The sequence below is a fragment of the Muscardinus avellanarius genome (assembly GCF_963383645.1).
Source record: "Muscardinus avellanarius genome assembly, chromosome: 3".
Lineage (NCBI taxonomy): Eukaryota > Metazoa > Chordata > Mammalia > Rodentia > Gliridae > Muscardinus > Muscardinus avellanarius.
In genome coordinates this window covers 75,035,362-75,100,931 of record NC_137788.1, presented here as the reverse complement: position 1 = coordinate 75,100,931, position 65,570 = coordinate 75,035,362, and the positions used below count along the sequence as shown (strand labels likewise).

General features: G+C 40.5%; 1 protein-coding gene across 1 annotated transcript; it reads left to right on the top strand.

Moving 5' to 3' along the window:
- Positions 1–4,827: 4,827 nt before the first annotated feature.
- On the top strand, positions 4,828–58,216 carry LPAR3 (lysophosphatidic acid receptor 3; the record flags this gene model as incomplete). The annotated part of the gene is made up of 2 exons (XM_080693417.1): positions 4,828–5,578; positions 57,888–58,216. The coding sequence occupies exons 1-2, from the start codon at positions 4,843–4,845 to the stop codon at positions 58,214–58,216; spliced, it is 1,065 nt and encodes a 354-aa protein (XP_080549543.1). The 5' UTR covers positions 4,828–4,842.
- Between the last annotated feature and the right edge of the window lie 7,354 nt (positions 58,217–65,570).

The window sequence follows — 65,570 nt, the reverse complement described above, 5'->3', positions numbered from 1 at the left end:
ACTAGATGTCAACCACTAAGCCAAGCATGGGAGGGAGGGATGGGGAGAGAATGGGGTGGGGATCGGGTGGGGACTGACTGGGCAATGTGTGCATGTATGTCTACAAAAGTTTGTATCCCACTATGATGTATGAATACAGTGCACCAATAAAATAAAATAAAAAAAAAAGATGATGTTCACTAGCCTAGTACTATCAATTCAGTGTGAGAAACTCAACTTTGGTGTATGTGTAAAAGATGTTGCTGTGGTCCGGGTAGGAAAAACAAGGATTGGTTACTCATGGCTTACTAAGGAGATGCATTCTTTTCTTTTCCTTTGACCTGTTAGGAATACAATAACTTGTGTCCTGATTTGTTGCACATTATAGTTTTGCAACGTTAATGACTTTAAATAAATTAATTGGAAAAAAAAAGAATTGATGGAAATTATGTCCTGCTGTGGTCAGCTGTCAGCAAGAAATGTTTCATGGTTCCCTGAGGTTTAAAGTAGAAAATTATTTTATTTTCATTATCACTGGATCTCTCTAAAGTGTCCTGTTTGGTAAGAGTGATCTGAACAGATGCAGATCTTTGAGGTTCTTTGGAACATTAAACTTGATTTTTTTAGAGCTACAGTTCTATAAGAAAGGTGGAATAAAATAAGCAGAATGTATGTCCCTAGAATAGAATATGTAAACCAGCCTTTAAAAGTCTGCTTATTTACTTATTATAGAAAAACATGAAGCATAGGAAAAACTGGAAATATTTTTAAATGACTTGAAATTTCACTGTTTTTAATGAACATTTACATTTTGGAGTTTCTTTCTTACCTTTTTCCCTATACTTTAAAAATAGTCAACACACACATACTTGGATGTGTATGTGTGTATTTGTGTGTGTTCATATACAAATAATGGTATACTTTTTGTATTATCACAAACTTCATGGAAATGTGATTTTTATTTGTTACATAATATTTCATCTAATGGAATCTTTTTTTTTTAAACCAGATTTTTTTTTTTGGTTGAACCCAGGGGCATTTTATATCCAAGCTATACCCCAGCCCTATTTTTTATTCTTTATTTTGAAACAGCATAGTCTTACTGTGAAACTTCAACTTTGTAAGACATAACCCCTTCTCAGTCTTGGAATAATTTTTGCTAAAATGTGTCTAAGAATGTTCCATTTGGGGTTTGATGGGGGAAAGGTTATTTGAAGATTTCAGAAATAAAAATCATTGAGGTTTTAGAACATCTATAAATTATAAATTTGACCCAATGTAAGAACCAACATTTAAAAAATCTAAGATCCCTCTAAACAATTACAACAATTTTAACAGTGCTTTTGGTAGCATCAATTTCTAGCAGCTTTGTGATATATTAATGTTGATATTTCTAATAAATTAGTCAAGGGTAGATGACTTTCAAATTAGAAGTGTGTTTCTCCTAGCTGTCTAGAGCATGTTACAAAATAAAATGCATAAGTTGCTGTTAATTGGTGAAAGAACACATAATAATATTATAAGGAACACAGAAATCATTATAATTTTTCACGTGATGTCTTAGGTATTACTAATGTTTTAACAAAAATACCTTAGACAAAGTATTTATGAACAAGGAAAATTTATTGCTTATAGTCTTGCAGACTGGGAAGGCTAAGGTCAAGATGCCAGAAAATTTGGCATCAGGTGAAGGCTTGTCCTTTCCTTCAACGATGGGGCCTCCCTTCTGTGTCTTTGCATGGTGATAAAGAGAGTCTCAAAAGCTCCCTTGGACCTCTTTTATAAGGGCACTTATGACACCAATCCATCCCTGAGGGCAGGGCACTTATGACAGAATCACCTCCCAAAGACCTTACCTGTTAACAGGACCACAGAGGGAATTCCTTTTTTAAAAATTGGTACATTGTAATTATACATCTTGATGGGATTCAGGGTGACAGAGACATACATGAAACATGAATTTGGGAGGGACACAACATTCATATCATATCTCATGGTATTTGAGTTGTTTGTCTTGAATTTTTAATGTGCTTTCAACATGGTTGAAAGCTGAATTTTCTCCTTGGATATTTAAATTGAGTTCAACTAGATTAGTATCCTCTAACTCTCATATGCTGTATCTTATCCAAGCACAGTTGGATAATCTACATCAAAAACTTTTAAATAAATTTATATCCTTTACATCAATTGAATTCTATAGACTACTTCTAGAGAAATAATTGGCCAAGTATGCAATGATTAATGATTTACAAGGATGTAGCCTTGCTCATATAAGTGAAATACTAGAAACAACCTTTATGTCCAACATTTAGGGATTAGTTAATAAAGTATGGTATATTCCTATACTGGAAGGTCATGAAATATAAAAATTATACTTGCTGTATTTTTTTTTATTGAAAATAAGTGGTATACATTTAAACTGTGCTTGGTGCTCTCTCCCCCCAGCCCCTGTATTCCCTTCCCCTCCTCCCAACAATGAGTGTCCAGGGTAACCATGTTATATTTATTTTTTTACACATGTTCGGATGTAGTTCCTCCATTAATCAAGTTCAGCCTTCTACCTCTCCTATCCTCCCATTCAAACTTTGCTGAGATTTCCCTTTCCTTATCTGGAGTCCCTCTAGTATCTCCAATGCTCCCTAGTTTGGGCATATTAGAGGAAACATATGTCCCTTTTCTTTCTTGGCTGATCTCACTTAACATAATGCTCTCCAGGACTTTCCATCTTCTTGTGAATGTCATGATTTTGTTCTTCTTTATAGCTGAATAGAATTCCATTGTGTGTATTTCCTATAATTTTGAAATCCATTCATCTAGGTTGATGGAGACCTGGGTTAGTTCCATATTTTGGCTATTATGACTTGTGCTGCTATGAACATAGGATATTACTATAGTTCTCTGATTTCAACCCCTTTGGAAAAATACCCAGGAGTGGTAGAGCTGGATTATATGGTGGATCTAGTCCCAGTTTTCAAAGGAATCTCCACACCAATCTCTATAGTGGCTGAACTAGTTTGCACTCCCACCAACAGTGTAAAAGAGTTCCTCTTTCCTCACATCCTCACCAGCATTTGTTGTTATTTGATTTTTTTCTGCTTGCCAATCTGACTGGGGTTAGATGGAATCTCAGCATAGTTTTGATTTGCATCTCTCTGATGGCTAATGATGTAGAACATCTTTTCATGTATCTATTGGCCATTTGTATCTCTTCTTGTGTAAAGTGTCTATTCAGTTTAGTTGCCCATTCTTGATTGGGTTGTTTGTTTTGCTAGTGTAGAGTCTTTTGAGCTCTTTGTATATTCTGGATATTAGCCCTCTATCAGAGTGGTGGCTGGTAAAGATCTTCTCCCATTTTGTAGGCTTCCTCTTTAGGTTTTTGATGATTTCCTTTGATAAGAAAAAACTTCTTCGTATTATGCCATCCCACTTGTTAATTCTTGATTTAATTTCCTGAGCTTTGGAGGTTGAGAAAGTTACTGCCTGTGCCTATATGTTGTAGTGTTGAGCCTATGTCCTCCTCTAATAACTTCACAGACTCTGGTCTAATTTCTAAGTCTTTGATCAATCTCGAGTTGATTCCTGTGCATGGTGAGAGGTAAGGATTTAGTTTCATCTTTCTACAAATGTATAGCCAGTTCTCCCAGCACCATTTGTTGAAAAGGCTGTCCTTTCTCTAGTATATGAGTTTGGCCCCTTTGTCGAAGACTAATTGACTGTAGGTGTGTGGATTTGTTTCTCTATGTTCTATTCTCTTCCACTGGTCAGTATGCCTGTTATTTTGCCAATACCATGCTGTTTTTACTACTATTGATCTATAGTATAATTTGAAGTCTGGGATTCTGATGCCTCCTGCATGGTTCTTATTGCTGAGAATTACTTTGGCTATTCTGTGTCTTTTCTTTCTCTATATAAAAGTCATGATTGATTTTTCTAGGTCTATGAAGAATGTCATTGGTATTTTAGTGGTAATTGCATTGAATCTATAGGTCACTTTTGGCAGAATAGCCATTTTGATGATATTTATTCTGCCCAGCAGAAGAAATTAACTTGAAGCAATTGAATTGGAAAATCCAGTAAGAAAATCACATTAGTACAGTTTGTATTTGAAGACAAGGAAGAGTGAATAAAACGATAAGGAAAGTGTATTGAGATCAACGTCTCCCTCCCTATACCACACTCGCAATAAGTGAAATATAACTGTTTAGTTTAGCTTGAAACTAAACGATGGCCAAAGGTGTGGATCAGGAGTGGAATCAGAAGTGGTGGAAAGCCGATCTCTTAGAGAAGCTATTTGGCACATGAAGAGTAACTCAACACGCGTTATCTTGGCAGGAATGTGCCTGGCATTATCAAGCTACCCTTGATTAACCAGAAATAAGAAAGGGCCTGGATACCACCAGGAGGAAGCATTCACTAATTCTTTGTGCTGGGTTGTAATCATTACCAGGGCAGAGTGGCTACTGAGTGACTCAGCACATTTGACATGTCAGTGCCTTCAGGATCATCCACCCATTCATTCAGCCAGCCAATCAGCTCACCCTCAGCATCACCTGTCACTGGGCGGGCAGGACAACTGGATCCTGGGTTATTCACAGTGGTGAAAAAAATAGATACAGGATCTTCCTCACAGAACTTGCAGCCTAGCCTTGGAAACAAAGAATTAGCATACAAGCTATCCTGTGGTAGGAGGTTAGGGGCTAGTGTATTGGAGCAAGGAACATTTACACTGAGACATAAAGAATTAACAGGATCCTGAAAACAGGATCCAGCAGTGGTAATCGGTGGCTTAGTGACTAATTTCATAAAGAGTGATATTTGTTTTTTTTCTTGATTTCTTTCTAGGATGTTCAGGCCATCTCCACAATGAATGAGTGTCACTATGATAAACGGATGGACTTTTTTTATAACAGGAGCAACACTGACACCGTAGATGAGTGGACTGGAACGAAGCTTGTGATTGTTCTGTGTGTTGGAACATTTTTCTGCCTGTTTATTTTTTTCTCCAATTCTCTGGTCATTGCAGCAGTGATAAAAAACAGAAAGTTTCATTTCCCCTTCTACTACCTGTTGGCTAACTTAGCTGCTGCAGATTTCTTTGCTGGGATTGCCTATGTCTTCCTGATGTTCAACACTGGTCCTGTTTCAAAAACTTTGACCGTCAACCGCTGGTTTCTCCGCCAGGGCCTTCTGGACACTAGCTTGACCGCCTCTCTGACTAATTTGCTGGTTATTGCTGTGGAGAGGCACATGTCAATCATGAGGATGCGGGTCCACAGCAACTTGACCAGGAAGAGGGTGACGCTGCTCATTCTGCTGGTGTGGGCAATTGCCATCTTCATGGGGGCGGTCCCCACACTGGGCTGGAATTGCCTCTGCAACATCTCTGCCTGCTCCTCCTTGGCACCCATCTACAGTAGGAGTTACCTCATTTTCTGGACTGTGTCCAACCTCGTGGCCTTCTTCATCATGGTGGTGGTATACCTGCGGATCTACATGTATGTCAAGAGGAAGACCAAGGTCTTGTCTCCACATACGAGCGGGTCCATCAGCCGCCGGAGGACACCCATGAAGCTAATGAAAACAGTGATGACTGTCTTAGGTAAGAGGAACCAAGGGATTCGCTATTCCCCTTCATCCAGAAAATCCTTATTGAACATGTGCTGTGTCTAAGGCACTTACTAGACAGGTAAAATGCAGCCATAAACAAGAACAGACATAAATCCCTACCTGCCTGAAGCTTCTACACCGATAGAAGACAAAATAACTGTTCTAATGGAGGTAAACAAAAATAAGTAAAATTCAGGAAATAAGAGGGTTCTTCTGTAGAAAATCCAATTGGGGAAGAGCTATGAGGAGTGCTAAGAAGGTATAGTTGGTATTTCTAAAAAGGCCATGTAAGTGATTCCTAGAAGATAGCTTTTGAGCAGAGATGTGAAGGTGCTGAGCCATGTGGGTACCTGGGAAGAAGATGCAGAAAGCATAGGAGCCCTGGACCTCCAGGAGGCTGGTGTAGGTGGGGTGGGAAGAGAGAGGGGAGAGTGGGAGGAGATGAAGTCAGAGCACTGTTGGGCAGAGGGTGGGGCCCCTCAAAAAATGTGGGGCCATGGGAGTGAGATGAAAAGCCACTGGAAAGTTCCAAACAAAGGAATGAGAAGGTCTGACTCCTGTGTCAGTGGTGTCTCTCTGACTGCTGCTCTTTGAAGAAAATGCTATAGTCAGAGAATGGTGGAGGCAGAAAAATTGTTTAAGAAGGTATTTCAGTACTTGGCACAGATCACAGTGGCCAGATGGCAGTAGGAGGTGATAACCAGATCCTTGATGGTTTTTCAAGACAGAATTGATAGGATTTGCTAATGAGAAGGGTGGAGGAGAAAGGGGAGGTGGGAGAAGTCAGAAATTGAGATGGGGATAACTGAGGACAAAACTGAGGTTTGAGAGGAAGGGCAGGCATTTGGTTTTAGATATGCTATTAGACACCTAAATGGAGGGCCAATCCTATTGAGTAGGCAGGTAGGCATGTGAATCAGAAGTTCAGTGTTTAGTCTGGGCTTATATACCTTCAAGAGTCATAGGGGGAAGAAATGGTACTTTATAATCACAAGACTGTCTGAGCGCTTCATGAAATCAGATGTAAATATTGAAGAGAAGAGGGTCAAGGAAGGAGCCTTGGGGCATCCCAGGGTAAGGAGGTTGGGAAGCAAGGAGCAGCGGGCAAAGGGGCCCCAGCAGAACTAGCCAGGAACCCCAGGAGATTACAGTGTAGCCTAGAAGCCGAGAGAAGAAAGCAGCCAAAGAAAGGGGCTATAGATTGAGTATCCCTGACCCAAAATGTTTGGAACCAAAAGTAGTCCAAACTTTTTAATGTGTCAGCACTCAGAAAGCTTCAGATTTTGGAGCAGTTTGGAGTGTGTGTGTGTGTGTGTGTGTGTGTGTGCGCGCGCGCATGTGCGTGTGTGTGCGTGCATGTGTTTATGTGTGTTTGCTACTGAGGGCCAAACCCAGGAGGTTCTATCTTTGAGCTACACTTCCAGCCCTATTTTATTTATTTTTAAATTTTGAAATGGGGTCTCACTAAGTTGCTGAGATTACCCTTGAACCTGCGATCTTCCTGTCTTGGCTTCCCAATTACTGGCTTTGCAGGTGTGTACCAGTATACACAGCGTGGAGTTTGGATTTTTTAGATTAGGATGATCCATTTATCTTTACATTGACAGTATTCCTGAGATGTAGAATAAGAAGACAAGGTTGTGCTGGTTTTAGCAAAGTGGTGGTTTTTTAATGACCTTAAAAAATATCAAATTTGGCATACATGAGAGCCTGACTAGAGTAAAATTAAAGAAAAGGAGGAGATGCTTAGGGTCAGAGAGTTTTCCCAGCCCTAGGGAGTCTTGCTTTGCACTGTGAGTTTGTCTTAGGAAGATACACCTGGTCTGGGGAACTTCTCCCTTTGCTTTGTCTTTACTATGGCAGGCACCTGTTGTCTCCCAATTCCATCCCTGGGCTACAGGTGGAATTTGTGATGTTTGCCCAAATAAGAAATAAAAATAATTTCAAGCTAAGGGCTTTTTAGAATTAACTTTTAAATAGTACTTAGTATCAGCTGAGCTCTGCTCCCAAGTGTTTTGTGAATGTTAGCTTGTTTAATCCTCCTGGCAACCCTGAGAGGTAGGTGCTATCATCCCCATCCAGATAAAGATGAGCAGTCTAAGCATCGTGCCCAGCCATTTCGCTGTTAGCAGCGGGGCCCTAACTCTGTGTAGTTGGCCTTTGGAATGCACTCGCTTATCCACACACTCCGCATCTAGTTTTGATTTATTTGGACTTTATCCTGCTGCTGCCTTCATCCCGTCTTTGGCTTTGACCATCTCATTCTCCATTTAGCTCCTTGACAAGAAGAAGAAAGGGTGAGTTTGTATTCATCAATATTTCCCCTCTTGATCTAGAGAGGATAATGATATTTTGGCAATGAGTGAAGTTTGGCATTTATAAGTAGTGCCAATGAACTGTGCCATATAGGTCCTCTGCTTACTTTATAAACACACACATCTGCTTGCCTATGCGTCTTGAGTAATTAATTATCTGCTTAGAGAGAAAACTCTTCTTTGAGCACATTTTATGCAGCATAGAGCAGGAGGTAGAAAAGGCTGCTGTACTCCCGGCTGGAGAGAACAGGATTCTTTGCGTGGTAATTACAGCCACTAGCTTAAGTGTAACTTTATCTAGAACAGTTACGGAAGGAGCTATGTGGTTTTGACAGGTGTGGTCTTGGGTAAGAAAAAGAAGAGTAAATAATGATATTGCCAAGTAAGATAAGAGAAGTTGTGGGATTAATATGAAACAGCACTGGAGAATTGGTTAAATGGCAGGAAGACAGTTTGGTGTTGAGGACTGAAGGAAGTTCCTCAGCAGTGAGACAGAAGGATCTGGTGGAAGACAGGAAGTTTATGGACAGAGGAAATGAAACCGAGGAGCTAGGTGAAGTTTCTTTTAAGACTTATAGCTCCTGATTTCTTTGGATAACAGATATTTGAGGTTTGGCCCCAACTTGTTCATGTCCTACAGGGTGATCTGAAGAAAATTAGCTTGCCTTGTCTTGGTTAAATTTCCTCATCTGAGATGAATAGGTAAACTTCAAGTTCTTTCCAAGTTATAAATTTCATTGATCCCATTATAACAATAAGTAACAAGGGTGAGAATAAAAAGGAAGAGAGAAATGTGTGTGTGTGTGTGTGTGTGTGTGTGTGTGTTTGTGTGTGTGTGTGTGTGTGTGTGTGTGTGTGAGAGAGAGAGAGAGAGAGAGAGAGAGAGAGAGAGAGGGGGGGGGGAATGAGAATCGTGTGGGGGCAGCAACCAGCACAAAGTTCTGTGCATTGACTGTGTATCAAAGCACAGCTCCTCTTGCCAGGAGTGCACCTACCACAGTATTCTTCTGGGGAAGAATTTCAACTGCCCTCATACACGTAAGAATTCAATTGCCTATGCAAGCATCTCCCAAATGATCGTATATTAGAAAAACTGACAGCACTGGCATCTGCCATCACTGTGGTCACTGGTTATTGGTATGTGGAGAGGACGTTTAATATTAATTTCTTGTATAATTACATTACTTTAATATTCTATGACAAAAATGCTAAACCTTTCTATCTACTCCTTGATATATATCTTGTAAGGAAAGCTCATCTTCTTACAAATATTCTTTTTTTAAATGTTAGAAAGTTAGTTTTTAACTGTCTATGAAACAGCATGTAAGAGGCAGGTGGGTGCGTGAATTCAATGGGCTTAATTAATCTCTATTTTGAGAAGGAGGAAAGAAGGGTCAGGGCTATTGAGTTTGGGGAAAGTCTCTTACAGTACTTGTTATATAATCAGGAAGGCTCAGTGGGATCCGTATGGAAAGAAGGGGAAGACATCCTGAATATGAGAAACAGCAGAATCCAAAGTGTCAAGGTGGAACCATCTAAAGCTTCTGTAATATGACAAGGAAGGTCCCAGAAGCACACGTTTGTCATAGCACAGTAGAAAGTGGCTGTCATCTTGAGAAGGATAGAGGTAGACCAGATGACCTTTGTGTGCCTCTCCAGCATAGGATTTTGTTTGAACACAAAAGCACACAGAGCAGGATGGGAGCAGGCCCTGTCCTGGAGGGTGGTGGGGGTGATAATAGTGTGAGTCTCAAATTTGTGCATGATTGGAAAGGCATGTGGGCATCATGTTCTCATCTCAGCAGCCCTGAGGCAGAGCTTGTTCACTTCTGCATTATATTGTGTGATAGGGCCCTTGATGTGAAAGAAATGGCTTATTGGTTCTCATTGAAAAGACATTGGAGACATATGATCTTGCTTCCCAAAGGGCACTAAGGCTTTGCCTGAGAGTTTTGAAATCTTACTTGTCAACAAGCCTAATCAGCTACAGTTACCAAACACACAAGAAACCCTGTATTTATTGTCAAACAACAAAACCTGTGAAATGTGCACACAAGATCATAAAATGAGCTGGACTTTCTTTGATTTTGCAATGTCTTAAAATACAAAAGAAAAGGAAGGGTGAAGGGATTTGTGAATCATATTTCTGTGTTCTACAAACCTTCCTGTTTCTTGGGGTGGTGTTTTTCAAGCAATGAGCTGTGACCCATTAATAGTAGTTCCCACTTATCAGTATGGGTTACATCCCAAGACCCCCAGTGAATAGTACCAAACCCTACGTGGATGCTACAAACCCTACATATGCTGTTTTTTCTTTACATATGGATGATAACGTTTTTAATTTATAAATTAGGTGGAGTAAGAGATTAACAAAGTAACTCACCATCGATCTTAGCAATTTCAACAGACACGTTTTTTTATTAAGTCAAGGATGCTTACCTTTTAATTTAAAAGAAACACTTTTTGTTTTCTCTTTGGCATATCCAAATTGCCAGCATCACTATTCTTATATTTTGAGGCCAGAATTAAGTAACGTAAGTATTATAGGAACACAGTCACAGTGATACCATGACAGTTGATCTGATCACCAAAATGACTACTGAGTGACTGACAGGTAGTGTAAACAGTGGGGATAGACTGGACAAAAGGATGATTCACACCGCAGATGGGATGGAGTGGGACAATATGAGAGTTCACTGCATCACTCAGAATGGCATACAATATAAAACTTGTGAATTGTTTATTTCTGGAATTTTTCATTCACTATTTCAGGCTGCAGTTGACTGTGGGTAACTGCCATTGTGAAATACAAAACTATGAGTAAAGGGGCATACTCTAGTGTGTTTTTGACCAACACAGTTTTTAAGTGGCATTAAATAAAAGGTGTCAGAAGAACTGGGCATGGTGGCACATGCTTGTAATTCCTGTACTTAGGAGGCTGAGATAAGAGGATCACAGGTTCGAGGCCAACCTCAGCTACTTAGTGAGGCTCTCAGCCACCTAGTGAGACCCTGTTTCCAAATAAAATATAAAATAGATCTGGGAGTTTAGCCCAGAGGTAGAAAACCCCTGGGTTCCATCCCTAGTACCACACACACACACACACACACACACACACACACACACACAAACATAAAAGGAAACTTTTAAAAAGTTTGTTGTTTTTAAAGCAATGAGCTAGGTATTTTCTTCTAAATTCTTCCACACTTTTCTTCACTTAGATTGATCCTAAATTCTCCTTTTCTTTTTCCCAAGGAAGAGTGGAAGTAAGCAAAGAAGAACCCCAGAATTCTTATGCTAAAAACAAAATGGGTAAAAATAGCTAGAAAATAAATAAAAATAAAAAAATAGCTATAAAAAGCCTAGCTAGAGTACTGCTAATAGTCATACATGACTACTATAGTTTGACTAAGCAGTGTGACTATAAAAGTGTAACACTGTGGTTTTTTTCATGCACTGCTTTCATTCGATCTCATGGAAACCTTGCAGAGTAAATAGGGAAAATATCATTATCCTAATTTTCAGCTACTCCCCTCCTTGCACCCCAGTCAAGCTATAGCACATTATTTTTACACTTCCCTATTTTGCCACTCTGTGCCTATGTACCTGTTGGAATACCTTTTCCATTGTTTTGCCTGGGAAATGCCCATTCATATCTTGTAAGATTCAACTCAAAAGTATAATTTCTCTAAATTTCTCTTTGCCCTACTTGGGTAAATCTGTTTACTTCCTCCTATGAGCTCTCAGTCTTGTCCATAAAATATTACCCAATTAATGCACTAAAATGTTTCCATGCCTTTATTCTGAACTAGTGTATATGCACCCAGAAGTTAGGCACTGCCTTTTTGGACCCACCTTTGAGTATTTCACATGTAGCATTCTGTCCGGCACATACTTGTTGAGATTATGGTAGAAAGAATCAGTGCAGAAGTTGAGATTTAGAGAAACGAAGTGTCTGTTCAAAAGCTGAACTCAGAGCTGGTCGTGGTGGCGCACGCTTGTAATCCCAGTACTTAGGAGGCTGAGACAGGAGGATCGCGCAGGTTTGAAGCCAGGCTCAGCTCTCAGCAACTTCTGGCTCGGCCTTTGGCAGGCTCTGACCAGGACGTATCTGTGAGATAGACACTAGCTAGAGAATGGGTACAAGGTCTCAGAAGGGCAAGGGATAGTCCCTTTTGGGGAAGAAGAAAAACAATGAACATTGCTGAATGCCTCCCAAGATGAAGTTGATGCATTCTAAGCTTAGAGGATTTTATTTCACTTAGCCTACAAAATAATGTTACATAGATCTGGTTTACAGACAAGGCACTTGAGTGGACTTAAGCCTCTTGTCCATAGACCTACACTGATGAAAATATTAAAAGTTAATCTTCATCGAGTGTTATACATGGTTCTGAATGATTTACATGCTTTATTTTATTTATAATTCATGAACCCTGTGAGTGAGGTTCTGTTGTTATTACCAGGTGAGGAAGCTGAGGCCCAGAGAAGTTTGGTGTCTTGCCCAAGAGTAGTAGCATAGCCAAGGCTCACATTCAAGCCTACTGGCTCAGGACCCTACTCTTCATAGTCAGTTAATGGCTTCTCGCCAAGGACTGGGCTAGAATGACCCAAATTTGGGTGTAGTCCAAGCCAGGGGGTTTAAAACTTCTCTCTCCTGATTTCTAGACAAGTTTATTTCCATAAAGTCATAGAATTTCAACATTTACCTCACTCTTGAATTGTTTTCTAAAAATTTTGCAGCCTAGTAGTGATATTTGTGACAGTTCCATACTCTTTAAGCTTTATGCTTATCAAAGCAGATGGTAAGAGTAGGGGTTTTGGAGTCAGCGAGGGCAGATTTAAGTCCTGGCTTTGTTACGTCCAAGTCGTGTGACCTTGAACAGTTTATCTAGCCTCTCTATCACTTTGTGTTCTGTGAGGAGGGAATCATTTTAGTACCTTTGACCTGGTGAGGTTTTGAGGGTGCATTGAGATAGTACACACGGAACACCTAGTATAGTTAGTGCTCAATATAGTAAATATTAGCTAACTTCTTAGGCTTCCATTTAACTCTGAAGAGCTTTATCTTCTGTTCAAACAGAGTGACTTTTTATCCCCAGCAATGCCACCAAGTATCCTGGAGAAAGAGACAAGAGGCCTAATGTCAGGGCTGTGCACAAGTTGACAAGAGAAAGCTGACGGGGTGTGCTTTGCAAAGGCTGCCTGGCAGCTGGCAACTGGCAGCAGCTCTGCTCCTGCAAACCCAGGCTGATCTGAGTACGTGGTCATCATGAAGCTGGAAAGCTGTACACTTGTACCACCGGTCTCTACAAACTACCTTCCTCTTCAAGACGTTCTGTTAATAATTCCTGTCTCTGACAGATAATCTTTGCATCAATGATCCATTTCCTCATTGCAGTTATCAATGAGACCCCAGCCATCAAACATTAGTTTGAGAAGAGTCCTATAACCCAGCACCAGCATCTTGCTTGTACATAAACTAAAGATTTCTCTAAAAGTTGTTTCGTTTTTGCTGACAGATCCTACCAGGGTACCTCAGTAGTCAAGAGCTCTTAGCATCTTTGCTAAGTTTGGGAAATTTTCTGAGTCTGCGAACAAAAAACTGGGACTAGAACCCAGGTCCTTGTGCTGTTGGTAACTCTGTGTGTGTGTGTGTGTGTGTGTGTGTGTGTGTGTGTGTGTGTGTGTGTATTTTACTGGGGACTGAACCCAGGGGCTCTACCACTGAGCTATATCCCCACCCGTGTATGTGATACTAGGGCTTAACCCAGGAGCATTCTACATCTAAGCTGTGCTCCCAGCCATTTTTATTTTTACTTTTGAAAAGAGTTGCACTACGTTGCTGAAGGTCTCGCTGTGTTGCAGAGGCTAACTTTAAACCTGCAATCCTCCTGTCTCAACCTCTCAAGCACTGGGATTACAGGCTTGTGCCACCATAGCCAGAGCCCAGGCCTTTGGACATTGTTCAGGGGCTTCATCAATTAATGTGCTTGCTTCATGGGAAGGAAAAAGAGGAAGAAAGAAAGGAAGGGTGGAAGGATGGAAGGAAAGAGGGAAGGAGCAATACATGTGTGCCTGTACTACACACACACACACACACACACACACACACACACACACTAAAACTAGGAAGCAGGAAAGCTCACCTGGGTCCCTGGAAATTCTGAGCCATTTGTTTTCAGCTTTCGTGGACTTGCAGTTGCCTCTGCAGGGTTTGCTTTCAGTGTTAGCTGCCCTGCATGCCTTAGTCATCATGTGCCTGGAAAAAAAATGCTAAAACTTTGCTGTTTAGAATGAACAGGCTATTGGCACACAGAGACTCTCTTGTCACTGTGTGGATGGAGAGTCAGATGAGAAGGAGAACGACTAAATCTTCTCAGAGTGAAGCCACCTGGCACCAATACCGAGTACACTGGGTCCAGCGGTGTTCCTCTGACTTGCAGCAGCTAATCTGAGTACCTTGGTTGCAGACTCTGACTTTCCTGTGTGCGTCAGGGTGGTGTAACAGGGCCTTATGGGAGGGAAGGAGGGAGGGAGGCATCTGCTTCCAGGGCCAGCTTGAGCAAGTGAGTGAGAATTGCCATCGCCCCTCAGCTGCTGCACCTTCCATTGTGAAGAGACTAGAGGATTGAGAAGACCTCAGTGTCTGGTGTTAAAGGAAGATGGCTTTAAATCAGAATAAAATCCATCACTGTATGCTGCCACCAGATTGTCACCTCGCCATATCCTTGATGCCACCATCACCGTGGCACTGTTAGGGGTCTGTCCTTCTACCCCCTGCCCCCATGTAGCTGCTTGTTATTTCAGGTGGGCGCCAGATCCTTTTCCTCTCCGTTTCTCTGTTTCTGATGCCTCCCTTTCCAGTCAAGTCCAGGTCACTTTTCTAAGTCACTGTTCCTGTTTCTGGTGCAATCGCTGCTCTGCCTTCTGCCTCTTCCCTTCCTCCCACACCCCCTTCATTTCTGTTGTGGTAAGTGCACTCTACCTTTTGTATTCCATGTTCATGTTCACTTTTTCAGAGCTTTTCTTCTTTTTCTTTTTCTTCATTTTCTTTTCTCCTTTTTAGAAAACAGACCTCCCTCTTCAGCTGGAACAAGCAATCAAGAACAAAAAGAAAATCTTTAAAATTTTGACCTCTTCCAGAGGAAAGTTTGGGGGAAAGTTCCATTACCCAGTTACATCCAACCCTCCTGCCAACAACCAGCCTCTTGGAAGGCTTAGAATTCTAGAACTCAGTAATTCCCTGCCTCAGGGCCTTGATTTCAGCTAAAGGAGTATGTAACTCAGGTGTCACACCTCCAGGCTAATTTAACACCTACAGTATTAGGTGTGTGCTGGCCTATGGTAGACATTTATCAAAGTCATGTTAACATTGTACTTTGCAAAGGGATTGCTGCATTCCGTGTGTAGCTAAGATAGCATGTTGGGTACCACTCTGGATTGAAAGATGTTTTCTGAAATCACAGCCTGTCATAGACTTGGGGACCAACATGGAGGCTGAAAAAAAGGGCAGGCAAGCCAGGAAGTAGTGTCTGGGGGACACCACAGGAGAATAGCCCTTCCTTCTCACTCTGACGGTTGCCTCTCTGGTGCAGACATCTGCTCTCTCACCACCAGGCTGTTGTCATGGGCTCTCGCAGCGGATGTGCAGGGAAGATCCCATTGGCTTGAGGAGTCGACATCTGCTGGGATTGGGCCAGGTTCACCTTGTGAGTCACTGCTGGTGCTGTGGCCAGAGCTCAGGGCTCCTAGCTTCTGCTGCTGCTAGTGGGTCCCAACTTTGTGGTTTGGAGAAACACATGGCTTTGGAGGCCCGCATGGCAGTGACACACAGCAGGGATGACCAATTTGTTTTCCTCAGGTCAGAGGGCTGACCACCCCATAGAGGGCCTGTTTCATGTTCTGTGCTTTCTCAACAGGAAGAGAGTTCTGCTTTTTGTGTTTTCTCATTATAAACATTTATTGACTGCCTACCAGGTTCCAGGCAGTATGCTAACTCAGACATGGCCTCTACCCTGAAGGCACTTTGAAACCTCACTTGCTCTTGAGTTTATGATTGTCAGGAGATGAGCAAGGCTTATGAGTCAACAAGTTGTGTCATGCCAGAGACAGATCACACAGAGGCAGTTCTGCTCTGGATGGCTCTTGAGAGCACTGTGGATTTGTCTGAGGAAGTGAGATACCTCCTTCCTCTGGGCTTTTCCTATGCCAGGCCTCTATGCATTTTCCTAAAAAGCACAGAGAGCTCTAATCTTTCGGTCTCTTTCCCCATAGTAGATGAAGCTCCCGTTCCTCAGTCGGAATTGACGGCCCCTTTCCCAGGCCTATTCTGCCCCGCCCCCTTTCTTAGAATTTCCCTTTCAAGCTCTTATTTCATGCCGAATGTGTCACCATTCTGTACATATGCAGTGACTGCTTGCTGCTCTTTTCATTTTCTTTTTAAGTATAGCAGACTGCTGTCCCTCTTTCTTCTCTATGATATTTCCCCAGGCTGCCCTAGGCAGAATTAATTAGTAAGTGCTTTTGTAGATTAGTATTTATATGCACAAAACGATTTAACCTATTCCATCATTTATAATAAAATAATTAAATAATTTTGGCTAAATTAAATAACTTTTCCCTTAAATGCCTGTATCTCTTATAAAATCGAAAGCTGGTCAAGGACAGAACTGTCTTTTTTTCATTTCTGCAGCCCCTGACACACAGTAGGCACTCACCAAGTGTTTATATAATGAACTAACGAGCCCATTCATTGTTGAATGCTAGAACTTGAGTAGATCGCTAATGAGGGGTCTGGTCACAAGAACAAAGGGACAAGGGCAGAGTTGACATTTATAACGCACCTTGAATTGTCAGGCACTTTTACGTATGTTTGTCTTGTTTCTAATAACACTTTATCAGGAAAAATAGAAGAGGATTTTACTTAACTCAGTACCACATTGTGCTGTTTAATCCTCTTAGCAGCTCTATAGGGAGAATACTGCTGCCACCATTTGAATATAAGGAAATGAAGTCTCATAAAAGTGGAAACCTGGTTCTAGGTCACTAGGGACCTGTCTTACTAATGCTGTCATTGCTACTTTGTGGCAGACAGCCCCCCTCCAGCCCCGTGTCTGATTCTCTCTGTGGCCATCTTTGTTTGAGCTGGGGGAAGTCTGTGTAGGGTGCTTAGTTAGCCTGGGACTGGACTAGCTTTTGTGAGATGCTAAAGCATAAAGAGATTTCCTTGGAAGAGTTAGGACTAGAGATTGAGGGAGCGAGCACCAGGGTCCCTGGCGGTGATTAGTGTCATTTCCTCCTTCACAGGTAGCTGATTACATGGAGGCATTACATCAAGCCAGTGCACAGGGCCTGCTATGTAACTTGTGGGTCCCTTGTTCACAAGGCAGAGGGAGAAGTCCACTAAAGTTTTAAACGTAAAGTTCTTTCCTTTCTTCTAGCTATCCTCTTGGCTTACTCTCATGTTCCATTGACCCCCTTAACAACAACAACAACAACAAAGTCAAGATAAAATTGAGGGTTTTGAGATAGTGGCCACAGATCCATAAACAAATGTAGGCCCGTGTGGGTACTAACTCTGCATGGCTGGCCCATGTGCCCAGCCCACAGTCTGGACCCGATGGCAGAGATGAGTTTCCGGCCTTCACCAGCTCAGGACCAGCCTTCCTGGGATCCAGGGAACTTGGGAGACTTAGTTCTCATTAAAGCGGTTCCCTAGGATTAGGAGGGCCCACAGTGTGCATCAGATTGTGATCAATTACCTGCATTTTTTTTCCTTGTACACTAAAATGTTTTTTATTGTGATTTATTGATTACATTAAATATTCAGCTGATAATTTGGTGATGCATTTGCATGCCTTTTGCTGGTTTCATTTAGTAATATTTATTCATTATAGTTTATTTGTTTAAACTTGAAATCTTAATTTAAAACTGCTTTTTGGTAATTTAAAATAGATTTTGGTAAATTTTTTTTTACAAATTTTTTATTGAACATCTTTGGTTTACATTTAAGCTATGCTTGGTGCCCTCTCCCCCCGCCCCCATTTTCCCTTCACCCCTCCCACCAATGATTTTCCAGGGTAACCATGCCACATTCATAATTTTACACATATTCGGATGTAGACCCTCATTAAACAAGTTCAGCATTCCTCCTCTCCTATTCTTACATTCAAACTTTGCTGGTATTTCCTCTCCATTATCTGGAGTCCCACTGGTATCCTCTGTGTTTCCTAGTTTGGGCATATTAAAGGAAACATGTATCTTTTCCTTCTGTGCTTGGCTGATCTCACTTAACATAATGCTCTCCAGGACTTTCCATCTTATTGCAAATGATATGATTTTGTTCTTCTTTATGGCTGAATAGAATTCCATTGTGTGTATTTCCCACAGTTTTGCTATCCATTCATCTGTTGATGGTGATCTGGGTTGGTTCCATATTTTGGCTATTACAAATTGTGCTGCTATGAACATAGGTATGCATAAGTTGCTGTAGTTCTCTGTATTCAACACCTTTGGAAAAATACCCAGGAGTGGTAGAGCTGGATCATATGGTGGATCTATTCCCACCTTTCTTAGGAATCTCCACACAGATCTCCATAGTGGTTGAACTAGTTTTCATTCCCACCAAAAGTGTAAAAGAGTTCCTCTTTCCCCACATCCTCGCCAGCATTTGTTGTTGTTTGATTTCTTTATGCTTGCCACTCTGACTGGGGTTAGATGGAATCTCAGTGTAGTTTTGATTTGCATCTCCCTGATGGCCAGTGATGAAGAGCATCTTTTCATGTATCTATTGGCCCTTTGTATCTCTTCTTTTGTGAAGTGTCTATTCAGCTCATTTGCCCATTTCTTGATTGGGTTGTTTGTTTTGCTAGTGTAGATTCTTTTGAGCTCTTTGTCAATTACCTGAATTTTGATAAGTATTTTCTTGGAGGAGTCTGGTCTTCTCTAGGCTTGGTGTTTCTTTCCAACTCTACAGCCACCAGCACTGACCAGTGGAAGACTGGTGCTGTGTGGCCAAGACTTCCTGCTGCTGATATCAGCAACTGGTGATCCCAGGGCCTTCCTTACAGGTCCTGTGTTTCTGGGTTTTCCAAACTGGACCCACCAATGAGTCAGAGGACAGTTTGTTCCTGTTCTGTATCTGTTCTCAGTCTGCCTATCTGGCCCAAGACAAAGCTTATGATATAAATGTTATATCCAGAGTCGTCCCCCTCATGACTGAGTTCACCTGAAGAATACCACAAATGGGCCTCAATCCAAAGGTCAGGACTGTTTGTACAGCTTGAACAATTCCTCCCCTGGCAATTCAGTATTTGCCCCTGCAGGAAATGTTACAAGCTCTTCGGTCCTAGGGCCAGTTTCAACAACTCAGTGAGACACTTAGCAACTTAGTGAGACCCTGTTTCAAAATAAAAAAATAAAAAGGGCTTGGGAGTGTTGTTCAGTGGTAGAATAACCCCAGGTTCAATCCCCAGTATCAAAATACATATACATATACATATACATATACATATACATATACATATACATACATACAATAAAGTGAGTAGGATTTAACTGAGACCAGGCTTTTCAGAACCTATTAAGTCCTAGGGCTAGACTCTGGGGACCTCGGACCTTATGAGTAGCCCCAAGAGGCTCAGGGCCTCAGGATGGGGCAGCCATCCTGGATGACTTAGAGACCTACTTCAGTAGGTACTAGAGGTTCAGACATATAGATGGACTGAGTTCATGGGGCTAGCAGAAAGGCGGTGAGCTAGGGCTTGAGGTTCTGTGAGAGAGTCCTCATCCTCCTAAGGTTCCTTGGGGATATATCAGAACACACTAATAGGAGCCCTCTATTAGTGAGGGGTTTGTGGGCTGAGACAGCCCTTTGTGAGGGAAGTGGGAAAGGCTGGGTGCAAAGGTCACAATATGCTTCTCTCCATGGGAGGTAAAGTCCTCTAGCATCTCTCTTGAGTGTCCTGAAGAGCCCTCTGGCAATTTCTTCAGGATGGGGACAGATCTACCATGGGCCCCTTGGTAGATCTTTTCTAACACCTCAGGCCAGGAAAGCAGGGGCCACAAAGACTAGTAAAGGAAGCACTGGCCACATTGAGATGGATGAGACTCACCCCTTCTGACTGCCACTGTGTGGACTCTGCTGCGGGTAAAAGGCTGGTCTCTGGCAGCAGGTCAAGGCTGCCTTACAGTTCAGCAGAGGGAAGGACTAGCTGTCTCTGGGCAGATTCCCAATGGCTGTGCCTGCTGTTTGAGCTGCTATCAAGGGAGCCCTACAGATAGATCACTGTAAAGTAGCAACTTCTAGGTGATGAGTCACAACGGCCTGTGCCCTTGGATAAGTCCAGGAGCCAGAAGATACCAAGGAAGGGTGGGGGGCCCAGGCAGGAGTGTCTGAGAGCGTGTGTAAGCCAGGTGCTTCCATACCCTTGGTGATCAAAGGAGGGAGGTTAGGGTCAGCAAAGCCTTGACAGGGGTCAAGTTGGGGGTCAGGATGAGTAAGCCTCTGACAGTGTAATAGGCGCTGAGGAGAGCCCCAGCATCAGCAGGGCACCCACTGGTTACCCTGGAGATTCTGGTCAGTGAGACTGGTATACAAAGCTGACGTCCAGGTCCTGGTCAGCAGGATGGACTAAGGCTTGGAGCTCCCCGTTCTTTCTGATTAGAGCGGGACTCCTTGCCCCAGTCCACTCATGGGCTCTGACTGGCCCTGAATGGCTCCAAGCACCTGGGTTGGGAGAATCATCCTTATGGAAATGTCGCTTCAGGAGGTGGTGTGGCCTTTTCGCCAAGATCACTATTCTGGCATTCATGTTTTGGGAAGATGACCGAGGTGTTTTGAATGCCCTCATCCTGGGCAGATGCATTTCAGAGGCAAGAGTGACTGTGGTGGCAGTGAGAGTGGGAAAAGAAGAGTGGGTTTAAAGACACTAAAAGGACAGAAGCCTCAGGAAGTAGAAGGACAGCAGGCATGAGGGGCACCACAAAGCGGTGCATCCAGCTTCTGAGATTTGAGTTTGGTTAATTGAAGGAACAAAGAAAGTGGTATTTTAGAAACGGGAGTATCCCAATGAAATAGGCCCAAAGTGGAATCTCTGATATTCTTAGAGAACATAAGATATACATTCTCTTAAAACCTTTGGGAAATACCTCCCAGTCCTATTTATTCTATAGCAAAATAAACCATGGGTAGCGTCCTAAATTTCCAGATACTAGATGAGAACTGCATCATTTAGACTCTGCCAGAATCCATTTTAAAATTGTATTTATTGTCTGCTTGTATGTCATAAAAAATCTGTATAAGTTTTTAGCATTGTCATATTCTTTTAGTTATTAGGAATACACTATTTTGTTAAGTTGAAATTAGCCAGTTTGAATTTGGATCAGATCTCATTTGCTCTGACACAATAATCCCTCTGTGGCTAATGAAAACAATTTACTGGCATGGTCTGAAGGAGAAAACAGTATCACTCAAGCTATTAGCGCCAGGGGACATCTCACTGACCTCTTCCATGACCTGCAAACTGTGATCCCAATATTACTGCACTCTTGAGGAAGCATGGAATAAGCCCTGCCTGAAAATATTTCAGAGAAGTCTTCATGAAGAAGTCATAAAGAAAAGCAGAGAGATGTAAGTAGCTACAAATGAGAAGTGAGAAGGGACTTCTAGAATTAACCTAATGACAAGGTTTACTGGTTCCGAGCAGCATGTCACCAGGATGTCTGAATTGGGCTCAGGAGCCTGTTGCTGTTGCATCATGAAAATAAAAATCACGTGGGGGTCTGCAATTTTGTGTTTTGAGACTCTCTGAGAGGACTGGAGTATTTGAGTGAATGCTAATTAGGCAGAGCTTTTCTGACCTTAACTAGAGCAAGGTGACTATAGTTCTCTACTGTTCCTTTACAAAGCTGAAACATCTTTAAGATACTTTTTTTCTCTCTCTGCTTCCTTCCTTCCTTCCTTCCTTCCCTTCGTTCATTCCTTCCTCCCTTCTGCTTTTTTTTTTTTTTTTTTTTTTGTACTAGGGATTGAAGCCAAGAGTGTTCTACCACTGAGCTGTACCCACAACCCTTTTTACTCCTTATTTTGAGACAAGATCTCACTAAGTTGCCCAGACTGGCCTTGACCTTGAGATCCTCCTGCCTTAGCCTCCTCAGTGGCTAGATTGCAGGAACATGCCACCTTGCCCAGCTAAGATACCTTTTTTTTTTTTAACACTTAAGAAAATGTATCTGGGAAATCTTCTTGACAATGCTTTATGACCAATAAACTTACTTTCTTGGATTTGTTTGTTATCTTACTGGAACTGTGATGCTGGAAATTTCAGAGAACTTAGTGATACCAGACTAAAATTAGCTGCTTGCCTGCAGCTGAGGGGATTGGAGCCCACCCATCTATTTAGAAATAAGAACTCTTATTGAATCCTTAGTGGGAGTAATAATTGAGTATTGCAGCTGTGTGGAACTGGTAGCACACATTGTCCTGTTCTCATGTTTTATACCTCAATTGTATGTAATGGTGGCATTACTATAACAAGTAAATGTTCAGGAATTTCTCAGTGGATAAAGTATCTTTTTTGCAGCTTGGTGAATTCAGTACCCCTGATTTTTTTTTTCTAAAAGTCTTATTTTTTCTCCAATAAAGGCGTGCGTGTTTATCAAAGCCTACATTTTCTCTCCTTTTCCTTCCCCTTAAGCTCCCCACCCAAGTCCATCCATAATCTTAACTATTATGAGGAATTTTTACTAAGTTGTTTTGCTTTGGGGTACACATAATTAAAATGATTAATTTGTTTTAATCATAATAAACCAAAATACTTAGCAAGATAAGAAACATACAGGGTTTTTCACTGCAGTTTTATTTTATTTTATAGTTCAAAGGTACTCATTATCACTCCTGACCATAATCCTAGGCCCTTTTGTTTTGGACAGCTTTACAGTCCACAGGGCCTTTTTCCTACCTGTTCTCTGGGCTGGTGTGGGAGATGGAATCAGAGTTCAAAGACAGTTTGATTCTAGTTCTGCTGTCCAAGGAAGAAATGTGATTTCTCAGCCAGGCGTGGTGGCGCACGCTTGTAATCCCAGCATTTGTGAGGCTGAGACAGGAGAATCGCAAGTTGTGGCCAGTCTCAACTACTTAGTGAGGCACTTTGCAACTCAGTGAGACCTTGTTTCAAAATAAAGAATTAAAAAAAAATACGGCTGGTGGTGGTGTAGCTAGGAGGAAGAATGTTCCTGGGCTCTATCCCCAGTACCGAAAAAAAAAAAAAAAAAAAAAAAAGAAATGTAATTTCTCTATACCACAGTTTCCTCAGCCATAAAAGTCATAACACAAAAAGCATATTCTTAGTAGTAAATTAAATATAATGCTAACAAGAAGCTTACACAATACCCATAATGGAGGCTTGGAATTCACTTAGTGACTTACAAATCGAATGAAGTTGATTTAGCCACTCAATAGCTCTGCACAGTAGGCAGGACAAGCGCTCCTAACCTCATTTTATGGGTCAGGAATAAATAAAGCCTTCAGAGGTGACAGAATTTTTTATCCAAACATTAGGACTGGAGCTCAGAATTTAAATAGTTTTATAAATATTAAAGTGCCTTACCTCTAGAATTTAAACGAAGTTTAACATCTTCATTATTTTTGTTATTATGGATATCATTAGCTTGTTGCTAAAATGTACACACTACAAAATTTATGATTTAGAAAATAGAAGTCCTCAATTTTCACGTTAGAGGTTCAGCACCACTGTTAATAGTTTGATAAGCCATTTAGTAAAGATACTTTACCTGAAAATTGTAAAATGTGTGTGTATATTACTCATATACACAATTACATATACAGAAATATGTTCTTAATATCCATAATCGTTTTCTAGCTTCCTTTTTTATTCCTGACAGTAGATTAATTTTTTTTTCCTGTTACTATAGACATAGACATGTAGTTATCTTCAGGGACTACATAAGATTACATTGTCTATCATACTGAATTATTGATATCTTATGAACTGTTTCTAATTTTTTATCATTAAAATACTGTTGCTGTGAGCTTCCTTTTATATACCTGTCCAACAATCCCTGGACTATTTCTAGGGACTGTATTATTTGAGAATTAGTTGGTCAACAAAATGCTTGTTCTTGAATCTTGTTAGATAATCCTAAATTGTTCCTAATTGTCAATAGATTACATTAATCTATACTCCCCCAAATAGTGTAATAAATACTTTTTATATTTTGTAATTCACACATCTTTAACTCAAAAATTTCTGTTTTTGCACAAGATAGTTGAAAGGGCAAGAACTATCATATCCCCCTTGTCAGAAAAAAAGAAAAATCAGGAAGCATGGTGGAGTCCATTAAAGCTGAAAGGAGGGTGAAACAATGCTAAGCTAGAAACTGAGAAATTTGGTTTCCATTCCAATTCATTCCTTCAAATAACACTAAGTGAAGGCTGCGATGGGCTGACCTGTTTCGGCCCTGGGAACAGAGTGACAAACAAGACCAGGTCCCTCCTTCATGGGCTTGCATTCTAGGGTGGGTGAACCATAAATAAATTAGAAAGTAATGTCAAGTACTGAAAAATAAAACAGAAAAAGGAACAAAGGTGGCAGGACTGGGTGGGGTGGGGAAGCTACTTTGGACAGGGTATTCCTGGCAGGTTTCTTGATGTGATCCTCGGGTAGACAACAAACGGTGAAGACAGAGCCTGCCAGCCATCTAGGGAAGCTGGTCGAGGTAGAGCAGACGGCAGCAAGTGCACAGGGCCGAGAAGGGAGCCAGTGTGGCAGCTTTCAGAAGTAGCCTGTAAGCTGCACTGAATTTGATTTGCCAGACGAGGAGAAGTGGGCTACTTACTCTCTTTGTAGAATATCCTATTCAGGTGAATGAGCTGCACACGGATCACGCCTCTCTAGAAGAGTGATATTGTTCACGTAGAGCAGGATTTTAATCCCTAAAATCGGTCAGCAAGTCTCTGCCAGTGCCCAGCAGTTGCAGTGTTTTGTACACCTCTCTCTCTCTAGCAAAAAGGCTGTGTGGCGAGGCTTATCCAAGGGTAGAACAGGTCCAGGCACCGTCAGCATGGACGAGGCCAGACTAATACACTCTGAGGACTGGCAGGCTCTTCGTCCTGTTTCATCTCTTCCCACAACCCAGTTTATTATTAAATGTGTTTGAATATGACTAGAGAGGAGAAATCATGGCTGAAAATGGAGTTTGCTGGAAGATGGTCACAGAGAAAAGTTTCCACCTACCAGCACTGTGTCCAAGGACAGTTTCTATACCCTACTCAGAGACCCAGAATTTGGCTCACAGTAGCAGGGTTGTCTGTGTGGATGGAAAAAGAGGAGAAGGTGAAGGAAATCAGGATTTTCTATGTGAGGATGAAGATGTTAAGACTTTCTTGCAGGCCAGAGTCTCCACAGTGCTGGATTTTGGGGTCAGCCCTGCTTACTGAATTTTAGCAGCGTGAGACCAAGGCAGGAGTTTGCTTCCTCTTTCGCTCTTGGGTTCCATCCTTTTAAGCCTGATTTAAGAAAAAGATGTAACCAGCCTGATAGAAAGCTTATAGAGGCTGAAGTATTGCTTCTTGAGTGGTTTTTGTTTCCTGTACACTAATTTCTCCATGTCTCAACATGTAGACTTTTTTTTTCTTTACTCTGCACTAAGAGTCTTATGCAAGAGGGCTCAAACAAGAAAAACCTCCTTGTGAACAAAACAGCACCCCTGGAAGACTTTGAAATCCACGCCAAATGTGATATTGAACCTGAAATTCAAACATCGGACTGTTATTATTATCTTCTGCTTCTAACACGAACTCCCAAGTCTCTTCTCATTTACCTACGTAAAGAAAAAAAATGTGCTTGCTTAAAAGTACTTTAACAGATAATATTTTGAAGAGGACAGTTTTTAAAGAGTGCTATGAATAAGCCAACTGATGAGGTTTATAATTTGTACTAACACTTTTTATTTTATCAAAATGAAAACTAACTGGGTGTGGTGGCACAGGCTTGTAATCCCCGCACTTGGGAGACTGAGACAGGAGGATCACACAGGTTTGAAGCCAGCCTCGGCTACTTAGTGAGGCTCTCAGCAACTGAGTGAGACCCTGTTTCCAAATAAAGTTTAAAATAGTCTGGGAGTACCACCAAAAAGAAAGAAAGAAAGGAAGAAAGAAAGAAAGAAAGAAAGAAAGAAAGAAAGAAAGAAAGAAAGAAAACTAATATATTTAAGGGCGTTGATTGTGTGTGTGTGTGTGTATGTGTGTGTTTGTGTGTGTGTGTGTGTGTGTGTGTGTGTGTGTGTGTGTGTGGTACTGGGGGGTGGAACCAAGGGGCTTTTCTACCTCCGGGCTATACTCCCAGACCTATTTTATACTTTATTTGGAAACAGGGTTTCACTAAGTTGCTGAGAGCCTCACCAAGTAACTGAGGCTGGCTTCGAACCTCTCTGCAATCCTCCTGTCTCAGCCTCCCAAGCACTGGGATTACAAGCGTGCGCCACCACACCTGGCTTAGGGCATTGATTTTAAGACAGGTCTTCAGAGCTCCAACTTATCAAGTTAATGGAAATGTAAGGGAAAGAATGTCTGCTAGTTCATTTACATCATTACAATCACTCACATAATCACAATGCAGGGTTTTTGTTTTCAAATTCTCTGGGAAGCTTTTGGCCTTTGGCTAGTGATGGAACTTCTTTTGTTTAGGACTCTAAAATGGCACAACCAATTGATCTGATAGTGGTGCTTATGACAGATGTGGAAGAAGTTTGTATTTGATTTGGGAGACCTATACTTAAATGTCCAGTTTCATTCATATGCTAACCATCTTATGGTTGCAAGATAAGAACCAACACACAAAGCAGCCGTAAGTGGAAAAGGAGAGGAACGGGAATATCTGCTTATGACTCAGAGGTGTGGAGATTAGCATGCTTAAGAACACCTGGAACCTGGGGTGGGAAGCCTTGTGTTACCCAGGAAATTCATCCGATCTGCTTCTCGCTGGAGTTCCTCTCCATGTGTTTACTTTATTCTTCTTTTGCCCTCTTGTTTCCCTCTACTTCTTCTGTTTATATTGTAAAAACCATAGCAGGTCATTGCTCTTGCATGTGTATGTCAGGGTCTTTCTCTTCCTCTGATTGCCATTTCTGTAGGAAGTGACTTAACGGGTCCAGCCTAGATTCAGATGTCCACCCTTAGAACATTAGAGTTGGCTGGAAGCTGGGGTCCAGAGAGGGGATCTCCATGGATCCAGAGAGGGGGGTCTCCTCTGGTCCAGTCTGGATCAGTGCTTGGGAGAAACCAGTTTTGATCAGGAGCAAAATCAGTTTTGTCAGTCGCCTCACCTAGGTAGCGAGGTGGGTTAGGATGTGGGAATGAGCAAGAGTGATGACCAGAGGCTGTGCAGATGGCAGAAATCACCACAGAATGGGGGAGCTTTGGCCTGTAGGTATCCATTGTAGTCTCAAAACATGACTCTGAGCCGGGCGTGGTGGCGCACGCTTGTAATCCCAGCATTCGGGAGGCTGAGACCAGAGGATCGCGGTTCGCAGACAGCCTCAGCTACTCAGTGAGGCCCTCCGCAACTTAGTGAGATCCTGTTTCAAATTAAAGAATAAAATTAGGGCAGGGGTATATCTCAGAGGTCAAATGCCCCTGGGTTCCATCTATAGACCCGCAAAAAAAAAAAAAAAAGAAAAAGAAACATGACTCTATAACTCACTGCACACCTGAGGCCATGGAGGCAGAAGCTTGGAAACTAACAGAAAACTGAAAGTTTTCTAGAATCCCATGGGGGGAGGGTTTATCCATTTTCTTCTCCTCTAAAGAACAGACGTCTCTTGAGCAAAATCCAGACGCTCTCTGGAGTCTTTGTGGTAATGGGTTTTTGTTTTTCAAAATGCTTTGATTCAATTAATGAGTAAAACAAACACTGTGTCATAAAGGTCACTGGTTGTCCTTGAAACCCTCTTAGATAAATATTTTCATGATTACGTTAATATTTTAAGGAGGATTAACTATATATCACAAAAATGGAAAAGGAGGTTTTAGGAATTCTTTTTGATCTGTGATCTGGAAAGAAAAGAAATGTGAACCTTAGTGAATACTGTAATCTTTTCATTTTTCGCATTGCCAAAGGCAGGATAACTATTCAGAACTGAGGGACTGGGTATTTTTATAGTAAAAGTCCTGCTCATTGTTCTTCGCAAGTGAATTCCAATGAAAGGTGGACTGTGTCACAGACACGAGAATGAAGTCTTTACCTTGTTCAGTAGAGGGTCAACTCTCAACAAAACTAATATTTATGTATTTCTTTAGGTAGAAACCAGCCATTGCTTTCAGGAAATAGAGTCTCCATTCCAATAATATCTCTGGAAAAGATACTGTACCTGATAATAGATAGGATATTTAATTACTTCACAAAACCCTGGCACTGTTAACTCCTTTAGCTATATATATATATATATGTCTGGGTGTGGTGGCGCATGTTTGTAATCCCCGCGCTTGGGAGATGGAGACAGGAAGATCACACAGGTTCGAAGCCAACCTCGCTGGCTTAAGAGACCCTGTTTCCAAATTAAAAAATAATATATATTTTACATATATAATATATATATTATATATAATATATTATATAATATATATATATATATATATATATATTTTTTTTTTTTTTTTTTTTTTTGGCAGTAGTGGGGATGGAACCCATGGGCATTCTACCTCCGAGTGACATCCCCATCCCTTTTTTTTTACTCTTTATTTTAAAACAGGGTCTCACTGAGTTGCGAAGGGCCTCACTAAGTAGCTGAGGCTGTCTGCGAACTGCGATCCTCCTGTCTCAGACTCCTGAATGCTGGGATTACAAGCGTGCGCTCTAGCTGTATCTTTTCTTTATTTTTCTTTCTTTCTTTTTTTTTTTTTTTTTTTTTTTGGTGGTACTGGGGACGGAACCCTTCTACCTCTGGGTTACACTCCCACTCCCATACCTATTTTTTGTATATTTTTAAAATTTGGAAACAGGGTCTCTTAAGCCAGAGAGGCTGGCTTCGAACCTGTGCAATCCTCCTGCCTCCACCTCCCAAGTGCGGGGATTACAAGTGTGCGCCACCACGCCTGGCTAGCTATATCTTTTCTTAAATTATTGTTTCAATGAGATATCTGGTTTTTGTTGCAGAGTACACAACTAAATGCCCTATTGAGGTCCAAAAATACGGTGTGCTTTTTTGTCTTGTTTGTTGTTTTTTTCACTGTCACTGAGTAAATTGTTCAGAAAAATATTCCCCATGAAATGAAACTTCTTTGGTCCTAACAATTCTCACAAGCCTAAGGAATTGTTCCCTTGTAACTTTCTTACCAATTTGGTCCTTACATATAGGAGTTTATCCTTCATATAAGTAAGTGCTGTGCTTGCTTTTGAATCATACTTCTGGATCACTGCCTCTTTAGAATTTTTTAGGAACCTACGCATTCATCCGTTCTTTGCTGTTGTTTGGTAGTGGTGGTAACAGGGATTGGACCTTGCGTGTTCTGTCTCTTATGTACACCCTCAGTCCTTTTGATTTTTTTTATTTTTGAAACAGTCTCACCAAGTTGCTGAAGCTGGCCTCGAACCTGCAGTCCTTCTTTCTTAGCCTCACAAGTACTGGGATTACAGATGTGCATTACTATTCCAAGCTTCTTGTTGTTTTAAAAGTCTACTAACAGGATATTGGTAAAGAATCCTTAAGTATTGATGTTTTGTAACAAATGCTTGGGTGATAGTATTTAATTCTAGGACCAGCATATATTTGAGGATTGTCACTTATCTTTTATTACCCTTGCCTGTAAAATTGAGCTAATGATATTCATTCTATTTTATAAATGCTTTTAGTTCCTTCATTATCATTAAAAGCTTGTAATAGCATAACAAACTCTTACATAATCATTTTATTATAAGGAACTCAGCTAAGCACACCACAGATATTTACCCATTTAGTTCTTCTCTGAACTATAGATTATCGTGATCCCCATTTTAGGCAGAGAAGTTAGAAATTTTGCTTAAGGTCAGACACTGGAAAAATGAGATTTGAATACAAACACAGTATTCTCCTAACCCTCACATCATACTGCAGAGCACTGTCATCATTTATTCATTTCACAAACAGCTATTAAGCTTTATCTGTGAGACTACCAAAATCAGATCTGCCTGCCTTTTATCTTAAGAACTGATAGTCTATGGTACAGAAAATTGAGAAAATAGATGATCAGTTCTGAAGTCAACACGGGTACAGGGAGCACTTAGAAGAGGCACCCCAGCTTTGAGAAGTCATGCAAGCTTTTCAAACCAAGTGATACCTAAACAGTCTCAGCTTCCTCATTTGGAAAAAAGAAACATGATTGCTGTGTATAGTAGTACACACCTGTAATCCCATTACTTGGGAGGCTGAGACAGGAGACTCACCAGTTCAAAGCCAGCCTCAGCAACTTAGCAAGATCCTGTTTCAAAAGAAAAAAGATAAAAGGGCTGGGGTTGTGGCTCAGAGGTAGAATGCCCCTGGGTTCAATTTCCAGTACAATAAATAAGTAAATAAATAAGAAGGAGGGATATGATCATATCTACTTCAAAGAGTAGATGTAAGTACCAAATGACGGAGTCTGTAAAACTGTTTTAAATAGAAACCTACACAATAAGCGAAAGCTGCTATTTTTAAACCATGTGCTCAACAGCTGTGCAGTTGTGTGAAGAACTGGGCTATGATCTGCAAAGTATATTGAAGGCCGTCAGAGCTGTAGGGACAAACCTCCAGAAAGATGGGATGGGCAGTTCAGAGCACTGCAACTAACACAAAAGACGGGAACAAGGAGATCAAAAAGGAGTTGGTGAAGAGCAAGACGGGTTAGTCAGGGTGAGGCGACCAAAACCTGCTCTTCATCTGTGGACCTTGGATCTTTCCTGTAAGACTTTTAAATAAGGAGGTAGCTTTGTCAGCTCTAGCTTATATAAAGATTTCTGACCACACTATGGAGAATGAATTCAAAGGGGTAAAACTGATATAGGCCATTTGGAAGGCTACTAATCCAGACTAGAGAGGATGGTGGTTCCATTGAACCTAGAGATAGGATTGTTGGGAAGAAATAGGTGGATTAGAGCGAGAGGAAGAAGGCTGAGTCAACAGTACTTAGTGACTGTTCACATGTGGGGTAGGAGAGAGGGAAGTGACAAATGGCCCAAATATCTGCCCTGGACTAATATATTATTATAGTTTATTGAAAACTGGGTGGACAACGACACTATTCACCATCACTTGTATGCGCTGCATGTATGAGTGTAGCTTCTGAAATTTGCAGACTGGACCATGAGAAGCTATAGGAATATAAATAGTGAAAGGGTGGCCTGAGAGAATCCACCATGGATCCAGGAGTCACTACAGGCTGTCACACGTTTCATAGTATTCATACTAAAACTGTTGGCATAGGGCTGTTGGCAACAGTGGTCCTCTTCCTCAGATACCTCCTGCCCTAAGGATCCCCTTCTGTCCCTTACCTTCCAGGTAGGTGGAGGGTATCTCCAGAAGTTGGCTTAATGCTCTTTATGCCCCCAATACATGCTGAAACTTGTGTTCTGCAGAGCTGTGGTGACCTAAGGAGCTTTTTAAAATCAGGTCATAGCAGGGCGTGGTGACACATGCTTGTAATCCCCGCATTTGGGAAATGGAGACAGGAGGATCGCGCAGGTTCGAAGACAGCCGCATGCACTGGCTTAAGAGATTCTGTTTCCAAATAAAAAAGTATAAAAATAGGTCTGGGAGTGTATCCCAGAGGTAGTAGGGTTTCCAGGAACCCCAGTACCACCAACCAACCAACCAACCAAAAAACAAACAAACAAAAAACAAATAAAATCAGGTCATATTATACAAATAGGAATCTTAGTTCTGCAGCTACTGAACTGGGTACACTGAAAGGATGTAATTTCAGAATTACATTATTTTTCTTCCAGCTCCAAATACAATTCTTTTTACACTAGTTTTTGTGCAGATAAACATAAGCTTCTACACAAAGATAAAAACCACATCTCCATAGTTTTTTTTTTTTTTATAGTAACCCAAGTAAGAAGTGGTAAATAAAGGAAAGTTTGCTGAATTCTGTGCAAACTCTTCCAGCCTCACTATACTCCGGTATCGTATCTTGTTATCATTCTTAATTTTTCAGTGCTCCTTCTCAAAGTCAACAAACCGATGCATTATTAGTGTGTGTGAGTGTGTAGTCACGCATGTAGTACAGGCTTTGCTGAGGGATCATATATCCATGTTTAGTGATGAGAAACTCTGACCTAAGTTTGACAGCAGATAAATCCCTCTGTTGATTCTATCAACATTGGTGTCGTCTTATTTTTTTTTCTTTAATGGAAAAGGACTCCAAATTCTTTTCACTAATTGGCTGAGCTCCTGCAGGAAAGTGTATTTGCTGACTATATAGTATCAGCCTGGGGAAATTTTCTGTCTTCCTTTAAATAATTAAAGTGCTGTGTTCATATCAAGTAGGGTCTTTTTTTCTTTTCCTTTTGGATAGGATTATTTTTTTAAGAATGCAGGGCTTTTAATTTTCAGTATAGATTAGCATTTGTTTTACTATTTGCTAATAATATTTACTTAACTCTCCAGTGTGTAGGTTTCCTCATGTATAAAATGAAGCAATTGGATAATGCACAAATGACTGTTAGTTTTAAGCACTGTGGTTTGAACATGTTACCCTAGTTCTAAATTGAATCCCAAATATATTATTATAGTGTATTTAAAATGAAATGAGTTATTGTTCTTCCCCAGAAGAGAGTGTTTATTTTAAAAAGAAATGAGCCAGGCACAGTAGTGCATGCCTGTAATGCCAGTATTTGGGAGGCCGAGACAGGAGAATCACAGGTTCAAAGCCAGACTCCTCAACTTAGTGAGATTGTCAGCAACTTAACAAGACCCTCTTTCAAAATAAAACAAAGGGCTAGTTTTCTGTAACTCAGTGGTAGAGTTCTCCATGTTCAAATCACTTTTAGATTTTGAATATTTTATAGTCAGTTTTGTATAAAGACAGAAAATGAGGCATGAACTTATATTGCTTTTCAAATTATTTTAATGTTTGACAAAGAATTTTACATTTTCATCAAAATTATAGAATGGGGTTTTAAGTAAAAAAATGAGATAAGATATTATTAAGTAACAAATTAACTCTATTTATATTTGGTGATACGGTTACGAGGCAGGTAGATAAAGTGACTGTGTAGACAGTGTGTATGTGGATTTTGAGAAGGCCTCTGATTACGGGACATAATATTCTGTTGACCAAGAATTGTAGTCAGGGTAATAGAACTGTTAAGACCTCAAAAACTGAACATGTATATCCAAAGGCTGGAGACTAGAGACTGAATTGATATCGACCTAGCGAGGATCTCAAGGGCTGCCAGAGAACTTGGCACTTGGTCTGTATTTCCTAAGCATGTAATAGCAATGACTTAAAGAAGATGTAAAAAAATGATACTATAAATAAGTGGAAAATGCAGTAGGAGGCAAAAAAAATGTAGGAGGCAAAAAGAAAGAAAAATAGCTAATATGTTAGGATATCCCAGGTTCAAACAGCACAATAGAGTGATATCCCCCAACAAGCAAGGATAGCATTTTGTAACAATAGAAAAACTTGGTCCATAAACTTAGATAAAGCACAAACAACTACTGGACACAAAGATGAGGACAACTCCTTAGAAACAGTGCATGTTTGGTGAAAAAAAGACGTCAGGGGCTTTATTACCCTGAAATGCTGTGGTGCAGAGTTCTCACGCCATGCGGTCATCTGAAAAGGAAGGTGCACTTGTGGGCATGTGTAGAATCCCAAGTTGGGGAAGAAATCATTTCATTTTCTCTGTATACAAGCAAGACCATGGTGGCATCAGAAGACCAGTTCTGGACCTCACATTTCAAGAAGAGTTTTGTTAGTGTACTCAACACTTAATGGGAGGCTTTGAATGTTCTGAAGCAAATGAAAGAATGGGGGAAGGAGAAAAAATAGGGACACAATAGTTATTATAAAACCTTAAAAAATTGTTACCCGAAAAATGAATTTCACTTCAGAAATTTGGGAGTTAAAACTAGGTCAAGGGGTAGAAAATAGAGAAAGAATATCTAGCTCATTATCATAAGATCTTTTAAAAATTAGGGCCATTTTCTAATGGATCTGGCTGCTTAGGAAGTGAAGTAAATGGCTTCTCTAGTGTTAAGTTAGATAGTAGATAATTCCTGCATGTCATGGTAGGGGAATATTACTTACTAGTTATTATTAGTAGCTACCTTATTATTGTTAGTTGGGGGATTATTTCATTGAGTGGGAGGATAGACAACTTGTAAGAATTCTTGCTAGTCATAGAGTCTTTGATTCTAACAAGAATTATTGTGAGATTTACCAGTAAGACTTTTATAAGTATGGAAATTATATTTAATCTCATTTAAGCTAGGCACAAATGTTAACTAATTGCCTGGGTATGTATCATCTACACACACAAAAAAAGAATCTTGCCAAACTTGTGAAATACCTTTTTTCTGGCTGAACTCATTAGAATTGCTAAGCAAACACGATGATTCATGATTAAAACAAAACAAAACACCTTTGTTCAGTAAAAATAGACACATAGCAACTGTAAAGCTCCAGTTCTGGGTTTGTCTATGTTTTCATTTACCATTGATGTCTACCTGGTTACCCAAGGGCCGAATGCTGTTCTGTTAGTATTCAAAGACTTCTTGCACTTGGACAGGTATCTGCATCTATCATTAAGCTGTTCACTTGGTCACCTACCTGATCATTCACTCATGAATGAATACTGATCATGTACTTGCTTTATGACAGGTACTATGCTAAAAACTGGGGAACATGAAAGTCAATTTGCTATATATATAGTCACAGTCCTCAAGAGACATATAGTCAAGTAGAGAAAACAGACATGAAAATTATGTACAAAGCAAGGTTTCTGCACCGCTGGTACTGCAATAGAGATGAGCTGAATGGCTGGGTCTCTGGAGGTTACTTCTGCCACTCAGGTCTTTTTCTCTTCTATTTGTACAGCTATGTGCTAAACAACTAAATTTATTTAAAAAAAAATCAATACCCCTTTGGGATTCCTTAGAAAACAACAGCTGGTTTCTGCAACCCAGATACCTCTGGTTTCTTTGTATTTTTCTAAACCTTGTCCAGACTCTTGAGTTTGATTCTGGCCAAAGATGGAGAGCAGGATTAACAGCAAGAATGGCCTCATGGATGTTATTTTTCCCTTAAAAATTGATCTCCATGTAACAGGTAAGGTAACTGAGTGAGTTAATAGGTTAAATAAACATTGGCCAACGTTCCCCACAAGGAGTGGTAGACCCCAGGGTTTTGACTCTAGAGATCCAGTTGTTAAACACTGTGTCTTATTTCCTCTGACCAAATGGTCTAGCTTTCCAATGTTAGATGGCAACAAGCCTACCCAGGAATAATAATAAGAGATCGTGGTTAGGGTCATGACTGTGTTGATGACCCGATGTCAGGTGCCACATGAAAGGACCTTCTAACCTTCCATCATCCTGCCACTTAGTCCTCATCAACCCCAGAGGGGGACTAATTATATCTGTTTTACTGAGGAAGAAACAAGGCTTAGAGGGTATTAACCAAGTTTACCTAGCTGGTCAATCCTCCCGCATATGTTCATGAGTGGGTAAAAATGCCAAGTTAGTCATTGTACACAATCATAAACACAGTTGTTTCAGAAAAATAAAAAGAAACATGTTGAAAGAGGAAGTTTTAATGTTTTTTTCCAATGGGGGAGAAGAGTCCTAAAAGACAAGGAAGATAAGCTTTTTTTGCTATTTGAATGTCAAGATGTTGTTAGCTTCATAGTTTAAGTGAGATGTTATCCAGATCCTAGACCAAGGTAGACTACATCTAATTTAAAGAAAGACTCCTTTAAGCTTTGAATGATCTTTCTTAGTATTTGTGCTTATGCCACTTAGAAATTTCTTCTTCACTGATTAATAGTTTACAAAATATTATTGTATACACATTTTGACTTACTAATCTCATTTGATTAACTAGTAAAATAACCAAATACTAGTAAATAAAGTACTAGTAAAATAACTTTTAAAATACAGAATTCTATTAGATCACAATATAATATGTTTTAAATGTGTTTGATTTGCTCAAATGTGGAAAAACAGGGACTGTAAGAAAAGCCTGAGGCTCTTCTGCTCCAGATCATAACAACCTTTTCAAATGAAAGGAGGAGCCTTGACCTCCCAGGTACCTGGTAACACAGTCTTCGGTTCCTTTGGGCAAAATGGGCCCTGGGAGATGTCCTAGTTTGCTATTGTAGTACCATATGTGATGCCTGATCCTGAAGATATTTGGTATATTTATATGTTGTCTGTTTGCTAAGGGGGTAAGGGGGAAATTGTGAGTATTTTTTCTCTCTGATAATTAAATGCCTGTATTTCCTCCCTGATAATTCAACGCCTATATTTCCTTCACAATCCTCTCATGTCCTATGTTTTCTGTTATGTCTTCTTCAACTATCCCATTAGGTAAATGAGTCTCTACCTCATCCACCAATTTCATTCATTTAATATGTGTCTTTTACTCTCTTATGACAGTTATTTTTATGTGGGCTCATTTTGCCCTCCAAGAGGGCAGGACTTGTCTTCTTTTAAATCATCTTGACTTCCCAACATTCATTATAGAGATTAACAAATGTGTCGATTATTAATGGGACAAAATAAGAAAGAAGCACATTAGCATCTTGCTTCATGCCTATTATGTGTAGTCCTTGACAGGAGCCACTAGAAACAGTGTCTTAAGGAACAGTGTTTCCACTCAAGGGCCTGTGAGGTTCAGTCTTTCTCTATTGGAATTTTTACCAATGCTCTATTATCTCTGCATTATATATTATTTGCATGTAACATAAAGCAAATGCATGTATTTAAAGTGTCCATGTAGATATATGTATAATATACATACTATTATGTACAGGATAATGAGAGTAATTGCTTGAATGTTTTAAGATTTAATTTAACTTATTTTCAAATACAGAAGTATCTGGAGTGGTGGTAAAGAACCAAAGGTTTTTCAAGAAATAACCCAAAATGTCAGAGGAATCCTTCTTGCTCCTGTTGGGGGACCTGGTAGGGCCTTATAAAAGGCAAGGCTCACAGGCTGGAAATTTTTCTAAATATTAGCCAGGGTAGAAAGGGTATAACTGATCAAGAATAAAGTAAATGAAACTACTGCTCCAAGTCTAAGATTGCCCATAAAGTGATCAACCACATACAAATGAAAGGTTTTTATGGTAGACTTACGTGCCACACAGCAGTGTGCTCATAACAAAATTGTACTTTCAGTTCCCACCAATGAACGTGCAAAACTGGCCATCGGGTGAACCCGTCTAAACTGGCTGCAGCAAGCTTGTTGAAGTTTCCATCGTGTTACCCCTGTGTATCCTCTCTGTGGCATGTCAGCTTTCCTTCACTGACTCCCTCAACGCTGAGCATCCACTAAGCCTGCAGCCAGACCAGGTGTGGGGAGCTCACGGCATACATGCAGCGCTCCTACTAAAGTATTTGATTTGACAGGAAGTATGTGGTGAGTGCCCTGGAAATGTATCTTGGAAACATCTGACTCAGCCCAGAGGAGAGAATGGGGAAAGCATCACGAAGGAGCTGACAAATGAGCTGGCCCTGAAAGAATGAGCTCACCAGTCAGGGAAGAACAAGGAGGGGGGCCAGTTGCCTTTTCTCTTCCTCCCTTTGGCCTGCCACCCACTCATGCGTGTGTGTGTGTGTGTGTGTGTGTGTGGGGGGGGGGGGGGTGTGTTTAGAATGTCAATGTTTTGTTCTTTTGTTTGGACGGAGAAAATGTAATTACCAAAGGGTCAGATGCTCAATACCTAGTGAGTCGAATTACAATCAGAAGTTGGCTTTTTTATAATTTTGTCGACGCATTGTCATACATCATAGTGAGGTTCAAAGTCAAACAGACAAACATGCGGCAGGACTTGGTGTGTTTCCCTTCAGGTCCCAGCCTGCTACCCACCCTTCCGTATGTATAATAGCAAGACTGGTAGTCAAACTTTCATACATAGGCATAGCATAATTTGGTGGTACTGGGGTTCCTGGAAACCCTTCTACCTCCAGGCTACACTCCCAGACCTATTTTTATACTTTTTTTTTTTTTTTGAAACAGGGTCTCTTAAGCCAGCGAGGCTGGCTTTGAACCTGCACAATCCTCCTGTCTTCGCCTCCTAAGCATGGGGATTACAAGCGTGCGCCACCACGCCTGGCCAGCGGCATAGCATATTTTGAACTGCTTCACTCATCAGCTCTTCCTTTTCTTTTCCCTACTACACCCCCATCTCCTTCCTCTCCTCAACATCTTTCTGAAAGAATTAAATTCAGAATGCTGTGGTGATACATGAGCACCCACGTTTACCGCGGCAAAATTCACAATAGCCAAATTATGGAACCAACCTGGGTGTCCTTCAGCAGATGCATGGATAAAAATAAAAAAATGTTTCCACAATGAAATTTTGCTTTTTACTTTCAGGAAAGTGGGGTGGAACTAGAGAATATTATGTGAAGTGAGACCAGCCAGTCTCAGAAGGTCAAGGGTCATATGTTTCCTTTGTGGAAACTAGGAAGAAAATAGGAGACAAAAGCAACATTAGATGAATGAGGACAGAAGTTGCCTTTTGACCAGAATCAGAGTAGAAGAGACAACCCAGCTACAAGAACAGACGGACCTTGACGGAGCACCTTGCTCTCTGGGAGTTGCTGGGCCCCGCTAGACCGCTGGCTCTTGGGCTGGCATCCTCTCTCCTGAGATGCCCTTGCCTTTGGTCAGGTTCAGTTGAAGATTGCAGCCCTGGTGGCTGTAACATCTCTGGTGACTTTGGTTTAGGGCTCAATTCACAGAGTGACTTCTTTTCCCAGTTTCTAGGTTCTTGCAGGATTCCTCAGTGGCATCTGCTCCTGCTTGCTGTGTCTGTCCTTTGCTTTCCCAGATGAGAGTGTTTTCCCTGTCCATATACTCGTTTGGGTCTTCTCCCTCCCTCTCCCACCTTCCGCTATCATCATTTCTGCACACTTGATTCATTCTTTCATATTTCTTCTATCAAACTTTGAAAGCTTGCTCAGAGCAAATGAAGAAAACATTTTAAATATTGTTTATTTTTTCTTTTTCTGGTTGCATCGTTTGTTCGTTATTATAAATTAACAACATGATTGTGCCTTACCAATAACAAGCCTAACTGACAATGATGCTTCACAAGTTCCTATGGGGCCCAGGCTGTTTGTTATGACTAGATTATACTCCACAGGAGCCTCAGAGTATGTCAGTGAAGCCATTCTCTCAGTGGGAGGAAGCAGATATGGTCATCACACTTTGGACTGGCAGATGAGAGTTAAAAGATCTGTGTTTGAGCCGGGCATGGTGGCGCATGCTTGTAAATCCCCGCGCTTGGGAGGCAGAGACAGGAGGATCGCTCTGGTTCGAAGCCAGCCGCGCGTGCTGGCTTAGGAGACCCTGTTTCCAAATAAGATGTAAAAATAGGTCTGGGAATGTAGCCCGGAGATAGAAGGGCTTCCAGGAACCCCAGTACCACCAAAAAAAAAAAAAAAAAAAAAAAAAAAAATCTGTGTTTGTAAAAAAAAAAAAAAAAAAACACAATCCAACACTTCCCACGTTCACATGAGCATGAGGATCCTTTGGGGAATTATTAAATATTCTAACTCTGGAGCCCCTCTTTCAGAGTCATGAAACCAGAATTTTCAGAGGGAGCTTGGTGGCACTGCACACATAGGAAGTGCTTGTAGGTGAAGTGTGTGTGTGTGTGTGTGTGTGTGGTGCTGGGGGTGGAACTCGGGGACTTTCTACCTTTGGGTTGCCCTCCCAGACCTATTTTCTATTTTATTTGCAAACAGGGTCTCACTAAGTTGCTGAGAGCCTCACTGAGTAGCTGAGGCTGGCTTCGAACCTGCGCAATCCTTCTGTCTCAGCCTCCCAAGTACTAGGATTACAAGCGTGTGCCACCACACCCGGCTCCTGTAGGTGAATTTAACAGGCAAAGTTTCCATTTTCAAATTTGCCTTTCAACTGGAATGATTATAATTAATAAATTCCTGGACCAACCAATCAACCAACCAACACATAAACAAAATAATTGCAGAGAGTAATACAAGGAAATCAAACAAAATAATATTTGAGGAAATGATCGGGCTGGGTACTACGTTATAGAGCACAAAAGAAGACCTTTCCTAAGAGGCAAATTTAGACCCAAATTATGAAAAGTTTCTATTGCGGTCAAGAGCTAACTGGGAGACATCTCATGTATAGCTTGTTTTCCTAAATCTTGAGTAATTAGCACTAATATTAGTGCCTGGTAGGGGCTACATAAATAATTGTTAGATGCTGCATGAAGTCCTTAAACAGCAACATCTTACCCAGGAACTGAACAATGGAGTCACGTAGGTGCTGTTTGGGTTTGGAGGAGTTTCTAGTTAGGAGGGTTGTTATAGGATACAATCAAACTTAGGCTACAATCAAAATTCTGAAAGAAAAAAGAAATAAATGAAGAAAAATGAATGGAAGAGAACATGTGAGAAGAATAGGCCATGGGCAGTGATGGCAGGCTGGGGCAGTATGGCAGCTAAGGAGTTGAGCAACAGAATATTTTGAAAACAGTCCCTGTGTGCCCTTTTGGCATTACGTACTGCCAATTGAAAGGTTAATCAGTAATTATGACCATATTCTTGGGACTGAGCAGTGTGCTTTTACTAGCATTGCTTTGTGTATTGCAAAGTTAACTTAAAAATAAGTCTTTAGAAAACAAACATGGTGTTACATTACATTCCTTTGAAGCAAAAAAAAATAGGTAAATACTATTCCAACTAGTTTCGAGAATAGATATGATCAGAAAGTAACAAGTAAGAGGTATTCAGTAGAATTTGAATGGTCCTTTGAATCATACCCCTACCAGGCTAAGACTACTGATGTTTGTCATCAGATTCTGATCTTTTTTCTCTTGGCAGCAAAAGGCATTAAAAAAAAAGAAGACCAAAAGGAGTTATTGAAGACGCTGATTAAGAATTATCAGGTTATACTCACAACGGGCTATCTTTACATCAGTGTATAGGTTCGAAGCTTGCTTAGCCTACTTTCAACTGTGTAGGCTTGGAACAGGAAAAAAAAAAGAGGTGAATGATATTTTCTATGTCCATGTGCCAGAATCTAGATCTCAAATGCGACTCTAGCCCTGAGATTCCAACTATGCTGAATGGTCTTTGAGGGGAGGAGGAATACAGATGACTTTTATGTTTTGTTTCAATTTTTATACTTTTATTAGTGCAGTGTAATTATACATCATAGTGAGATTTAAAGTCATAGAAACACACATGCACACTATACATGTTAGTGAGATTTGGTAGTGAAACCTCATATGGACATAGCTAATTGGTGGGTTTATTTTCTCGTTCATAGGAGTGCATTAAAATTAGCCCATATCTTTAGAGATGCATTGTGTTTTCCTAGTGTCCCTGGAAGTCTTTTGGTGCCTAAGACCATGGCCTCTCAACACAAAGAGTTGTCTCGATATTTTTCAATGTGCTTTATTTCTGGCGTCATCCTTCAGAACCCTATTGACTTTTTAATTGCAGTTCTTAGCAAATGTGGTTTTTTGTTTGTTAGTTTATAGGCACACAGTGCCTTAGAAACAGAATTATGGATGGGGTGAGCAGCAGGGATGCCCAAGGATGCTGCCCAAGGACTGCTGGTAACTAGCAATCTCCATCTCTAGGGGAACAGGTAAAGGGCAGCAGTGCTATCACCTGCTCTGGAGATCATGGTGCTCAGCGGTGACACAATTCCAAGAAAAGGCAGATGTATGGTCAGTCAGCTCCACTTTTCAAGGAAGAAAGAGAATGATTCTATTTAGTGATTTAAAAAAAAAAACTGGGGATTGAACACCAGGGCATTCTACCTCTGCCCTACACCCCCAAGTTCTTTCGTATTATTTTTCTTTTTGAAATAGGATCTCACTAAGTTTCTGAGGCTGACCTGGAACCTGAAATCCTCCTGAACTCTCCCAAGTTCTGAGTTCTGGGATACAGGCATGTACTACCATGCCTGGCTCTTTTTAGCAGATTTTTAAGCCTCAGTTATATGGAAAGTTGACTTAGTAGACTTTCATCTTCTAAGCATAGATAAATGAGGAAATTATCATTCCTCACACCTAACACATAACCTGTTGTGGCTTCCATCTTCCTTGCCACTGTTTTTATATGGGGACCAGCCACAGTTGTGCTCTTGGGGGAAAAGGAGAAGTGAACATTTGGGACCCTTTGGCTCAGTGTACAGTACAGGATCTTTCCTTTTCTTTACCTCTGTGCTTTTTGTGACTTAATGTACAACCAATGAGAAACCTTTTCACATTAACAATGTCTTTTCCCATTAATAGTTTTTCCAAGTAATAATAACAGACCTCACATTTTGCATGATTGATTTCCATTGGTTCTACTTCAAGGGTTCTGACACGTTATTTTACCGTTAATGATTCCCTCATGCTCTTGCTTTGTATTTTCCTATTTGGTGAACTAACTGTAGACCAAACAGAGAGCAAACCTGCCATGAAAAGATTCTCTGGGAGGGGTTGTCTTGCCCTTCTAGATTGTCAACTTGTAGGATCAATTTTATGGTGTTTGTTACAGTAGTGAGCAAAAATGCATTTATTCCCAAAGTGGAAACAAATAGTTTCAGTGAGAGTGTATTATTTAAAACAAAGACAGGCTCATGGCAAAAAAAAAATATGACAGTAAAGAGAGGTATAAATAAGCCGGGCGTGGTGGCGCACGCTTGTAATCCCAGCATTCGGGAGGCTGAGACCTGGAGGATCACAGTTCAGGGACAGCTTCAGCTACTTAGTGAGGCCCTCTGCAATTCAGTGAGACCGGTTTCAAAATAAAGAATAAAAAAATAGGGCAGGGGGTGTAGCTCAGAGGTCAAATGCCCCTGGGTTCCATCCCCAGACCTGCAAAAGAAAAAGAAAAAAAAAGAGAGAGGTATAAATAAAAAGTGAAAATCATTCAGATTGTTCTGCCTAGAGATTATATCTTTTGGATATCTATTTGACTATGTGTGTGTGTGTGTGTGTGTGTGTGTGTGTGTGTATATATATATATATATATATATATATATATATATATATATATATATTGGTGGTACTGGGAATGGAACCCTTCTACCTCCAGGCTACACTCCCAGACCAATTTTTTTATATTTTATTTGGAAACAGGGTCTCTTAAGCCAGTGAGGCTGGATTCGAACCTACGCAATCCTCCTGTCTCTAAGTAAACAAATATAAATGCAAACATATGTAAATGATTAGTCGGTCTATTTCATGAGCTAATAATCATTTTACTTAGGCATAATGCAATTATACTATGAATAGTTTACTGTAACCTGTTTTATATTTAAAAACAATCGTTTATGAGCATATTTCATAAAAATCTTGTTGTTTTCAACAGCTACATGTTGTGTCACTGTTTAGATAAAACATAATTTGTTAGGTGAGCCTTCACTTACAACCCATTTTCTTTTTCCTAGCTTCTTCAGGGCAGTTAGCCACATTATAAAAGTCCTAGATTTCTATGTTTTTGTTTCTTTTTAAATATTAAAGTGAAAAAAATTTTGTTACCAAAGAAAACCTTAGCCAGATAGAAGAAGGAGCTTGAAAACCTCTAGCACACAAAATATTTCTGAACTAAAAGCTTAACTAGTGTTCTTGTTGAATTTTCCTCATCTACATTTTCTCACCGATAATAAGTATTGGCTTTGTAAAATGGGTTAATATTTGTCAGACTATCCATAAAACTCATGTGTTTTTCTAGTTAGATATAGCTATTGCGTACTATGAGCGGTAATGCAGTTGAACTATGAGTAGTAATGTTACTACTAGAATAACGTCATCACATTGTACAACTTTCGGGAGCACCACTTTCATTATATTTTCTGAGAATGGCATTTCCTGGAGTGTTACAGTGCACACTTTGTGAACCTTATATTCAGCAATGGGATGTCCATATGGTGTGTGCTGGCTTTTTAAAAAAGTTTTTATTGGTGCATTATATTCATACATCATATTAGGGTAAACTTGTGTGTAGAGACATGCACACATCACTGATTTAACCCCTACCCAATTCCCACCCCATTCCCTCCCCTTCCCTCTCTCCCTTGCTCGGCTTAGTGGTTGACTTCGATATGTTTAAGTACATTGTGTGTTTTATAGATTTTCCTCTTCCCCCCCTCCTTTCTTTAGGTTGTCTGGTTTGCTCCTCCATAGGGTTTTCTTTTTCATCTAGAGTTCCTCCTACAACCCAATTCTCCCTAACTCTCACATATTAGGGAAAGCATCTGATTTCTTATATTTTGTGACTGACTAATCTCACTTAGCATAATGTCCTCCAGTTCCATCCATTTCCCTGAAAATGATGTAATTGAGTTTTTTTTTTTTTTTTTTTGATGGCTAGTAAAATTCCATTGTGTGCTGGCTTTTGCATCATCTAAATAGCCTGTAGCATTCTGTTGCTACTTAGTTTGGTTGCTTTGTAACTTTTTAAATATGGTGCATTCATTTGTTCCTTTACTCATTGTTAAATATTTCTGACTACTCCCTGTAAGTGAAAAATGCGATCCTGAGAGCTAACCCACTTCCCTGATGACCAATGCAGGCCAGCCCCTGTTTCTTTGTCTATTTGTATTAGAAATTAAGAAGAGTGTCACTAATCCTGAAAATACCCTGCTTAATGCTCAACTTGTGCTTATAAGTGTAGAATAGTGATTGTAGACTTGTTACTATATAGTAGAGGAGAGAGAAGTCCAGTCCTGGGGAAAGAGCAGCAATTCAGTGGTCCTTTTGCCATCACCTTTATCTATCATGCGTGACCAAAGGTATTCTTACCATTTCTACCCATGTGAAAACTCGAGCTTTACTGACCCTCCAGAGGACATTCATTATAACTTTTCTGGAGATTATTAGGCCCAGTAACTTACAGGGCCTTGAATATACCCCGCATGGTAACAGTGTTCTCCTCTGCCGCCTAGTCCTGCTGTTGCTAGTGCCTAGCACAGTGCTCTACACTTAACAAATACTCTGTGTTAAATAAGTATCAGATATCTCAGAGCATTCTGGATGCTCCATCAGTACATTGCTTTCTGCTGGAATTGTGTAATACGCATCTTAAATTTTACCACAAAATTCTCTTGTTGGGAACTATACAGAGCATCTGTCTTTTGCCCTTTTTTTCAGTTATTTGGATTATATATTGGCTTTGACTAGAGGAAATGATAAGAAAAATTCACAATTCTCGAATTGTGAAGTATCCTTACAGGTCATTCTTGTCCAACTCTACTAATACATAGATGAGAGGGATAGAATGGCATCTTTAAAGTCATACTCTAGCCGGGTGAGGTGGTGCACACTTGTAATCCCCGTGCTTGGGAGGCTGAGACAGGAGGATTGGGCAGGTTCGAAGCCAGCCTCCACTGGCTTAAGAGACACTGTTTCCAAGTAAAAAATATAAAATAGGTCTGGGAGTGTAGCCCAGAGGTAGAAAGGCCCTGGGTTCCATCCCCAGTACCACACACACACACACAAAAAAAATCATACTCTAAGGCTGGGTGTGGTGGTGCACACTTGTAATCTCAGCATTCGAGAGGCAGAAACCAGAGGATCGCAGTTCACAGACATCTTCAGCTACTTAGTGAGGCCCTTCACAACTCAATGAGACCCTGTTTCAAAAATAAAAAGACTAAAAAATAGGGCTGGTTGTATAGCTCGGAGGTACAATGCCCCTGGCTGGATTTCATCCCTGGTACTGGGGAAAAAAAAAAAACAACATACTTAAATCAAGATCTCTTACTCTTCTGTTTAACAAGCATTTATTAAATACCTACTGGGTGCATGTCAAAGAAGATTTAAAAGAGATCTCCTCTGAGGTTGTCAGTTTAGTGGGGGCAGCCAAATGGATACAGAGATAGAACAGAGTGTAATAAAATTTTCATGTGTTTGCATGCACTGTGGGTTGAATGTCCCCTGCAAAACTCACGTTGAACTTTAATCACCGTTGTAACAAGATTAAGAAGCTGGACCTTTGAGCGTATAAGTGTTCTGCCCTCATGAATGGTTTGTATCATTATCCAAGGAGTGGCCCAGTTATCTCAAGAGTGGGTGTGTTACATGTTCAGCCCCCTCTTGCCTCCTCGCTGCCTCACACATGCATTGCTCTGCCATGCTATTGTGTCACACAAAGGCCCTCATCAGAACTATTGGCCAATTAAACTATTGTTTGAAGCCAGGCATGGTGGCGCACGCTTGTAATCCCAGCATTTGGGAGGCTGAGACCGGAGGATCGCGGTTCGTGGACAGCCTCTGCTACTCAGGTCCTCCGCAACTCAGTGAGACCGTTTTAAAATAAAGAATAAAAAATTGGACAGGGGATGCAACTAGGAGGTCAAATGCCTCTGGTTTCCATCCCCAGACCCTCAAAACAAAAACAAAAAACAAAAAAACTATCGTTTGTAATTTCCTGGGTCTATGGTATTCCATTATAACAGTGGACATGAGTCTCAGACAGCACATGTGTATGTGCACACACTGGTGTGAACCACACAGTAGCAACTGAAGTGCTCTGCCACATCTGCTTCTGAACTGTGTAAGGAGCATAGTGGGGGAGGTCACCAACACCAACCAGCCAGTCGGAACTAATGTTTGCTGAGTGCTTTCTGTGTTGGGTACTTTCCATGTATTATCTCAGTAAATTCTAACAAAACCCTATGGGGTTATATCATACTCATTCTATAGGTAAGGAATAAAGGCCCATGAAGGTGAGCTGGTGTGCCCTTGGTCATAAACCAGGATTTCAACTCAGGAGATGTTTAATCTCAAGCCTGTGCTCTTTTTACTCTGATTGGGGTGGTGAGTTGGTTTCAACTCAAGGAAAAATTCTTTTTGATTACTAGAGGCTGTTTGGAGGGTCTGTGCTACCAGGAACTCTAGGTCCTACCTGGGTTCAGAAGCAAGAAGCATCATGATTGATTAGTGACGGTGGCTCGGAGCACAGGGTGGGAAACGGTAGTTTTGTCAAGACTATTTTTTTCTGTGATGTAGTTTATTCTAGGTTTATCTCTGTGTAAGTCAGCATGGTTTCAACATATTTCCCTACTTCATAGTACTTCTCTTCCTCTGAGTTGAGTTCAGAATGATATTTCATAACATTTGCATATCCAGAATCTTGTATCCTTTCTGGGTCAACTTTCCTACATAGTGCTCCATGCTTCAGCCCTTTCAAAATTATTTTTTTTTCTTTAAAAGTATTTATTGTTAAAGCAAAATAATATATAACATTGTAGAGTTTGTAACATGGAAGATATATGACTATAATAAACAATGATAAAATGGTAAGATGTTTCTATGAGCTTTTAACCTATGAGATATTCTAACATAAAAATTTAGATTACAGAGACTCATATTACAGTCTATAGTGTGGCTGTTGAAAAAAATAAAGAAGTCTTACTAAAGAGCCGATTGAAGAGATTCATGGAACACCAAAAGTATTTTTACACCACCCAGTGGCATTTTATTAAATACAATAATCACTTTTTAAATGTGTATATTTTTGTTGGGGTTATAGTCTCACATTATAATGCAGTTTATAGTGATGGTGATCAACATGCACACAGCGAATGGTGACTTTCCTGCAGCTCCCTCCCTCCCCTCTCCCCTCCCCCATTCATGACACTGAGGTTAGTATTGGTATCCTCACATATATACATACATAAAAATGTCAACGGGAGCACTTCCTTCATTAATTCCCCTCCTTCCATCCCTAAGCCACCTCCCTCACTCCACTGGGGTTTCTCCTTTATTATCTTTTTTAAAAACTTTTTTGTTGGTGCATTGTAGTCATACATCTTAATGGGATAAAAGACTTGTGGAGACATACATGCACACATCACCTCATTAGCCCTTACTCGATCCCCACCCCATCCCTCTTTCCCATGCTGGGCTTAGTGATTGGCTTTGTTGTGTTTAAGTACATCGTGTGCTTTAGAGAGTTTCCCTCTTCTCCCTCCCATCCCCTCACTTAGGTCATCGTGTTTGCTCCTCTATAGGGTCTCATTCTTCATCTAGAGTTCCTCCTGTTACCCATTTCTCCCTAGCTTTCGCATATTAGGGAAAGCGTCTGATTTCTTCTTTTGTATGACTGACTAATCTCCCTTAGCATAATATCCTTCCAAAATTATTGACCCCATCAAAGATATCCCTTTTACACTCCCTGTGGCTCTGTTCTGTACTAATGGCAGTACACAATATCACATGCCTACAGCTCAATATGCTAGCATTTCTAGGTGAGGTGCAATAGAGGCTTTCCTAACACAAAGGAGAGACTGCACAGGGAAGCACTTTCGATCCTTGGGCAGGCTGGTTGGGATCTGTCGGTGTTTAAGATCATGGCAGGCAAATAGCTGCTACTCTGCCGATGCACACAGCTGACCCATACCTTTTCTTAGATGCTGGAGAGCCCTTGATACAACAGTTACTGAGGTACTGAGGTATTGTGGGTCAATGCATATGATGCTTAAAGTGGAATCCGGAGGTGGAGATGGTGTTTCTTGCTTATATAGTTTATGATTTCCAGCTGTTGCCTAGAGTTAAACACTAGAATTAGGTCTCTGCTGTGGTTCTAAATGGTATGCCTCTGCTTTAAACTTTACCTCTTAACCCCTTGGCATCAAGATTTTCAATTTTCCAAAGCTGGCCACAAATTTAAAACAAGTGTCTAAAACCAGTTGTTAGAATGAAAAAGTCCAATTGTAGTAGCAATAATGTTGAATGAATTATTTGTGGAAAGTTCAGCTGCTCATCATCTGTTTGGAGTACCTTAATGTTTTCTTGAGTTCTGCAACAAAAATAAGTCAAATTTACTAAGAGTATATATTTTCATTCCTTTTATATATGTGACAATTTACTTTCTCAATTATTGGACTTCTAAAATGTTATGGGTAAATGATTATGAATTTGAATGCACATCACATCTGGAACTATCATTTTTACCTCATTGAATAAATTCCTTAATGCCATAGTAAGAGCATTTTCACTTGAATATTCTGTTAATATATGACTTACACATTATAATGATTCTGACCCAAAATAACCATTTACTTTAATTTTTTGCTCTTAAAGTTTCTTTTTGAATAGGAATACTTCCCTAGGATGAGGTCCACAACCTGATTTTTATGTGGTACTGTAATTTTCTATTTTAGTAAATCAGACAGCCCTGTGGCTTACTAAGTTAGTGTTATTGCTTTGTACATTTCTTTTTTTTTTTCTGGACTAAAAACAAAGAATAACAGAGTGAACAGATTTAAAATATATCTTCCCATTTGATAAAATTAGTAGTCCCTGTGCCAAAGTGAGACTATTTTGTGTGATTGTCTTTTATCATTATGACTGTTTTGTTTGCCACTCACTAGGCAAGATCTTTTTGGTTGCTAATTGCATGTGTGAATTTTTAAACAGATGAAAATATGGCTATATGTCTACCTGCATGAAATATAGAAGAATGAGTCCTGAAGATCAAATTACATGCAATTAAAGGAAGGCCTCAGTCTTGTGTACATCCTCACAATCACCCGAAGCCAGGAATGCTGAACTTTCTTAAATACATTCCGGTGAGGGCGCTTCCCAGCTGCTATTCTCTTTTATTTCCTATAATGTAGAGATGAGGTACTAGTTAGGGTATTGTTTGAGGTGTTTTATAAACTTCTAAAGTAAGCTGGGGGGTAACTACAGATTATCTAAACATAATATTGATTTAAGAGACTTTGAAAAATCATTTCACTTGTCACTAATATTTTCATTTGTAATTGTACCTTTCAAAGCATTAAATATTCCTTAATTTGATGTTTCTGATTACCTTAAATTACAGTCATTAAAATGTCATCTCAGCGCCGTAATTGGATATACTAATATATGATTTACTATACTTTAAAAATTAACATTGAACTCATGTTATTGATTTTTGAGGGTTGCACTCAAACTAGTTTATTTGATTACCAGGGGAAAGCTCATTTGTAGTCTAATTAGGCATTAGTGACTCTCTTACATGGGTACTAAAAGGGCATAAAACAGCATTAGAATTAAAAATAACCACATCTGATCAATATAACTGACCTGTCACTTGGCAATGGAAGGAAATTGGACTTCTTATCCAAACTTGATCACTATGAAGACATTCGCATTTAGTAGCCGGCACATGGTAAGATTGCTTAGTAAGTATTTAATAACAGAAGGGCATATGGCTTTGGTCACCGTCTCCTGCTCATGATTCCCAAATCAACACTTCTGTCGGTGACTTTCATAGTTCTGACCCACATTTCTGGCTGCTTCCTGTGCATAGAGGAGCCACAGATATTCCTAAATGCCTGATGCCTAAAACTGAACCATGGTTTCCTTTCTTCACCCTCATCCTCCTGTCTCCCCTAATTGGTTATCACAGCTACATGCTACGCGGTCACCTCAGATGCTTTCCTTTACCTTGTTCCCTAGATCCAAATATCCATCAGGTCTTTCATTCCTTCCTCCTCACCACCCCTCAGACTGCCCACTTCCGTCCATCTAAGCCACTTCCTTTCCTGAACCTCACCAGTGTCACCTGGATTTTAGCCAGTCTTCAGATGAGTCACCCTGCCTTGGCCAGTGTCCTCGGGTTTTACCCAGGGAGCCGGCTACAACTGGAGATGCCCAGAACACACCACCATCAGTTTCCCGACTGGCAGGACTGTGGGGCGGCACCCTGTATGGTGAGCAGGTACCCCAGGTGACCCTGATGCAGGTCGTAGCAGACTTCTTATTTTGTGTGACTGCTGTCCATCCTGAGCATGTGGTGGAGCTTTGCTCTCAAAAGCTAATATTTATCTACACCCTTTATTAGAAACCTTCAAAGAGCTACCATTCTCTAGCAGTCTATTTCAGACAGTGATCAGTGGGGTTGCCAAGGGTTCTGCAGAGATGCCTGCTGTGCAGATGTGTATGGGAGGAGGCATTTGGAGTCTGAAGACGAAGAGAAAATTTTGTTATGCAGGATTTTAATAACACCCCTCTCTACCTAGCTCGTTCTGTAGTCAAAGGAACCTTGCTTTTGAAGTTGAGTGAGAAAATTCCTTTGAGGAAAGTACTCCTTTACTTAAAAAAAAATGTTTTTTGAAAATCACTGATCTATAGAAGTGGATTTCAAACTTTTTTTAAATTGAGATGCAGGGTAAGAAATAGCATGCATTCTAGCCAGACATGGTGGCACATGCTTGTAATCCCAGCATTCGGGAGGCCGAGACCGGAGGATTGCAGTTCATGGACAGCCTCAGCTACTTAGTGAGGCCCTCTGCAATTCAGTGACCCGGTTTCAAAATAAAGAATAAAAAATAGGGCAGGGGGTGTAGCTCGGAGGTCAAATGCCCCTGGGTTCCATCCCCAAACCCGCAAAAAAAGAAAAAAAAGAAAAAGAAATAGCATGCATTCTGAATCACAGACCAACACATTCACATTTATGTGTGTAATGAAAGCAAATTTCATGTATTATATCTTTACTATGCTGATGTCATTAAAAATGCTGGTCATGGACGGATGCAATGATGCATGCCTGTAATACCAATACTTAAAGGCTAAGATAGGAAGGATCTCAGTTTTGAGGCCAGCCTTAGCAGTTTAAGGAGACTGTCAGCAATTCAGCAAGACCCTGTTTCAAAATAAAATGTAAAGCTGGGTGTGGTGGCCCATACTTATAATCTCACTTGGGAAGCTGAGACAGAAGGATCTCAAGTTTTCAGCCAGCCCTAGCAACTTAGTGAGGCCCTCTGTAATTTAGTGAGACCCTCTTTATTTTTTAAAAAAAATTTTTTTGGCAGTACTGGAATGGAACCCAGGGGCTTTCTACCTCCGAGCTACACCCCTAGCCCTATTTTTTTTTTTCATTATTTATTTTGACACATGGTCTTACTGAATTACAAAGGGCCTCACTAAGTAATAGCTGAGGCTGGCCTTGAACCGTGATCCTCCTGTCTCAGCCTCCCAAATGCTGGTATTACAAGCATGTGCTACCATGCCTGGCAGAGATCTTCTTTCAAAATAAAAAATAAAATAGGGCTGGGGGTATAGCTCAGAGGTAGAATGTCTCTGGGTTCAATCCCCAGTAGCACACACACAAATGCAAAAATTAAAAAAAAAAAAAAACATAAGCCGGGCGTGGTGGCGCACCCTTGTAATCCCCGCGCTTGGGAGGCGGAGACAGGAGGATCGCGCAGGTTCAAAGCCAGCCGCGCTGACTTAAGAGATCCTGTTTCCAAATATAAAAAAGTGTAAAATAGGTCTGGGAGTGTAGCCCGGAGGTAGAAGGGCTTCCAGGAACCCCAGTACCACCAAAAAAAAAAAAAAAAAAAAAAGAAAAAAGAAACGTAAAAAAGACCCTCCCTGGTCAAATGCTGATTGCAGCCCATGAAATTGATTTTATAATCCATCGAGTTGCTACTGAGTCTGAAAAATCTTTGATCTAGGCCTTCTCATTGAGCTTCCTTTGTGAACCATGGAACACAGAAATATTTTCATAATCTTATAAAAGATGATATATAACTCATGGCATTTTAGATACTTAGGAGAAAAGTTAATTCATTCAGAGAAGGGATACCTGAAGACACAGGCTTGATTCTCTGGGTAAACTCCTGGTTGGAAAAAGGCTTTTAGTGTCTGAGCCAACTCCTGGGTGTTGCACACAGAGTTCTTCTGGATCTGGCCTATGTTTACTTCTCCGTCTTCATCTTACTTCCTCGATCAACTGCCTAGGTTAAAACCATTCTGAAATTTGGAATTCCCCAGATGTATCATGCTGTTTCTCACCTCTCCACAGTCATTCTTGGTCTTCAGCACCCAGCTCAATGAGGTGGCACCTCAGCTGAGTTCTTCTTTGAGGGTTGTGAGAGTCATCAGGCCTCTTTTCTATTCCCATAAGGTCAAGACCACAGGTGCTAGCCCTTGATAAACTTCTATTTCACTTACCTGACTCATTCCTCTTGCCATCAAATATGGAGCTCTACACTTAGGTCTAAGGATTCAACAGGTCTAATAGACAGCCTGTGTGCTTAGGGAGCTTATAACAGGCCTGGGAGAGAGGATCTATGTATTTTATTTATTTATTTTACTTATTTATTTTGCAGTACTGGGGATAGAATCCAGAGGCATTCTACCTCTGTGTTAAACCACCAGCCCTATTTTGTATTCTTTATTTTGAAACAGGGTCTCACTAAGTTGCAAAGGGCCTCACTAAGTAGCTGAGGCTATCCTCAAAAAATGGTCCTCCTGTCTCAACCTCCCAAAAGCTGGGATTACAAGCGTGTGCCACCACACCCAGCAGGATGTATATATTTTAAAACTACCCAAAGTATTATATAATGCTCAAGAATTTGCATTAGAGTATTAGGCCTTGGTTCAAACTTTGATTCTTCAATTTATTGACTCCGGGGCCCACAAAAAACTATTGAGCCACTCTAAAGTTCAAGTTCATCCTGTGTTGGGCTGGGATAATAATAAGGGCGGCAATTCTGTAGAGCTGTAAGGTTTTTGGTTTCATTTGTTTGGTTTTGTGGTACTGGGGATTGAACCCAGGAGGATTCTACCTCTAAACTGCACACCCAGCTTTATTTTACTATCTTATTTTGAAATCTGGTCTCCCTAAGTTCCTGAGGGCCTTGCTGAGTTCCTGAGACCAGCTGTGAAGCTGTGTTCCTCCTGTCTCAGCCTCCCAAGTACCGGGATTACAGGCAGGCATGACCAAACCTGAGTACACTGCCTGACCCAGAGCTCTCAGGAAATGATAGCATGCCTTGTGATTGTGGCAGGTGGATGGAAATTGAGAGGAAGGAAATCACTAAGGGTTAGGGAGATGGGAAAAGTTCAGTGGAGAAGGCAGAACATGAGCCGAGCTTAGAACAAAGAGTAGAACTTAGATTATTAGGAGGGAAAGCCCTTCTGGAAGGCAAACCAAAAAGTAGATGAGCTCCAGAGGAAGCACGTGTGTGCCTGGCCTGTAGACTAGTTTTGTGCAAGGGTTTGTGCATTCATTTATGCATATGTGCTCAGATACTTCTCCAAATGGAGTGCTGGACCTGGGTTCAAATGAGTCTCTAGGGATAGTTTTTCTCATTTTAAAGAATTCTGCCCCTTTTCTCTTTGGCTGAGTGTTGATGGAGTCTACAGTTTTGCATGTTAGTGTCAGCTTGACTGAGCCATTTTAGGTCAGCATAGAGAAATGGTTTACAAAACCGGATGTGCACATCCACACTCACCCAGGGAATCCCATCCCAGAGGCTCTGGTGCTGGGTTTGATGTGGGACCATAGTCTACCTTATTAAAGAGCTCCTTTGATAATTTAGTTGGTCAGCCGACTTGGGGGCCACTAGCTTCCAGAATTCATCTTGCTCAATTTTTAGCCATATCATCCTGTAATTGTGCCTGGGACACAAGTGAAATTTGTTTTAATTTTATGGAGAGTTGAAACACAGAGTTTTGTAGAACTTAGCAGTTTTCTACTTAGAGTTCAGAAAACATTTAGCTTACCTTTCAGTTAGGGAAAATCTCTTCCCTTTGTATGTCTCAGGACAATCTAGGCAAAGGAAATACCCTGGTTGAGGGAGCACTCTGTTTGCTGAGTAACAGATTCCTCTCTTAAGTGTCTTCATTACTTGAATTCTTACATCCCAATTCTACCTCCATATTTCCCATTTGTTCAGATGGGACCTTCTGAAATAAGTCTTAACTACCCTGGGGCTGCCCTTCAGGTCTTAGGAAACAGTCTTCTTTTAGCCTTTTCTTCTCCAAGAGAAACCGACCTAATGTCTTCCACGGATTCTCACACCAATACCTCTGAACTCATTCCTATTTGTGAATGCCTGATTCTTTTTTTTTTTTTTTTTTTTTTTTTTTAGGTGATTGCAGCTTATCATGACTTCTTTTTGTGAACCTGGCTGGTTCCTGAAACTCATAATCTGAGTACTGAAACTGAACATTCAAGGAACATTACTTTTAGTTTTGACTTCTAGAATTTATTAAGGATTGGTAGTAGAGTGATTCTCTCTCTCTCTCTCTCTCTCTCTCTCTCTCTCTCTCTCTCTCTCTGTGGTGTGTATGTGTCAACTTTTTTTTTTTTTTTTGCAGTACTGGGGATGGAACCCAGGGACATTCTACCTCCGAGCTACACCCCAGTCCTATTTTTATTCTTTATTTTGAAACAGAGTCTCACTGAGTTGCAAAGGCCCTCACGAAGTAGCTGAGGCTGGCTGCAGACTTTGATCCTACTGTCTTAGCCTCCCAGATTCTGGGATTACAAGCATGTTTCACCACGGCTGGCTTGTGTGTATACTTTTCAGAATTAGGACAATTGGGCTGGGAGCGTAGCTCAGCAGTAGAGTACTCTCCTAGCATGTGTGAAGCCCTGGGTTCAATCCCCAGTACTATAAAAACAAAAACAGCCAGGCATGGTGGCGCATGCTTGTAATCCCTGCTCTTGGGAGGTGGAGACAGGAGGATCGCGCAGGTTCGAAGCCAGCGGCATTAGCTGGCTTAAGAGACCCTGTTTCCAAATAAAAGAGTAAAAAAATAGGTCTGAGAGTATAGCCTGGAGGTAGAAGGGTTTCCAGGAACCCCAGTACTACCACTAATAATAATAATAATAATAAAATAAAAAACAAACAAAACAAGAATTAGGACATTTGCCCATTTGTATGTCCCTTAAATCTCCCATATTCTCTAAGAACTCCCCAAGATTACAGATCACCAGAGCCCAAACCATTCCTGACATGGTCTTCACTTGTACCACTGGTTGGGGGGGTGTTCTCATATATAGCCACTGATATATAGTAGAAACTTCTAAAGAATGGACTGCTAGATAAATTGTGCCTTTATATGGAGATGTGTTTTGATTAGAAGCTCAGTCTCTGGGTGGAAGAGTCTCAAAATGGCCATGTTTCTTGGGTCACTATTGGGGAGTGTGGTTATCAGCTCAACCCACCTTCTTCTCTCTATCATTCTTTCTCTTCTTCATTCTCTGGCCAGAAAATCTTTCTTTTAGCAAGCGATGGGCATTCTGCCTCCGAGCTACACTTCCATAATGGTTAAGGAACTTTAAGATCCAAATGTCCCCTTACTACTTACTTTAGTAATAAACCAAGCAGCTCATAAAGTGAGAGGCTGGGCATGCCTGCTGCCCAAAGCCCATGTGCATCTCTGTCTGCACTGCCCCTCTGTCATTCTTGACTTGTCTTGTTTAATATTATATATCTCTGAATGAAGATAAAGCAGCAAAAAGAAAACATTCCAGGATTAATTCTAACCAATAAGAGTAACTAGCTGTTGATATGACTTTATAGACTTCTTGGTTATCTTGTTTATTTATATATATTGTTGTTCTTTTTTACTGGGAAATGAAGCCAGTGGTTTCTACCTCTGAGCTATATCTCCAGCTTTTTTTTATTTTTAAACAGGGTCTCACTAGGTTGAGGAGGTTCTCACTAAGTTGTTGAGATTAGCCTCAAGCCTCCTGTCTCAGCCTTCTAAGTACTGGGTTCCAGGCATGCACCACCACATGGAGTTTAGACTTGTTTATTCATTCTTTGTACGATCTTAGTGTTCTAGCTCCCTTGATATGTGGATTGTCACCTCCTTTGCCATCTAGTACGCTCCTGGCATATTGTAAGATTGAGATGAGTATTTATTGAGTGGGTAAGCAAGTGTATTTAAAAATGACAAAAACATTGAAAGAAAGCAAGCACATCACACCACTGTGGCAGGTCATACAGTGGCCCAGAGGACAGCCTACAGAGAAAGGCTGCTTGAATTCAAAAGTAGGTGTCCCTAAAAAGCTATTTGACTAAGACAAGTTATGTAGCTTCTCTGGTGCCTCAGTTTCCTGGGGATGATAATAATAATGCCAAACTCATTTTGTGATGATAATAATAATAATGCCAACTTCATCTTCCTTGAGATAATCAAGGAAAAGTGTTTACACCAGTGTCTGGCCCATAGTAAGCACTGTGCAAAGGTTAGTTACTACTGTTATCTGACATTATGATAATTATGTAGAATATTGAAACACTGTCTTATATTTTAGGAGGAAAATACCAAGAAGCTTAGAGATAAGTCAAGCATGATCCAACAGACCCAGAACAGACTGCTGTTCACGTTCAATTGTAGAGCTTAACAAGGACTTTAAAATAAATCACCATGAAAATTGATTTCTGGCAAAAAAAATTTAAATCTAGAGCAGATGATGAAGCTGGTAGCCTATGGATATGTGCTTACTAAGCATCAACATGAATTTTTGGAGAGTAGAACTTTAGAGCAGGTGACTTAGTTAAAACATGAGGAGGAGAAGAAACCTTGGATGCAGTGTGTCTTATTTTGAAGAAGGCCTGAACAGCAGAATGTAGGGTTGAATGTGTGAGCCCTGGGGTCAGAGAGGCTTCCCCACCTTTGCCCTTGGAAGTGAGTCTCAGTTTTCTCATCGGTCTAATGTGGACAGTCATGGCAGCAGCATGGCTCAGAGAACTGCTGGTGATCATTTATGTCTGGTGCTTCCTAAGCAGGTCAGTGTATGCTCTTAGCAAAAACAGGACCTGTGGGGGCAGATGAGAAGGTGAAACTGAACATGGCTGGTAGTCAAGGAGGTTCCCAGTTGTTCGCCTCTAACAAGCCCAGATTGCAAATGCTCAGATGATGGATGGAAGTTGGCTTTGCCTTTGGCTAAAACAAATCCATACGGTACCTTGATGCCCCGGCTGCAGTTAGGAGAGAAGCAGCTGGAATAAGCAGCCTGAGGTCTGAGCGCATGTTGCTTCTTCTTCCCTCCTTGTAGGGGCTTTCGTGGTGTGCTGGACGCCGGGTTTGGTGGTTCTGCTCCTGGACGGCCTGAGCTGTACACAGTGTGGGGTGCAGCATGTGAAACGCTGGTTCCTGCTGCTGGCGCTGCTCAACTCCGTCATGAACCCCATCATTTACTCGTACAAGGATGAGGACATGTACAGCACCATGAAGAAGATGATCTGCTGCTTCTCCCAGGAGAAGAATTCTGAGAGGCGCCCCTCCCGCATCCCCTCCACGGTCCTCAGCAGGAGCGACACGGGCAGCCAGTATACGGAAGATAGTATTAGCCAAAGCACGGTCTGCAACAAAAACAGCTCCTAAACTGTGGACGCCTCTCCTTCTAGCCAGGCCTGCCCTGGGGACACAGCTGTAAAATTGGTTCCCTGTCTCTAACCAAGCCCATGTACAGTGTTATTTGAGGTCTGAATTAATCACTGCTAGGTTAGAAAAACGCGTTCTTGTTTTACACAGTTTAAAAGCATGGGAAATACAGCGAAGACCTAATGCATTTCGTGAAAATACAGAAGAGGGAGACAGACAGCACCACATAGTCTTGCTTGTTGCCCTGTGAAGTGCTCAGAGAAGATGCCAGCCAGCCGGGCATTCTGAGCTTGGCTGCCATCTTGTAGCCATTTTCTGTGTTTTTAATGTTAAAGGGCTTAGGCCAAAATAAACAAAAAATGATGTTACTTGAGCCATCCTGTGTAGCTGCTAGGAAAACCCATGTAGTTCTTTCTGCACACGTTTCAAATTGTTCAGAAATGCTTCAGCAATGGTAGTTTTTTCTTCAAAGAAACCCAGCCAGTAGCTAAGTGTTCAATAGGAATCTAATCATAACAAATCAGCAAGGGCTCCAGAGTAAACCCGACTTTTAACCCAAAGAACAAAGGTAAAAGTTTAAAACCTCGTTTGAAGTGGAAAAGGCAAGTGGGCATGGGCGTATATGTGCATCTACTCAGACAATTTAACTTTGTAGTTAAAAACTACAAGCGCAGTGATGGTGAAGTCAATTGACTGGTACCTAGACTTTCTAGTGTTGGCCAGTAGTTGCAGAAGTAACCTATTGTGCTCTAAATGAAAGAGAAGAAGTATTCATTTAAAGACAGACATGTTTTTATAGCAGAGAAAACGATGTATTGACTGAGCAGGCCGACTCCTTTCCATAGAGGATCAAATACAGACATGATGAGAGCCCTCATTTTTATTTTCGATTACCTCCAGATCGTGGTGGCTTGTTGGATTTATATGTGGCGTAATTTCACATCTCCTATTCTGCCCAAGTTATCAACGTGCTTCAGTACTGGTCTTACTTGTGAACTGAATTTTGATCTGACTTCTAGTTGGGATTTTTCTCCCTCAAAGACCTAAGTAGGTAACATGAAAGGCAAACCAGCAAAAAAAAAAAAAAGAGAGAAAAAAAAAGAAACAAGAAAATAATGTTTTATACATATAGGCTACTGACCAAAGTTTTCTATGTTAGGCAGTTAAGAGTATATTCTGATTTAAAATAAGAATAATTTCAAGGCAAATATGATATAGTATTTATGTAGTTTGCAAAAGAAGTTTACATATTTTTTTTTTGCTCTTGTGGTATAACATTTATGTGCAAGAACTACTTGTAATAATATAATTTCAGAAGTCATGCTTTTAGTATAATGGCCTAAAATAGAGAGCATTATGATTCGAAGGTGTTGATTTCACAAGCTCTGTGTAGAATGGGCTACCTGAAGCTTATATCAAAACCACCTTATAAAATAAAAATTTAAAAAGATCTGTTCTTTCTCGTTGAGGTGTATTATTGCTTTGTGTATTTCCTAAGTAAAAATATAGTTTGTGCTAACTATGGTGTACATTTCTGTTACAGAAGAAAAGTCAAATTTGCCATGAAGTACATACTCTCGATGTTTTATGTAAGCATTTTGAATCTACAGCTGGCCAAAGGGTGGAGAGTTGAAATTGAATTTCAGTCCCCAAATAGCTACTAAGGGATCTTTAAAAACTTTATTTTGAGGAAAGAACCATTTTTAGTACCCTGCAGCAGAGTGTCATATTCGGAATGGTGTCTGGAGGGGATCCAACGTGTAGAAATGCAGGGTAGGAATATATAGTTTTTGTCTTTATGCACACCCATATCTCAGCTATGGTGCAAAAGTAGAAAAATCATTTATATTTGGAAATGACAAGTGCCAGGGGTCACGGAGCTCACCGAGACCACCCAGCAAACCTGGCTTAGTAAGGAAGAAAAAAAAATGTGAGAATGTTCCTCTGCACATTCTAAGATCTCAAGCTTATCGGCAAGTCATTAAGATGGTGGTGCTGAACATTTCACCCAGACCTTATCAGATGGGCTCTTGACTCTAAGCGTGGACTACTACCCAGCCAAACAAGATCTCATCTTCTGAGGTTCACAGAACTGTCTGAGGTGTTCGATTAGTCTGCCTTGGTGAGAGAAGCTATTCTTCATGAAGAAGCTTAGAAAGAACTTTTTGGATAAAAACTATTGAAATTTCTTTGTGGATTTTTCCCCCCAATTGATTGTTATACTTGGGGCCACTTTGTGGTATTTAGAAGTCCTAAGTATAGACATGATTATGGAACTACTCTGCCCATATTTGTGCAATTCCAATTAAAATCAATGCTAAAGCATAAAATAAATGTAAGCCTCTAACCAAGTTCTAATTCTCCTCATAATCAACACTTTGAGGCTTTTTACCCTTTTTTTTTTTTCAGTGCTGAGGATTGAATCCAGGGGCATTCTACCTCCTAGTTACTCCAAGCCCTATTTTTTATTCTTTATTTTGAAATAGGGTATCACTAAGTTGCAGAGGGCCTCAATAAGTAGCTGAGGCCTGTCTCAGCCTCCCACGTTTTGGGATTACAAGTGTGTGCCACCACACCCAGCTACTGTGAGCCTTTTTACAATGACTAAATATTGAAATGCATTAATTTTGGTGCCAGCTTCCCTGAAACTCTGAGCATGTGTTTCCTCCCTCCTAGAATCCCCAGAGACCAAGGGCAGGGTAGGGTGGGCACGCAGGGTGTCAGGCTGTGTGAGGGTGTGGCTCCGTTCACCCATGGATGTCTCCCAAACTGGCTGCAGAGAGATGCATGCTCTGTAGGTTAGTTTTCTTGAGGTCGAAAATATTTGGTGCCTTGTAGCTCATTAATCCTCTAATTATTTTGGTGAGGGGCAATAAGATTGTTTAGCCTCTTTTTTAATTGGTTGAACAGGCATTGTGAAGGAATGTAAGCCCTGTGATATCACCAGTGAAGGTAACTAGTGACAAACGCAAAACCGGTTAGAGCCTGTAGCAAAAATAGCTAGGGCACCACGTGACCTAATGATACATCTCACTGTATACTAAAAACAAATGAATGCGCCCGGCGTGGTGGCGCACTCTTGTAATCTCCGCGCCTGGGAGGTGGAGACAGGAGGATCGCACATTTTCGAAGCCAGCCGAGCTGGCTTAAGAGACCCTGTTTCCAAATAAAAATATTATATATATATATATACATATATATATATATATATATATATATAATAAAACAAATTAGTAACACACACAACCAGATCATCCTGGGAGGCTGAGACAGGAGGATCACAGGCCTCAGCAACCTAGTGAGGCCCTCTACAACCTAGTGAGACACTACTGCAAAATAAAAAAAATAAGTAAAATTTTCTGGGCGTGGTGGCGCACGCTTGTAATCCCCGCACTTGGGAGGCAGAGACAGGAGTATCGCACAGGTTCGAAGCCAGCCGCACGCGCTGGCTTAAGAGACCCTGTTTCCAAATAAAAATGTAAAAATAGGTCTGGGAGTATAGCCCGGAGGTAGAAGGGCTTCCAGGAACCCCAGTACCACCAAAAAAATAAATAAAATTTAAAAATTTTAAAAATAAAATTAAATAGGGCTGGGGGTGTAACTCAGAAGTAAAATGCCCTGGGTTCAATCCCCAGTACCACAAAAGAAAGAGAAAAAATATTCTGACATCTGGGGAGCTTACCATACAATTACATCCCCTTTGTGGATAACTAAATGTGGTATTTGGTTGGAAACCCCCAGGGCTCCTTCCAATTTTATACCTTTTCTTTCTGGCATGGGAGTTAGGGTTAGAATGGCTTAAAAACATTGAATCTTTTATTTTTTTAAATTTATTTATATATTTATTTACTTACTTATTCATAGGTACTAGAAATTGAACCCAGGGGCATTCTGTATTTGAGCTATACCCTCAGCCGTATTTTATTTTGTATTTTGAAACAGGATTTCACTAAACTGCTAAAGGTGTCACTGAGTTGCTAAGGCTGGCCTCAAACCTGTGATCCTCCTGTCTCAGCCTCCCAAGTACTAGGATTGTAGGTGTGTGCCACCATGCTCAGCAAAGACATAGAGAAGTATAAGAAGCTACATTTTGTGTGAGGAATGGTCTCTTAAAACACATCAGCTAGCCAGGCGTGGTGGCGCATGCTTGTAATCCCAGCATTCGGGAGGCTGAGACCCGGAGGATCGTGGTTCGAGGACAGCCTCAGCTACTTAGTGAGGCCCTCTGCAACTTAGTGAGACCCGGTTTCAGAATAAAGAATAAAAAATAGGGCAGGGGGTGTATCTTGGAGGTTGAGTGCTTCTGGGTTCCATCCCCAGACCTGAAAAAAAAAAGATATATATATATATATATATATATACATATATATATGTATATATATACATATATATATATATATATATATATATATATATATATATATCAGCTAATTTTAGTGGTACTGGGGCTCCTGGAAGCCCTTCTACCTCCGGGATACACTCCCACGGGCTACACTCCCAGACCTATTTTTTTACTTTTTTTTTTTTTTTTAATGTGGAAACAGGGTCTCTTAAACCAGCGAGGCTGGCTCCGAACCAGCGCAATCCTCCTGTCTTCGCCTCCCAAGTGCGGGGATTACAAGTGTGCGCCACCACGCCCGGCTATCAGCTAATTTTAAATGTTCATAATTTAAGACTGGTTTTCACAGTAAAATAAATATTAGGTAGAATGCTGCCATGTGGGTTTTTTGGCTAGGCTCTACTGCTGTATTTTATCCTTACAACATATTCTTCAGTGTTTTTTAGAGTGTGCTCTCTCCTGAATTAACAGATAGTAGCCTATCGATTGTCGCTGTCAGGGGCTTAGAGTGTTTTATCATCGACAGTGTCTGAGATAAAGGCTTATAGTGCAAACAGTGAGACAGTGGCCACTGACTTGTATGTGAAAGTCGCCGTGAATGTCAATAGAATGTGGGTCACAACATGCTCTGTAACGCAGTACCTCTGGGTGACAGCCCACGAATGTCATTCGCAATTTACTGGGCTTGCAGGTTTTAGAAATGTATTTCTTGGCAGCTTTTTAGAAAGGTACAATTTTATGTGGCAAAACCTTATAATATTTTTATATTTTAGCCATTTCAAGTCTGCATAATTAAAATGTCCATAACATGAATCTGTACTGTATTTATTATTGAGATTAGAACCTGCATGTTTCACATTAATACTAAGATATATTCCATAAAGATAAAAGAGGAAGAGCTGCCTGCCAGAAACCCATATTATATCTTTGTGCATATTAGAAACTGGTATCCCTTGCTCAAGGCACTTTCGTATTTTTTTGGAAAATTATCTAATACACTAATTTTATTAGAACTTTACAGCTATCTTGTCAGAAAACTGCTAATATGCCTGTCCACAGCATGACTGACATATAGAATTGTGCTGCTCACAACTCACACAAATGCATATGACAATTATGTCAAAGAAAGCACTGGGGTGAAATTCAGAATACCTGGGTTACAATTTCTGTTCTGCCCCAACCTTTCCGTGAAACTCTACAAAGGATTGCAAATTCCCTGAAACAGAGGCTTAAATGATCTGTAAGAACCTTGGCATCTCTGAAATCTGATTCCATGCATCATTTACCACATGTGAATCCTGGAAAGAGCCCTAAGTCTTTTAATTTCTTAGATTTCCCTCTCTGTGTGGGGATTTTAAGAAAAAGGAGATTTGTTTTTTATTTAATTTGCAGTGGTTTTCAAGATCTTATGTGAATAAGAATCACTTAGGGAGACAATCTAAAATCTGTTTCAGGAAAATAGGAAATATATAGTTATAAACTCATCATGAATACAGGGGAGAAAGGATTTCTAAAATAAAATGGACATGCTAGACCATAAGGAGAGATTCAATGATCTCTTCATGTTTGCTAAATGGGAATTCAAATTTGAAATGTGTAAATTGATGTTTATTTCATCAAGGCAAGTAGAAAATCACACCTTTCATCTACATTGACTTTAATCAATATATATAAACAAAAAAGCCCTGCCCCTTGGAGAATCAACAAATCCATAAATCAAACACATGCACAAATAAATAAAGAGAACAAAGGAGGCTGGCAATATTAGGGATGGACGTGTATATCTTGTAGCAGTCACCAGTACTTCTGTAGTACCATTCTTCATATAGAATTCATGGTGGCACACACTTGTACTCCCAGTACTTGGGAGGCTGAGATAGGAGCATGGCAGGCTCATGGTCAGCCTCAGCAACCTTGTGAGGTCATCCACAACTTAATGAGACCCTATTTCAATATAAAACATTTTGAAATATGTTTAAAATAGGGCTTGGGGTAAGCCGGGCGTGGTGCCGCACACTTGTAATCCCCGCGCGTGGGAGGCGGAGACAGGAGGATCACGCAGGTTCAAAGCGGCTGGTTTAAAAGACCCTGTTTCTAAATAAAAAAGTATAAAATAGGTCTGGGAGACTAGTATGTCTTTTACCTAATTTTTATTACTATTATGGTCATAGTTATTTTTATAAAATTTTATGAGGTTCTTGCTGTGTTTTGTTTTTATTCTTTGCTTATCATCTTTTTTTCTTTCCTGAGTTATATAAATTAATTATATTTTTCTTATTCCCTATTTTAAGTCTTATGTCTTTATACCATGAGATTCATCTTTTAAAATTCAAGTTAGTTTCCAGGTTAAAATCCCTTAAAAGTTCTGGACTTTTTACTAACCTGGAAAGATGAAGTATATATGTTGACCATTTCTACTTTTCCTGAAGAATCACAACATGTGGCTACTACTAAATAAATCTGCTTTGCATATGAAATAAAAATTAATTAATAAAGATAACTTTGTAAGATTAAATAAAATAATAAAAGAGGTCTGGGAGTGTAACCCGGAGGTAGAAGGGCTTCCAGGAACCCCAGTACCACCAAAAAAAAAAAAAAAAAAAAAAGGGCTTGGAGTATAGTAGTTTGTAAGTAGAATGTCCCTGAGTTCAGTCCTCAGTAGCGCGCGCGCACGCACACACACACACACACACACACACACACACACACACACACAGAATTCTCTAAAACCTGGGAGAAATAAAGGAAATCACATATATGGGCTACTTTGGGAGTTAGAAACATTTTGCTGTTTATGGGTTTGGTATCTGGGCTGATCATCTAAACCAGACTTCTTTGATTTGGTGTGATTTGGTTTACTTAGACAAATATTTGACCACAGCTTTGTGAAAATAGAGGAGCTAAAATATATCAGTCTCCTGTTAGAATATATTTGTATATTCTGGATATACAAAGCAGGAAGACATTTAAAACAAGCAATCAAGTGCCTTTAGAACAGGTGGAAAAGCTAGAGGG